The sequence below is a fragment of the Oncorhynchus keta genome, chromosome 2, assembly GCF_023373465.1.
Source record: "Oncorhynchus keta strain PuntledgeMale-10-30-2019 chromosome 2, Oket_V2, whole genome shotgun sequence".
In the NCBI taxonomy this organism is placed as follows: domain Eukaryota; kingdom Metazoa; phylum Chordata; class Actinopteri; order Salmoniformes; family Salmonidae; genus Oncorhynchus; species Oncorhynchus keta.
Genome location: NC_068422.1, coordinates 67114454 through 67175401, shown reverse-complemented (window position 1 = coordinate 67175401; position 60948 = coordinate 67114454). Strand labels below are relative to the sequence as shown.

Genomic DNA, 60948 nt, shown 5'->3' with positions numbered 1-60948 from the left:
CGAACATTAGGATGTGAAATAGGTTTCACTTCGGCAAAATCTACAGAATTTGACAATTTCCTAAACTTCAAGAGACATTTACATCGGTGAAAAAAGTATTTCTCAACCTTTTGTTATGAAAATATGCTTAAACTTTAAAGTATCAATATTGTGAATAGTGTAGAGACTTATTTGTAGCGAGAAATATAGTTAGACGTCACAATCAAGCCTGTTTTAATTTTTCTCATGTAAAACAAAAGTATTTCTCTCTTAGAGTCAAAGATTATACTGTATTAGGTAATCAACCTTTTGACATAACTTGGCTAAACTTTAAAGTAGGCCAATCAATATTGTGGACAGTGTAGGAACTTATTTGTAGCCTAAAGAAAAAAACATAGGCCTGTTTTAATTATTCTTACGTCAAAACATAATTTCATTAGATTTATTTGACCTTATTTTTGTATATTTCAGGTAAAATTGATGCATGCTTATGTGAAGCAGCTCGTGAAGATGTGTCTCCCTGGTATCTTCATTGTTACCCTGTTGACCCACTCTATTCCTGCTGTCCATGGTGGGAAAGTCCTGGTGTTTCCTCAAGACGGCAGCCACTGGGTCAACATGAAGGTCATTATTGAAGCGCTGCATTCAAGAGGTCACAGTGTGTCAGTAGTACGGCCATCAGACAGCTGGTACATCAAGGAAACCTCCCCTCACTACAGTTCAATCACAATTGATATTCCAGGTGGAGCTGATGAGGAATTCTTTTGCTCATTTGTGTCAAGACTAATACAGATAAAGAGAGAGGGAAACTCTGCTTGGACTCGTTTTAGTTTGGACATGGAGTTGAAGGACGGGTTATTTGAAGTTCACCGCAAAGTGTGTGAGATGATAATCCACATGTTAGAGAATAAACAGTAGATGCAATCTATTAGAGAGACCAAGTATGACTTGGTTCTGACAGACCCAATAAATGGGGGAGGCATTGTGCTGGCGTACTATTTAAATGTGCCACTTGTTTTCAATGTTAGATGGACTATAGGCGGTGAGGGTCATTTTGTTATTGCTCCCTCTCCACTATCTTATGTTCCAATTCCTGTTGCAGAGTTAACAGACAAGATTAGTTTTTTTGAGCGTGTCCTTAACTTCCTTGTTTATGTCATCAGGCAGTATCTGTTCAGACAGGCAATTAGACCTCATTATTCTGCTTTAGTTAGTCAATACTTTGGTCCTGAGGTCGACTACTTCTCATTGTTTCATGCTGCTGATTTATGGCTCATGAGAGTTGACTTTGTGTTTGAGTTCCCTCGTCCCACCATGCCTAACATCATCTATATTGGAGGGTTCCAATGTAAACCTGCCAAGCCTCTTCCCCAAGAACTAGAGGAGTTTGTTCAGAGTTCTGGGGTGCATGGAGTCATTATCATGTCTTTGGGAACTTTTATTGGGCAGCTTCCACATGATATAGCTGATGAGATAGCTGTTGCTTTTGCCAACTGCCTCAGAAGGTAATCTGGAGGTACAAAGGAGACAGACCAGCTACTCTGGGTAACAACACCTTACTAGTTGACTGGATGCCTCAGAAGGTAATCTGGAGGTACAAAGGAGACAGACCAGCTACTCTGGGTAACAACACCTTACTAGTTGACTGGATGCCTCAGAAATCTGGAGGTATAAAGGAGACAGACCAGCTCTGGAGGTATAAAGGAGACAGACCAGTATGGGTGGTCCCGGGATTGAACTCTGGGTAACAACACCTTACTAGTTGACTCCAAAGCGACTTACAGGATGCCTCAGAAGGTCATCTGGAGGTACAAAGGAGACAGACCAGCTACTCTGGGCAACAATACCTTACTACTTGCTCATGGAGGAACAAATGGGATATTTGAGGCTATCTACCACAGTGTTCCAATAGTAGGCCTTCCTCTGGTGTTCGACCAAACTGACAATCTTTCTAGAATGAAAGTGAAGGGTGTAGCAAAGGTTGTGGATTTAGCAACACTAGATAGAAACATATTCTCCCAGGCCTTACAGGAAGTTCTGGATGAGCCATCCTACAGGACGAACATGCAGAGACTCTCCAGGCTACACAGGGACGTGCCAATGGAGCCCCTGGACACTGCCCTCTTCTGGATTGAGTTTGTCATGAGACACAAAGGTGCTGCTCACCTGCGTACAGAGTCCTACAGAATGCCCTGGTACTCCTACCACTCTGTAGATGTAATGGTCTTTTTACTGACTGTTGTGTTATTTACTCTGCTGGCTTTCATTGGCATTATCAGATGTTTCTGTTGCAGGTCATGTTTGAAAATGAAAATGAAAGAGGAATGATTATGGCTTTCATCTGTACACAGTGTGGTACAACAATATGTTTTTATTTGTCTCACTCATTATACTTTTTGTTCACATGATAAATATATGTGGCATTGATGTAGACATACAGTATTGTCGACAGATGTTTTATCTATTTGCTTTTTGAAGATTTTGCTAAACTTACAACTGTACTTTAACTGTTCAGCCCATTTAACCAAAGGTTTGAATAGGAAAGTCCAAATGTGCACTTTAAAAATGAATTCTGTTATAGTTGTGTGTGGCTGCTTTCTTTGTGTGTAACAGTTAAACTGATGTAAATGGTGATTCTCCAGAAGACCGTTAAGGAGCTCTGTTTTTTAATGAAGATATAATGCAGCTTAGATGTTTGCCAAAAACACTTTGTCCCTCATTGATTTGTTATTTTTTTCTTCCACATCTATTGTGGAGGTCATTTCAAAAGAACAAAGAACTTTCAGTTGGTCGTTATACAGACTTTAACGACAACATCATTCTTCATTCATTCTAGAAGGGTTGATAATTCAGAGGTAATATAATCCTATGAGATCCGAGGAGGAATGTGAAGCGATTTTCATACTGATGCTTATAAAATGACAGCATTGATCTGCAATAAATAAGCCAACCAAGGTGGTCTGCATAGAGCAGAAGTGATTTTTTTTGGAAGCCTCGCTTAGTTTTTTGTTCCCTTAGAAATATAGAGAGTATATTTCCCTCCTTTTGCCCTCAGATCAGCCTAAAATCATTGGTAAATTTAACAAATGGAAAGGTTCTCATAAAAGCAGTACTTTGACGTTTACTTAATGCTTATAAACCAACATTCCACACAAAAGCCAAAGTGATCTACACATTTTACATGTAAGTAACATTTCACTACATCTTACCTCCAGACTGAATAAGCTAATAATAATTACGTTACGTTAATGTTCATAGGCAAGATTGTAATGTATTGTGAGTTATTGTTTACATACTGTATCAAATGTGAATCTAAATGAAGAATAAAGTTTCATCTTCATTGTCTAAATCTCTCAAAACCCTATAGAGAATTAATTACGCACTATTGAGAACAGCTTTCATGGTCTTTCATGATTTGTATCACATCAATGGTCGCATACGCATATTTAGCAGATATTTTCGCGGGTGTAGCGAAATGCTTGAACATAAATGAGAATATATAGTCAGCTAACTGACTATATGTAAATATCCGTTCAACGTGTCATACAAACTGAATATGATTTCCTAGCTCTGTTTGTTTTATATATCATAAAAATGATAACATATATTGGAAGCATGACTTGTGCATATTTATAATTATGTTGATTATGTGTGTTTCAGTTTGACATGGTGGGAAGTTGCTGGTCTTTCCCGGGGAGGGAAGTTAATGGGTTAACATGGACATTCTGATCAAGGCTCTTCACTCTCAGGGACACACAGCCAGAGTGGTACCGAACGACAAAAAGTTGGTATATCAAACAAGAGTCGTCCAACTACAGTTCTATTACAATACCTGTCACTGATGCTATGGATGAGGAATTTGTAAAGCAAATCATAAAGAAAGTAATTGATATAGAGAGAAACAATCTCTGTATTAAACGTCATACATTTGCAAATGGTGCATTCAATATGGTTCATTAAAACTAAAAGCAGATTCACCTAGCTTTGGAGACCCTAGGAACCTCAACAGTTAACCAATCCTGTGAACTGGTTAGGCAACTCAGGTGTGTATACTTCAACAGCAAAGTTAGATAAGATGGAAGTTTATGAAGTAGGGCCTTGTAAATATAAAGGGAGTAATGTAGAGATCTACGGGTCTTTAGCGACGTTCAGCCAAACTTGTGATACAGGATACAGGGATGAGTATCAAAACTGTCACCTGTAACAAAACAAAGCCCACTATGGTATATGGCATCCGAAGGTTTAAGAGTAGTAGCAGCTGCACTTTGATAAATAATATCACCATAATCAAGATCAGATAAAAAGGATGACTAATGATCTACTTCCTACTGCTTAGAGAAAGGCACCATCTGTTTCTGTAGAAAAAGCCAACTTTAAATCTTAACTTCTTAACAAGCTCATCTACCTGTGCCTTTTATGTCAAATCCATACATATCCAGGAACACATTAGATTGGAGAATGAGGGAACATGTAGTTCATATGTAACATTCTTATGAGAGTTTAAAAACAACATGAAGGTGAAAGTCCAAACACAGGAACATTGCGTTCACTCAGATGAGTTTATTGAACTCTCTCTCTCATTGAGAGATTTTCTGTTCATAGTTAAAAGGTCTGTCAAACAATTGAGTCTACAATGTAATGTGGGTAAACAGTGGAGAGGGACATTTAACTTTTGCGCCATCACCAATGTCGTACATTTCAATAACTTTATCAGGGCACTCAGACAAAATGACTTTCACAGAGAGAGAGTAAAGGATATGATTTTATATTTGCTATTTACTGTTTACGACAGGTTGACTCTCCAGCCACATTACCAGGCTGTTTGTGATGAGTTTTTCCAACCAGGTTTGGACTTTATGAGTTATTACAGGGGGCTGATCTATGGCTCATGAGAGATTACTTTGTGTTTAAGCTCCCTCCCACCATGCATTATGTTATCTATATGGCAAGATTCCAGTTTATCGAATTCTCCCTATCATGTGGGGTAGAATTAAACACGAGTTAGTTCTATATTGGCAATATTTGATGCAGTTTAAGATTAGGGAGCTACACTATATTTCTATTACAGCATATTGGATGACTTATTCACCATTCTATTGACCCAGTTCAACATAACATACTTTATGCTTAAGACATGCTGACCTCCACTGTTATTGGTTAGCATGTCTGGAGGTATGATCTTTGACCCTGTGTAACTTTCTTACTCATCAATATTCACAATTAATTCAGGATCATTTTAGTCATCCTAGGCAGACGGGTTGTAACGGCGTTCTTCGTTTGTCAAAAGAGAGTCGGACCGAAATGCAGCGTGGTGGTTACTCATGTCTTTAATGAAGAAAGCGATACATGAAATAACTATTCCAAAATACAAAACAACAAACGGAACGTGAAATCTAATTACAGCCTATCTGGTGAAACTACACAGAGACAGGAACAATCACCCACGAAATACACAGCGAAACCCAGGCTACCTAAATACGGTTCCCAATCAGAGACAAGGAGAATCACCTGACTCTGATTGAGAACCGCCTCAGGCAGCCAAGCCTATGCAACACCCCTACTCAGCCGTAATCTCAATAATTACAAAAACCCCAATACGAACCACAACATATAAACCCATGTCACACCCTGGCCTGACCAAACATATAACGAAAACACAAAATACAATGACCAAGGCGTGACATGGGTTGATTTCCACATTAACAATGTTCCAGTGATGTTGCACCAGTTCTGGGATTTCCCCGGCTGCAACCTGGTCTCAGAGCATGTTGTATTATTCTGTACATAAATCCAAGACAGTCCATTTAGTATATGTTACGTTTTGTATGGCATGCATTCATTTGTGGATGTCCATCCTCCATTTCGTATGATATGTTACGTTTTGTATGGCATGCATTCATTTGTGGATGTCCATCATCCATTTCGTATGATATGTTACGAATTCCAATTCCGATTAAATGTTACGAATTTGTCCAATATTTTACAAGTTTGTAACCGTATGATATGTTACGAATTCCAATTTGTTGTATCTCCCATCTCCACAGAGGAACTCTAGAGCTTTGTCAGAGCGACCATCTGGTTCTTGGTCACCTCCCTGACCAAGGCCCTTCTCCCCCGATTGCTCAGTTTGGCCGGGCGGCCAGTTCTAGGAAGTGTCTTGGTGGTTCTAAACTTCTTCCACTTAAGAATGATGGAGGCCACTGTGTTCTTGGGGACCTTCAATGCTGCAAAAAAATGTTTGGTACCCTTCCCCAGATCTGTGCCGTGACACAATCTTGTCTCGGAGATTTACAGATAATTCCTTCGACCTCATGACTTGGTTTTTGCTCTGACGTGCACTGTCAACTGTGGGACCTTATACAGACAGGTGTGTGCCTTCCAAATCATGTCCAATCAATTGAATTTACCACAGATTTACCACAGGTGGACTCAAAGTTGTAGAAACATCTCAAGGATGATTAATGGAAATAAGATGCACCTGAGCTCAATTTTGAGTCTCACAGCAAAGGGTATGAATTCTTATGTGAATAAGGTATTTCTGTTTTTTAGTGTTAATAAGTTAGCAAACATTTCTAAAAACCTGTTTTCACTTTGTTATTATGGGGTATTTTGTGTAGCTTGCTGAGTATTTATTTTATATAATCCATTTTAGAATAAGGCTGTAAAGCAGGGGTGGGCATCTCCAGTCCTCGAGGGCCTGATTGGAGTCACACTTTTTCTCCATCCTGCCACGACTCCTACCGAAGGTGGCTCCTTTCCCTGTTCGGGTGGCGCTCGGCGGTTGTCGTCACCGGCCTACTAACTGCCAGGTGTTACCCAGAGTAGCTGGTCTGTCTCCTTTATACCTCCAGATTACCTTCTGAGGCATCCAGTCAACTAGTAAGGTGTTGTTACCCAGAGTAGCTGGTCTGTCTCCTTTGTACCTCCAGATTACCTTCTGAGGCATCCAGTCAACTAGTAAGGTGTTGTTACCCAGAGTAGCTGGTCTGTCTCCTTTGTACCTCCAGATTACCTTCTGAGGCATCCAGTCAACTAGTAAGGTGTTGTTACCCAGAGTAGCTGGTCTGTCTCCTTTGTACCTCCAGATTACCTTCTGAGGCAGTTGGCAAAAGCAACAGCTATCTCATCAGCTATATCATGTGGAAGCTGCCCAATAAAAGTTCCCAAAGACATGATAATGACTCCATGCACCCCAGAACTCTGAACAAACTCTTCTAGTTCTTGGGGAAGAGGCTTGGCAGGTTTACATTGGAACCCTCCAATATAGATGATGTTAGGCATGGTGGGACGAGGGAACTCAAACACAAAGTCAACTCTCATGAGCCATAAATCAGCAGCATGAAACAATGAGAAGTAGTCGACCTCAGGACCAAAGTATTGACTAACTAAAGCAGAATAATGAGGTCTAATTGCCTGTCTGAACAGATACTGCCTGATGACATAAACAAGGAAGTTAAGGACACGCTCAAAAAAACTATATAATCCATTTTAGAATAAGGCTGTAAAGCAGGGGTGGGCATCTCCAGTCCTCGAGGGCCTGATTGGAGTCACACTTTTTCTCCATCCTGCCACGACTCCCACCGAAGGTGGCTCCTTTCCCTGTTCGGGTGGCGCTCGGCGGTTGTCGTCACCGGCCTACTAACTGCCACCGCTCCTTTTTCCCTTTTCTGTTTTTTTTGTCTGTTTAGTTTCACCTGTTCCTTGTTGAGGTTGATTAGATAGGTTGGCTATTTAAGCCGGTAGGCCCGTCTGCTCTTCGTGTGGGCTTAACTATTTCTCCCACTGTGTTTCTGTGTGACAGTACGTATTGTGTTGAGCATTTGTTATTGTGCACCCGGTATTCTTGGCAAGCGCTATTTTTCCCCTGTGCGTAATAAACGCTATCCTGAACTTTCTGCCTCCTGCGCCTGACTCCACACCCACTACGACTAGATCGTTACAGAAGCCCACACCAAGAGCATGGAGTCAGCAGGAGCAGCGGCCACCACCTCCCATCGATGGAGGAACGCGTCCTCCATCACACCACCATCCTCCATCGGATTGGGTTTGTGATGGACCAGATGATGGAGAGAATGGACCGATGGGAGAGGAGTGGTCTCCCCACTTCACCTCAGGCTCCTCCGACGAGTCCGCCCACTCCTCCCCCGGCGGCCGGCTCCAGCGCACTTCCTAGCCCTCTCGCTCCCATTCCTATGGAGTTAGGGGGGGGGGAGCTTCAAGGGGAACCGGAGGGGGAGGAGCCAGGGTCAGGAAGTGCAGGGTCAGGGCTGGTCAGGGAGGCCACGGTTCCACTGGACATGGTAATGCAGATGAATCATAGGGAGAGGACTAGTCTCTTCCTTATCGATTCACCTGCGTTTCCAGTGGTGCTGGGGGGCCCCTTTCTGGCCAGTCACAATCCCAGGATTTTGTGGAGACAGGGGGTTCTCCAGGGGTGGTCAGAGGAGAGTTCAGGTAGGTTTATGGGAGTGTCCATTGGTGCCATGTCGGTGGAGAGTCCAGACCAGGTTTCCACTGTGCGCATTCCCTCTGAGCCTTCTGTAAGAAGAGGGCGACTAAATTATCACCTCATCAACAGGGGGATTGTGCGATAAACCTCGAGGTCAACGCTGCGCTTCCCAGGAGTCACGTGTACCCATTGTCACAGGAGGAGACATTGGCTGTGGAGCCATATGTCACGGAATCTCTGGGACAGGGGTACATTCAGCGCTCCATTTCACCCGTCTCCTCAGGTTTCTTTTTTGTGAAGAAAAAGGAGGGAGGTCTGCGTCTGTGTATTGATGATAGCGGTCTCAATTCCATCACAGTGGGGTTTAGTTACCCGCTACCTCTCATCGCTACGGCTGTGGAATCATTTCACAGAGCGTAGTTTTTCATAAAACTGGACCTCAGGAGCGCATATAATTTTGTGCGTATTCGGGAGGGAGACGAGTGGAAACCACGTTTAGTACCACATCGGGCCATTATGAGTACCTCGTCAAAGAATGCTCCAGCCGTCTTTCAATCCTTTGTAGACGAGATTCTCAGGGACTTGCACAGGCAGGGCGTGGTTGTATATATCGATGATATCCTGATCTATTCCACCACACGTGCCGTGCATGTGTCTCTGGTGCGCAAGGTGCTTGGGAGACTGCTGGAGCATGACCTATACGTCAAGGCTGAGAAGTGTGTGTTCTCCAAACGAGCCGTCTCCTTTCTGGGTTATCGCATTTCCTCCTCGGGGGTGGTGATTGAGTGTGACCGTGTTAAGGCCGTGCGTAATTGGCCGACTCCAACCACGGGGAAGGAGGTGCAGCGGTTTTCAGGGTTTGCCAATTACTACCGGAGGTTTATCCGGGGTTTTGGCCAGGTAGTGCCCCCCATTACCTCACTGCTGAAGGGGGAGCCGGTGCGTTTACGGTGGTCAGCAGAGGCTGACAGAGCCTTCAATCGGTTGAAGGCGCTGTTCACTGATGCGCCCGTGTTGGCGTACCCGGACCCCTCATTAGCGTTCATAGTGGAGGTGGACGCGTCCGAGGCTGGGGTGGGTGCCGTGCTATCACAGTGCTTGGGTACACCACCGAAAATCCGCCCCTGCGCTTTCTTTTCGAGGAAGTTCGGCCCGGCGGAGTGTAACTATGATGTGGGGGACCGGGAGTTGTTAGCTGTGGTAAAGGCCCTGAAGGTGTGGAGACACTGGCTTGAGGGGGCTAGGCACCCTTTCCTCATCTGGACTGACCACCAGAATCTGGAGTATATCCGGGCAGCGAGGAGACTGAATCTGCGTCAGGCAAGGTGGGCCATGTTCTTCACCCGATTTAGGTTCACAATCTCGTATAGACCAGGTTCCCTGAACACGAAGGCCGACGCTCTGTCCCGTCTCTATGACACAGAGGATCGGCCCATCGATCCTACTCCCATCCTTCCAGCCTCTAGGCTGGTGGCACCGGTGGTATGGGAGGTGGACGTGGACATTGAGCGGGCGTTACGGTTGGAGCCTGCGCCTCCACAATGTCCTACAGGTCGCAAGTACGTGCCGCTTGGTGTTCGTGATCAATTGATTCGGTGGGCTCACACACTACCCTCTTCGGGTCATCCTGGTGTGACGAGGACAGTGTGGGGTCTTAGGGGGAAGTACTGGTGGCCCACCTTGGCTAGGGATGTGAGATTCTATGTCTCTTCCTGTTCGGTGTGCGCCCAGAGTAAGGCTCCTAGGCACCTTCCTAGAGGGAAGTTTACAACCCCTCCCCGTTCCACAACGACCATGGTCTCACCTGTCGGTGGTTTTCCTTACCGATCTTCCCCCGTCTCAGGGGAACACCACATTCCTGGTTGTTGTGGTTCGGTTTTCTATGTCCTGCCGTCTCCTTCTTTTGCCCGGTCTCCCTACGGCCCTACAGACTGCGGATGCTCTATTTACCCACGTCTTCCGGCACTACGGGGTGCCCAAGGGCATCGTCTCTGATCAGGGTCCCCAGTTCACGTCGTCCCGAGTGTGGAGGGCGTTTATGGAACGTCTGGGGTTCTCGGTCAGCTTGACCTCCGGTTATCACCCCGAGAGTAATGGGCAGGTGGAGAGAGTGAACCAGGAGGTGGGTAGGTTTCTGCGGTCGTATTGCCAGGACCGGCCAGGGGAGTAGTCAAGGTATGTCCCAAGGGCGGAGTTGGCCCAGAACTCACTCCGCCACTCCTCCATGAACATGTCACCATTTCAATGCGTGTTGGGCTACCAGCCGGTCCTGACACCGTGGCATCAGAGTCAGACCGAGGCTTCTGCGGTGGAGGAGTGGGTGCAGCGCTCCAAGGAGACCTGGAGAGCCGTCCAGGAATCCCTCAAGCAGGCCGGCGGACGGCAGAAGAGGAGCGCTGACCGCCACCGCAGTGAGGCCCCCATATTCGTACCGGGGGACAGGGTCGGGCTCTCGACCCGAAACCTACCCCTCCGCTTGCCCTGCCGGAAGCTGGGGCTGCAGTGTGTGGGGCCCTTGAAAGACCTGAGGAGGATAAACGAGATGTGTTATAGATTATAACACCCTTCCTATTATCTTATTAACCCCTTGTCACGACTCCTACCGAAGGTGGCTCCTCTCCCTGTTCGGGTGGCGCTCGGCGGTCGTCGTCACCGGCCTACTAGCTGCCACCGATCCCTTTTCTGTTTGTTTTATCTGTTTAGTTTCACCTGTTCCTTGTTGAGGTTGATTAGTTGGGCTATTTACGCCGGTAGGCCCGCCTGTTCTTTGTGCGGGCTTAACTATTTTTCCCACTGTGTTTCTTCGTGTTTCTTTGTGGCAGCAATACCAAGAAAGGCCAGTATATGGGTGGAGTTTTCATAAATACAATAAAGATGGTGTGATCTCATCTAAAATAATCTCCATTGAGAACCATCACAAAGTTGGAACCCATCCAACTTGAAGGAGCTGGAGCAGTTTTGCCTTGACGAATGTGCAAAAATCACAGTGGCTAGATGTGCCAAACTTACAGAGACAAACCCTAAGAGACTTGCAGCTGTAATTGTTGCTAAAGGTGTCTCTACAAAGTATTGACTTTGGGGGGTGAATAGTTATGCACGCTCAAGTTTTCAGTTTTTTTGTCTTATTTCTTGCTTGCTTCACAATAAAAAATATTTTGCATCTTCAAATGATACGTACCCCCACCAAAAATCTATTTTAATTCCAGGTTGTAAGACAGCAAAATAGGAAAAATGTCAAGGGGGGTGAATACTTTTGCAAGCCACTGTACAACGGACGAGTAGCCAGCAGTTGAAGCTTACAGTTTTCTGCATCTGGGTAGGAAAAGTAACTTTTGAAAGTGCCATGGGAGAACCTTCCAGAAGGACAACTTAGTTGGTATCCGTATTGAATTGACCTTTTTATTTAACTTTTTCTGATACATTTATGTAGTCATTAAATATGTGCTACTGTCCTGAGTCTACTACAATAGCTTGAAAAGAACAAAAAGCTAAAAATAAGTACAGTTATAAAAGCGAAAGAACTACTTCAAGGAATAACCCAAATAAATCAACCAAAATATGCTTCAAAAATATGTATTTATTGTTCAGTCACTGTCTCAACTCTTCAAACAGCAGCTATGGACAAGTATGTCACACAAAGTCTGCAATTTGAAATAAAATAACAAAATAAATCATTAGTAAGTGTACTGTTATGTACTAAAAACCATTAAACAAAAGAACAAATATCATACTATACATCAGGGGTTCTCAAACAGTGGTCCATGGACCCCTAGGGGTCCCTGGTGTAATTGCAAGGGGTTTGTGAAATAAAAAGTGTAATGAATGTATTCAGCACCACAAGGATTCCAGTAACTTTACATATAATATAGAGGGGGTGGAGTTCTCGAGGACCGCTCAAAACCTCGCCTCAAAATATGCAGGGGTTCCTGTCCCCGAAAAAGGTTGAGAACCACTACTATACACACTACTGAACAAAATAACCAAACATATGTTTGTGGGTTTCAATGGATCCAACAAATTGCTGGCAGATATTTTCCCTCTTGACTGTCCAGCCTGTCTTTATGTACATTAAAGACAACTACACCGTTCAGTCTCTCTTGGCCCATGCTGGCCCGTAACCAAGTATTTAAACTATGGAGTGCACTTAAACTCCTCTCAGCCTCACATGAAGACACTGGCACCACAAACCAAATTCTGATCAGCACCTCAACTTGGTCAACCAACCCCCGCACCTCCACTGGAAGCCTCCTGAGGACCTCTGCTGCCTCTCCACAGCTGCTATAGGGGTATTTGTTGCAAAAGAGAGGCAACTGCACTGAAAGAGAATCGATGTTCAACTTAGGGTACTGATCTAGAGACTCATCCAACTCCCCCGTAAGAAGCACTCTTTCCAACTTTTGCAGGACGTTTAGACTGTCCTCGTCAAAATGGTCACCAAACTGAACCTGCACACCATGCAACACTTGAAAGAATTCTGCCCTATAGTGATCCACTGCTTTGCCAGCAAATCGTCTTGAGTGTGTCTCAATGGATTCATTGGAGTCAATCAATGCCGTTGCCTACTCATACAGTGCAAGGTAGCTTTCGTCATTTTTGCTGTTTACCCCACGCGCTGGATAACTGGACACTGATTAGATTTAGCTGGTGTGCTGTTACAGTTACAAAGTGGCGGTGGGTTTGACAGTTTTGATGTGCTGTGAATTTTACAATGGCTTTTCTCGACTTCCTAAATCCTGCACTAATGAAGGCAGCATCCGCTCTTTGGCCAAAAGATGGCTGGCTTGAAAACCCTTGGCTACAGTGAAAACACATTTATAATGTAGCCAGAGGAAATCACAAAACCATCTCTCTTGAAAGGTCAACACTCTGTTGGCAAGAGTTTGTGGATCTATAAATTGTGGGTGTGGCTGATATGGTTTTGTGCCATCACTGAGGTAACTGGACAATGCTGTGCCACTGTCCCCTATACTGATGCTGCTGGCAACAAGGTTGACACCTGGTCCTGCCATGGCTGTGACACTGTCCCCTATACTGGTGCTGCTGGCAACAAGGTTGACACCTGGTCCTGCCGTGGCTGTGCCACTGTCCCCTATACTGATGCTGCTGGCAACAAGGTTGACACCTGGTCCTGCCGTGGCTGTGCCACTGTCCCCTATACTGATGCTGCTGGCAACAAGGTTGACACCTGGTCCTGCCGTGGCTGTGCCACTGTCCCCTATACTGGTGCTGCTGGCAACAAGGTTGACACCTGGTCCTGCCTTGGCTGTGCCACTGTCCCCTATACTGGTGCAGCTGGCAACAAGGTTGACACCCGGTCCTGCCGTGGCTGTGCCACTGTCCCCTATACTGGTGCTGCTGGCAACAAGGTTGACACCTGGTCCTGCCGTGGCTGTGCCACTGTCCCCTACACTGGTGCTGCTGGCAACAAGGTTGACACCTGGTCCTGCCGTGGCTGTGTCACTGTCCCCTATACTGGTGCTGCTGGCAACAAAGTTGACACCTGGTCCTGCCGTGGCTGTGCCACTGTCCCCTATACTGGTGCAGCTGGCAACAAGGGTGACACCTGGTCCTGCCGTGGCTGTGACACTGTCCTCTGAAGTCTCTCTCCCTGGCTCTTTCCCTTTCACCACCCTCACTGCCTCACAGTCTGTCTCCTAGAAATGAAATAAGGTGTTTGCCGTACTCCTACCTACCGGTACCAAAAACGACACAATTAATCACAACAGCAATACCTTTGGATTAAACAAATCTTAGTTCAGTCACCAGTTTAAGTTGAGAGTGGGGGTATCCATGGCATTGTCTCTACCAGTCTGTCCCTGCCTATCAGTCTCTGCCAGTCTGTCCCTGCCCATCTGTCCCCAGCTCTGCTGTCTGTTGCCTGCTCTGCCTTATGACATCATTGTGAAACATTTCCATTTCACTTCTTTCTTATGAGCATTTTATCAACTAGTCTTTGAGATATTAGGCTACTAGGGTTCTTACCTTGCGTTTTGGTGTACTGAAAAAATACTCTGATGTCAGTCTTTTTTTTTCATTTTTCTACCTGGCTGGCTGGCTACATACACAGTGTGCAGGTTATTTATAGTAGGAGATGGGCATCTCATTTCTGTGGTGTTTGCTATATAATCTTTGCTATCGTCAGTTTACTCCAAGATCTGCACACAGGTACTTCAAAGTCCCCTAGCGACAATTTTAGCTTTTGAAATGAAACCATTACAGATATTTAAGACAACGGTAGAAGATAGTGTAGTTCTGTTCAGTTTGGAGGTCAGTTTATCGCTAACCTTATCACAGGGACTTTGAAGCACTACAGCTGCATGCTGATCTTGGAATAAACAGACAATAGCAAAGATTCCATCTTTGACTACGCCACATAAAATGGAATAGGTACTATCTAGCTTGATAGTTAATGTTTGCTTTAGTTTGCTCGCTAGCTCTGCAAATTCAGCTATTGTGTGTGTGTGAACACTGCCAACACAAAACAACATCGCTATGGTGCGATTGACTGGATTAACCTCACGTTAGTTACGTGCATTGAATGCCTTTCAGACGGTAGACACGAACCCTCTGTTACCTTGCCAGCAAAGGAACACTACATTGCATTGCTAACTTCTCTCATTGACTCAAATTCAAATAGCTGCAAACAATGGTTGATGTTACTGTAGATAGCTAGCAAACTGTTGCTAACCGCTAGCTAACATAGAGAGTGACCTGTAATTTAATGTTGCTAACCGCTAGCTAACATAGAGAGTGACCTGTAATTTAATGTTGCTAAGCGCTAGCTAACAAAGAGAGTGACCTGTAATTTAATGTTGCTAACCGCTAGCTAACAGAGAGAGTGACCTGTAATTTAATGTTGCTAACCGCTAGCTAACAGAAAGAGTGACCTGTAATTTAATGTTGCTAACCGCTGTCACGCCTTGGTCTTAGTGTTTTGTGTTTTCGTTATATATTTGGTCAGACCAGGGTGTGACATGAGTTTATGTTGTGTTTCGTATTGGGGGTTTGTAGTATTTGGGATTGCGGCTGAGTAGGGGTGTTGTTTAGGCTTGGCTGCCTGAGGCGGTTCTCAATCAGAGTCAGGTGATTCTCGTTGTCTCTGATTGGGAACCGTATTTAGGTAGCCGGGGTTTCTCTGTGTATTTCGTGGGTGATTGTTCCTGTCTCTGTGTAGTTTCACCAGATAGGCTGTAATAGGTTTCACGTTCCGTTTGTTGTTTCACGTTCCGTTTGTCCTTCCCTCCTGCGCTGTCGGAGTCTCCTGTCTGTTCAGCGCTATCAGAGCCTTCCTTCCCTCCTGCGCTGTCGGAGTATCCCGCCTGTTCAGCGCTATCAGAGCCTTCCTCCTCTACAGCGCTGCCGGACCCTCCTGCCTGTTTGGAGCAGCCTGAGCTGCCAGTCTGCAGGGAGCTGTCAGTCTGCAAGGTGCTGTCAGTCTGCATGAAGCAGCCAGAGCTGTCAGTCTGCAAAGAGCTGCCAGTCTGCAGGGTGCTGTCAGCCTGCATGGAGCAGTCAGAGCTGTCAGTCTGCATAAAGCAGCCAGAGCTGTCAGCCTGCATGGAGCAGTCAAAGCTGTCAGTCTGTTCGAAGCAGCCAGAGCTGTCAGTCTGCATGAAGCAGCCAGAGCTGTCAGTCTGCAAAGAGCTGTCAGTCTGCAAAGAGCTGCCAGTCTGCAAGGAGCTGTCAGTCTGCAAGGAGCTGTCAGCCTGCATGGAGCTGCCAGAGCTGTCAGTCTGCAAGGAGCTGTCAGTCTGCATAGAGCAGCTTGATCCGCCAGTCAGCCATGATCTTCTAGATCTGCCAGTCAACCAGATTCTTCCAGATCTGCCAGTCAACCAGTCTCTTCCAGATCTGCCAGTCAACCAGTCTCTTCCAGATCTGCCAGTCAACCAGTCTCTTCCAGATCTGCCAGTCAACCAGTCTCTTCCAGATCTGCTAGTCAACCAGAATCTTCCAGATCCGCCAGCCAGCCAGGATCTACCGGAGCCTACTACCTACCTGCCTGAGCTTCATCTCAGTACTGGGCTTCCTCTCAGTACTGGGCTTTCTCTCAGTACTGGGCTTCCCCTCAGTTCTGGGCTGCCCCTCAGTTCCGGGCTGCCCCTCAGTTCCGGGCTGCCCCTCAGTCTCAAGCTGCCCCTCAGTCCCGAGCTGCCCCTCAGTCCCGAGCTGCCCCTCAGTCCCGAGCTGCCCCTCAGTCCCGAGCTGTCCCTCAGTCCCGAGATGCCCCTCAGTCACGAGCTGCTCCTCAGTTCTGTGGGGTTCTGGGTGAGGACTATTAGGCCATGGTCGGCGGCGAGGGTGGATTATCCCAGGACGCGAAGGGGAGGAACTAGGACATTAATGGAGTGGGGTCCACGTCCCGAGCCGGAACCGCCACCATGGACAGACGCCCACCCGGACCCTCCCTATGGTTTTGAGGTGCGTCCGGGAGTCCGCACCTTGGGGGGTCTGTCACGCCTTGGTCTTAGTGTTTTGTGTTTTCGTTATATATTTGGTCAGGCCAGGGTGTGACATGGGTTTATGTTGTGTTTCGTATTGGGGGTTTGTAGTATTTGGGATTGCGGCTGAGTAGGGGTGTTGTTTAGGCTTGGCTGCCTGAGGCGGTTCTCAATCAGAGTCAGGTGATTCTCGTTGTCTCTGATTGGGAACTGTATTTAGGTAGCCGGGGTTTCTCTGTGTATTTTGTGGGTGATTGTTCCTGTCTCTGTGTAGTTTCACGTTCCGTTTGTTGTTTTTGTACATGTATAAGTTATTTCATGTATCGCGATCTCTTCATTAAAGACATGAGTAACCACTACGCTGCATTTCGATCCGACTCTGTTTTGACAAACGAAGAACGCCGTTACAACCGCTAGCTAACATAGAGAGTTACCTGTAATTTAATGTTGCTAACCACTAGCTAACATAGAGAGTGACCTGTAATTTAATGTTGCTAACCACTAGCTAACATAGAGAGTGACCTGTAATTTATTGCAGTGAAAATTAAGACTGGTGATGGTTATAAATGTGTTTTCTTGTATTGAGTTGTAGAAGTAAAGAAATGTCTAACATATCCTTTGTTTGAACTACTTACTGGATGTCAGCCACCAACGACAGACACTGTCAGATTCCCACACATGCACAGTACCTGCATCTTGTGCCACTGCTCAGTGCTGGGAGGCAGTGGATCAAACCATTGTGAGGCAAAGGGCGGAGGTCTCATTCTTTTGAAACTTAAAAACGCGCTATTAAGTGTCTATAACCAGCACAAGTGCTTTCATTGCGTATTATTCATATTATTGAAATCATTCAAATTTGAATTTTTTTCAAATCATATTTTTCCCAGGATGAGGGAGGACGGGGGATTTCAACCAATGCTAAAATGTAATTATTCTTGTCTAGGCTAGGGCGGCAGAACATCCAGGGCATTGGTGATTTTATCAATGTAATCAGATTGAAAATATTAGGCTATGTTATTAACATTGAACTGATAATATAGCCCACTAACGAGATGTGTTAAAAATTATGTTTAATTTGTAGCATAGGCTTATTATTTGGGCTGCTATTATGTTCTGTTCCTCCAACTTTTAGCTGATAAAAGATAGGGGGGGGCAGATTTTTGTCTCGGCAAGGGCTGCAGAACGTTCAGGACCGGCCCTGTCATTACGCAATACGCTTTGAAAGGTGGTGAGCGACTTGATAAAAGCGGTCGGCTCGAACCCACCCATTCTATATGCTGACAAATCTACGGCCTTGAAACACAGGAATAGCAGGAGAATTTGAAAATTGTTGGAGCCAACGCGGATGTCTAGAGACTATACTGATTTCGCCTCTTCCTCTCTGATTTCCGAGATTATTACAAATACCTTCGAACTGATTTATAGACAGACGGGCTCTGAAATAGCCTTCATTCCAAATTCTTTGGATGAAAACCGGAACGTAAGCCTTCAATTAAATTAGGTCCGCATGAATTGATTCTATCGTGACGTTGTTTGTTCACACTCACCATAGATTGTTTATTCGGAGCTACAATAATACAATGTTAATGTGTAGCCTAACATTAGGATGTGAAATAGGTTTCACCTCGGCAAAATCTACAGAATTGGACTATTTCCTAACGTTCAATAGACATTTATATCGGAAAAGAAAATAATTGATCTCTCAGAATGAAAGATTATACTGTCTTACGTGATCAATCTTTTCTTATGAAAAGTTGTTTAAACTTGAAAGTATCAGTATTGTGGATAGTGTAGGGACTTATTTGTAGCGAAAAAAATATAATTAAGCGGTCACAATCAAGCCTGTTTTAAAAATGTCTCATGTAAAAAAAGTATTTCTGTGACAGAGTGAAATATTATACTGTATTACTTAATCAACCTTTTGACATAACTTGGCTAAACTTTAAAGTAGGCCAATCAATATTGTGGACAGTGTAGGAACTTATTTGTAGCCCAAAGAAAAGAAACGTAGGCCTGTTCTTATGTCAAAACATAATTTTATTAGATTTATTTGACCTTATTTTTGTATATTTCAGGTAAAATTGATGCATGCTTATGTGAAGCAGCTCGTGAAGATGTGTCTCCCTGGTATCTTCATTGTTACCCTGTTGACCCACTCTATTCCTGCTGTCCATGGTGGGAAAGTCCTGGTGTTTCCTCAAGACGGCAGCCACTGGGTCAACATGAAGGTCATTATTGAAGCGCTGCATTCAAGAGGTCACAGTGTGTCAGTAGTACGGCCATCAGACAGCTGGTACATCAAGGAAACCTCTCCTCACTACAGTTCAATCACAATTGATAATCCAGGTGGAGCTGATGAGGAATTCTTTCGCTCATTTGTGTCAAGACTAATACAGATAAAGAGAGAGGGAAACTCTGCTTGGAGTCGTTTTAGTTTAGACATGGAGTTGAAGGACGGGTTTTCTGAAATGCACCGCAAAGTGTGTGAGATGACAATCAAAATGTTAGAGAATAAACAGTTGATGCAGTCTATTAGAGAAACCAAGTATGACTTGGTTCTGGCAGACCCATTAAATGGGGGAGGCATTGTGCTGGCGCACTATTTAAATTTGCCACTTGTTTTCAATGTTAGATGGACTATAGGCGGTGAGGGTCATTTTGTTATTGCTCCCTCTCCACTATCTTATGTTCCAATTGCTGCTGCAGAGTTAACAGACAAGATGAGTTTTTTTCAGAGGGTCCGTAACTTCCTTGTTTATATCATCAGGCAGCACCTGTACAGACAGACAATAGGATCTCATTATTCTGCTTTAGTTAATCGTTACTTTGGTCCTGAGGTCGACTACCTCTCATTGTTTCAAGCTGCTGATTTATGGCTCATGAGAGTTGACTTTGTGTTTGAGTTCCCTCGTCCCACCATGCCTAATGTTATATATATGGGAGGGTTCCAATGTAAACCTGCCAAGCCTCTTCCCCAAGAACTAGAGGAGTTTGTTCAGAGTTCTGGGGTGCATGGAGTCATTATCATGTCTTTGGGGACTTTAATTGGGCAGCTTCCACATGATATAGCTTATGAGATAGCTGTTGCTTTTGCCCAACTGCCTCAGAAGGTAATCTGGAGGTATAAAGGAGACAGGCCAGCTACTCTGGGTAACAACACCTTACTAGTTGACTGGATGCCTCAGAATGATCTTTTAGGACACCCTATGACAAGGCTGTTTGTAGCTCACGGAGGAACAAATGGGATTTTCGAGGCTATCTACCACAGTGTTCCAATAGTAGGCCTTCCTCTGGTGTTCGACCAAACTGACAATCTTTCTAGAATGAAAGTGAAGGGTGTAGCAAAGGTTGTGGATTTAGCAACACTAGATAGAAACATATTCTCCCAGGCCTTACAGGAAGTTCTGGATGAGCCATCCTACAGGACGAACATGCAGAGACTCTCCAGGCTACACAGGGACGTGCCAATGGAGCCCCTGGACACTGCCCTCTTCTGGATTGAGTTTGTCATGAGACACAAAGGTGCTGCTCACCTGCGTACAGAGTCCTACAGAATGCCCTGGTACTCCTACCACTCTGTAGATGTAATGGTCTTTTTACTGACTGTTGTGTTATTTACTCTGCTGGCTTTCATTGGCATTATCAGATGTTTCTGTTGCAGGTCATGTTTGAAAATGAAAATGAAAAAGGAATGATTATGGCTTTCATCTGTATACAGTGTGGTACAACAATATGTTTTTACTTGTCTCACTCATTATACTTTTTGTTCACATGATAAATATATGTGGCATTGATGTAGACATACAGTATTGTCGACAGATGTTTTATCTATTTGCTTTTTGAGGATTTTGCTAAACTTACAACTGTACTTTAACTGTTCAGCCCATTTAACTGTTCAGCCCATTTAATCAAAGGTTTGAATAGGAAAGTCCAAATGTGCACTTTAGAGCAACAACCAAGTCATGAGGTCAAAGGAATTATCTGTAAAGCACAGAGACAAGATTGTGTCACGGCACAGATCTGGGGAAGGGTACCAAACATTCTTTGGGCAGCATTAAAGGTCCCCAAGAACACAGTGGCCTCCATCATTCTTAAATGGAAGAAGTTTAGAACCACCAAGACACTTCCTAGAGCTGGCCGCCCGGCCAAACTATGCAATCGGGGGAGAAGGTCCTTGGTCAGGGAGGTGACCAAGAACCAGATGGTCGCTCTGACAAAGCTCTCGAGTTCCTCTGTGGAGATGGGAGATACAACAAATTGTAATTCATAACATATCATACACAAATTCGTAACATATCATCCGAATTGTAATTCATAACATATCATACGAAATGGAGGATGCATGTCAACAACAACATAATTAATCTTAAACTGCATCAATGATTGCCTAATATAGAACTAACTTGTGTTTAAATCTACCCCACATGATAGGGAGAATTGGATAAATTGAAACCTTGTCATATAGATAACATAATGCATGGTGGGAGGGAGCTTAAACACAAAGTCATCTCTCATGAGCCATAGATCAGCCCCCTGTAATAACTCATAGAAGTCCAAACCTGGTTGGAAAAACTCATCACAAACAGCCTGGTAATGTGGCTGGAGAGTCAACCTGTCGTAAAGAGTAAATAGCAAATATAAAATCATATCCTTTACTCTCTCTCTCTCTCTGTGAAAGTCATTTTGTCTGAGTGCCCTGATAAAGTTATTGAAATGTACGACATTGGTCATGGCGCAAAACTTAAACGTCCCTCTCCACTCTTTACCCACATTACATTGTAGAGTAGAGGTAGCTGACGATAGTGAGCCACCAAAAAACCAGTCCCCCATGCTGGGTCAGTAAGCACCAGGTCATACTGACTCTCCTGTAGGGACAGGATGCCTTAGAGACAAAACTTTAGAGTGGCCTTGTTAACATTGACCTTGTTTTTGTTTAAACACATAAATGGACCTATCCGACTCAATTATTTGACAGACCTTGTAACTATAAACAGAAAATCCCACAATCAGAGTGAGAGTTCACTGAGCTCATCTGAGTGAATCAATGTTCCTGTGTTTGGACTTTCACCTTCATGTTGTTTTTAAACTCTCATAAGAATGTTACATATGAACTACATGTTCCCTCATTCTCCAATCTAATGTGTTCCTGGATATGTATGGATTTGACATAAAAGGCACAGGTAGATGAGCTTGTTAAGAAGTTAAGATTTAAAGTTGGCTTTTTCTACAGAAACAGATGGTGCCTTTCTCTAAGCAGTAGTCATTAGTCATCCTTTTTATCTGATCTTGATTATGGTGATATTATTTATCAAAGTGCAGCTGCTACTACTCTTAAACCTTCGGATGCCATATACCATAGTGGGCTTTGTTTTGTTACAGGTGACAGTTTTGATACTCATCCCTGTATCCTGTATCACAAGTTTGGCTGAACGTCGCTAAAGACCCGTAGATCTCTACATTACTCCCTTTATATTTACAAGGTCCTACTTCATAAACTTCCATCTTATCTAACTTTGCTGTTGAAGTATACACACCTGAGTTGCCTAACCAGTTCACAGGATTGGTTAACTGTTGAGGTTCCTAGGGTCTCCTAAGCTAGGTAAATCTGCTTTTAGTTTTAATGAACCATATTGAATGCACCATTTGCAAATGTATGACGTTTAATACAGAGATTGTTTCTCTCTATATCAATTACTTTCTTTATGATTTGCTTTACAAATTCCTCATCCATAGCATCAGTGACAGGTATTGTAATAGAACTGTAGTTGGACGACTCTTGTTTGATATACCAACTTTTTGTCGTTCGGTACCACTCTGGCTGTGTGTCCCTGAGAGTGAAGAGCCTTGATCAGAAGGTCCATGTTAACCCATTAACTTCCCTCCCCGGGAAAGACCAGCAACTTCCCACCATGTCAAACTGAACTAGACACAATCAACATAATTATAAATATGCACAAGTCATGCTTCCAATATCAATGATCAATTATCAATTATCTGAAATATTATCTGAAATCAATTATCTGAAATATAAAACAAACAGCTAGGAAATCCTGATCCCGTTGAACGGATTTTGACATATAGTCAGTTAGCTGACTATATATTCTCATTAATGTACAAGCATTTCGATACACCCACGATAATATCTGCTAAATATGCGTATGCGACCAATAAATACAATTTGATGTGATACAAATCATGAAAGACCATGAAAGCTGTTCTCAATAGTGCATAATTTATTCTCTATAGGGTTTTGAGAGATTGAGACAATGAAGATTACACTTTATTCTTTTCTAACCACAAGGCTGGTAACTTAGTGGTTAGAGCGTTGGACTAGTATGTGGGAGTATCTGGGAGGTTGCAAGATCAAAATCTGTTGTTCTGTCCCTGAACAAGGCAGTTAATCCTAGGCCGTCATTCTTAAGACTTGCCTAGTTAAATAAAGGTCAAACTTTTAGATTCACGTTTGATACAGTATGTAAACACAATACATTACATCCTTGCCTATTAACTTAATGTCATTATTATTACTTTAGTCAGTCTAGAGGTAAGATGTAGTGAAATGTTACTTACATGTAAAATGTGTAGCTCACTTTGGCTTTTGTGTGGCATGTTGGTTTATAGGGGTTAAGTAAAGGTCAAAGTACTGCTTTTTTGATTTCCTTTCCATTTGTTAAAGTCACAGTGATGGTTACTCAAAACTCAGTGAGTGAACATGATTATAATATGGATATATATTATTACGATGGATGTATCATAGAATATGGTTGTATGATATTAATATATTGTTTAACATAGCAGACACATTTCACAAAGTCAAACAACAAGATTTGCTGGTCCAAACATGTCAATGAAACCCTCCAGGAATTGCCTATATAGAACTACCTCATGCTTTTTCTACCCCACACGATAGGGAGAATTGGAAATACCAGTCCCCCATGCTGGGTCAGTAAGCACCAGGTCTAACTGGCTCTTCTCCAGGGATAGAATATCATTAAAGAATATACACTTTTTTTTATTTTTTCAACTAGGCAAGTCAGTTAAGAACAAATTCTTATTTACAATGACGGCCTACCCTGGCAACGCTGGGACAATTTTGCACCGCCCTATGGGACTCCCATTCACAGCCGAATGTGATACAGCCTGGATTTGTAGACATCTCTTGCACTGAGATGCAGTGCCTCAGACCGCTGCACCACTCAGGAGCCCACTGAAGTGTACAAAACATTAGAAACAGCTGTTTTTTCCTTGACATCGACTGACTAGGTGAATCGAGGTGAAAGCTAGGATCCCTTATTGATGTAATTTGTTAAATTCACTTCAATCAGTGTAGATGTAGGCAGGTCAAATAAGGACTTTGAAGCCTTGAGAGAATTGAGACATGGATTGTGTATGTGTGCCATTCATAGGTGAATGGGCAAGACAAAAGATTTAAGTGCCTTTGAACGGGGTATGGTAGTAGGATTCGGGTGCCCCAGTTTGAGTGTCATCTATAACTTACATATCTGAATTGTGAATTTTGTCGGGTCGCCCAAAAAGTGACATATTGCAGCTGGGATTTTCACGCTCAACAGTTTGTTTCAAGAATGATCCCCCATCCAAAGGACATCCAGCCAACTTGGACAAAATGGCAAGTCAATATTAGGAAGGTGCTCCTAATGTCTTGTACACTCAGTGTACTTTAGCGGGCTTGTTAACATTTACATTGTTTCTGTTTAAACACATAAACAGACCCATATCAATTATTTGACAGATGCGATCATTAACATAGAATCCCTTGATGAGAGGGAGAGTTCAATGAGCTAATCTGAGTAAACACAATGTTTTTGTGTTTGTGGACTTTCACCAATTTGTACATGTTTGCCATATACAATATGTTTTTGTGAGAGCTGGGGCCACCAATATATACGAAAAATGTATGCACGCATGACTGTAAGTGACTTTGGATCAAATAATCTGCTTAATGGCATACATTGTTATTATTTAGCTGTACACAGCGAAATCCCCAGTTTATGTGACAAAACAAACACGTTTAGTGTAAATAATCATTGTACCATCTAAAGATTGTGAAATATATATTTCCTTAATGAATAATATTGTATTTTCATCTGTTTGAAGCTGGTGTACAAAACCGAAAGTAAAATACACAACAACTAAACTTAAACACGGGAATCATAGAAATAGTGCACATAGAATATATCTACGGCATCTTAGACTTGCTTTCAATGAGAATGACAGATCTATAACACACATATCTATGTGGATTTTGTTGGTTCACCCTAAAAGCTACATATTACAGCTTTGATTCATACTTATCCTATTATTTTTGTGTACCAGAATGTGGAGAATTGGATCTGTTCATTCACTTTTAATCTTTCCTTTCAAGCAACTTCTAACGCTTAAATATCTGACTATTGCAACAAGAAGAAGAATAAGCACTACTACAACAGCCAACAATATCAGGACAACATCTACAGAGTGGTAGGAGTACCAAGGCATTCTGTAGGACTCTGTACGCAGGTGAGCAGCACCTTTGTGTCTCATGACAAACTCAATCCAGAAGAGGGCAGTGTCCAGGGGCTCCATTGGCACGTCCCTGTGTAGCCTGGAGAGTCTCTGCATGTTCGTCCTGTAGGATGGCTCATCCAGAACTTCCTGCAAGGCCTCCAGGAAGTTATTGTTCTGGTCTACTGTTGCCATGGATAAAAGCTTCGCTCCTCCTCTTTTTTTCAGACGAAGGATGTTGTCATATTGATCAAAAAACAGAGGTAGACCCACAACAGGAATTCCATGGTAAATAGCCTCTTGAACCCCATTTGTTCCTCCATGAGCTACAAACAGCCTCGTCATTGGATGTCCTAACAGATCATTTTGCGGCATCCATTGAACTAGTAAGGTATTGTTGCCCAGAGTAGCTGGCCTGTCTCCTTTGTGTCTCCAGATTACCTTCTGAGGCAGTTGGGCAAAAGCAGCAGCTATCACATCAGCTATATCATGTGGAAACTCAGACACAAAAGTCCCCAAAGACATGATAATGACTCCATAATTCCCAGAACTCTGAACAAACTCCTCTAGTTCTTGGGGAAGAGGCTTTGCAGGTTTACATTGGAACCCTGCCATATAGATAACATTAGGCATGGTGGGACGAGGGAACTCAAACACAAAGTCAACTCTCATGAGCCATAGATCAGCCCCCTGTAATAACTCATAGAAGTCCACACCTGGTTGGAAAAACTCATCACAAACAGCCTGGTAATGTGGCTGGATTACAAGTCTGTACTGAACTTCCCAAAGCAAATATAACATCATATTCTTTACTCTCTCTGTGAAGGTCATTTTGTGTGAGAGCCCTGATCCAGTCATTGGAATATAAGACATGGGGGATGGCGCAATGGCTAAATGTCCCTCTCCACTGGTTATCCACCGTACATTGTAGACTAGAGGTAGCTGAAGATAATGAGCCACCAAAATACCAGTCCCCCATGCTGGGTCAGTAAGCACCAGGTCATACTGGTTCTCCTCCAGGGTCTTCATTAAATCCTTGTCTTTCAATACAGCAGTTGCCATGTCACATTCCAGTCCATGAACCTTAGACATTGCAGAGAACATCTCGATTTGCAAATGTATAAAGTTTAATACAGAGCTTGTTCCTCTCTCTAAATCAATTACTTTCTTTATGATTGGCTTTACAAATTCCTCAAATTCCACACCATCAATGACAGGTATTGTAATAGAACTGTAATGTAGAGACTCTTCTTTAATATACCAACTTTGAGTTGTCCGTACTACTGTGATGGTGTGTCCCTGAGAGTGAAGAGCCTTGATCAGAATGTCCATGTTCACCCAGTGGCTACCTTCTAAGGGAAATACCAGAATTTTCCCACCATCGTAGATTCTCCAAGAAGCAACCAGTAAAGATATGAGAAGGTATGAGCTTATGCTTCCATTGTAGCTTGCCATCTTTCATCTGAATGATAGGAGAAATCAGACGGCAGGTTGAACAGACTGCAAAACATCAACTCTTGTTGTTGTATCAGGTGGACTCTGACCGACTTAAAAAGGATTGGACTCTTTTTTTCTATTTTCGCCTAAAATGACATACCCAAATCTAACTGCCTGTATGTAGCTCAGGCTCTGAAGCAAGGATATGCATTTTTTGGTAGCATTTGAAAGGAAACACTTTGAAGTTTGTGGAAATGTGAAAGGAATGTAGGAGAATATAACATATTGTAATACATCTGGTAAAAGATAATACAAAGAATAAAACAACAACCGTTTTTGTCTTTTTTTTGTATCATCTTTGAAATGCAAGAAAAAGGCCATAATGTAATTCCAGCCGAGGTGCAATTTAGATGTTGTATTTTTTTAAAACCTTTATTTAACTAGGCAGGTCAGTTAAGAACAAATTCTTATTTTCAATGACAGCCTAGGAACAGTGGGTTAACTGCCTGTTCAGGGGCAAACGACAGATTTGTACTTTGTCAACTCAGGGATTTGAACTTGCAACCTTTCGGTCACTAGTCCAACTCTCTAACCACTAGGCTACCCTGCCGCACCAGCAGTCTGAAATGTGCAACGTTTCAGACTGATCCAATGAACCATTGCATTTTTGTTCAAAGTGTTGTATCAAGACTGCCCAAATGTGCCTAATTTGTTTATTAATAACTTTTCATGTTCAAAACTGTGCACTCTCCTCAAACAATAGCATGATATTATTTCACTGTAATATTGGACAATGCAGTTAGAGTAACAAAAATGTAAGCTTTCTGCCAATATCAGATATGTCTATGTCCTGGGAAATGTTTGTGTTCCTTACAACCTCATGTTAATCGCATGAGCCTATGTTAGCGCAACCGTCCCGCAGGGGACCCACCAATCCTGAAGAAGTTTTAAGTCCCCAACTAAGTCTCCCAGTGTCGAACAGACTCACAGACTTAAAAGCTAATCTCAAGACACCTTTCTAATACAAAGAGATGGTCTTAGAAGCTGGAAAGTAGGAAAATTAATTCACTGTAACAATGATTTGTCTGCTAAATTAACTGTATCCCACAAGCCAAACAGTTGTAGCTTTTGATCATACAAGAGCATTCACAGCTGAATTCTTCAGTGAAGCTAATTCAAAGAGGATTATAATTAAACTCTTGCTTGATCTTGTGATGTAATATTGTTTTTCTGAGAATGTAGCCACTGTCAAAAAAACTAGCAATTTATTTTGTATTTTACCAACCTAGGGCCCAGTTAATTTACGTTTTGGCCATTATTTTAATAAATTATAAAAGAGTAATGTACGGGTAATATACTGTAAAAGGGTAGTGTATGTAAAAAGGTAATATATTTAAACATGTAATATGAAAGGTTAATGTGTATAAAAGTGGAATGGCGACTTAAATATACAATATAATTAAATACAAATATATTAAATACAAAAGGTAATGGGGTCATATACATATACTTATTTACTGTACACTTATTTATAAAGGGGGGATTAAAAGTTATTTATTCACCCCTGTTAATTATTAGCTAGTCTCATGTGGCCAGCCTTCCATAATCCTGTCTCGTTAACCGTGAGAAGTCTGTTTTTCAGAGGCAAGAAAAACAATAACTTGTCACACCTGCACCCGCTCCCTCTCCTCGCGCTCGAAAGCGCCAGGCTTCCCAGCATTACACACTCCTGCCACCATCATTACACACTCCTGCCTTCCCTCATCACGCGCTTCAGCAATTATTGGACTCACCTGGACTCAATCACCTGTGTTATTACCTCCCCTATATCTGTTTGTTACCAAGCTCTGTTCCCTGCTTCAGGATTAATGTTTGTCTTTGCCGGTTCTGACTCTGTCTCCGTTTGATGTCTGTTCCATATTAAATGTTTGACTCCCTGTGCCTGCTTCTCTTCTCCAGCGTCGGTCCTTACATAAGCTGGATAATTGTATTCATTGTTATACTTTGTGAGATATGTCTATAGGGAGGTATACTCCTTCCAGAATATAGAGGGATTATTTCATATGAAACAATTGTATGTTAATTTAATCTAGAAACAGATACAGCAACATAGAGACAATAATCCCTCATTCATATACACAAATCAAAATCATGATGGAACTAGAATCCATTGCTCTCCCACACCCACATGTGAGTAAGTGTCTCCATCTCTGCACTGACTGTAGTGTCTCTGAATTCGTTGTGCTCAGTGTACATAGACTCAGTTTAGTCTTATCCGCTGCCGCCTGCATGGTTGGGGACAATGATGTTTGCCCATTTGTAGATGACAGGGATGAAGAGCAGAGCAGAGCCCAGTACTGAGACCAGGAGAAAGGTCCACAGGAACACACGATCCAGAACCTGAGCCACAAACTTCCAATCCTGCACCACCTGGAGAGAGAGAGAGACCAAACATGCCCTTCAGACTCCAACACATGACCTCATTGACACAGGCTGCGATGGCTTTGCAGTCAGAGGTGCAGTTGCATGTGACAATCAGAGGATGGAGACAAATACACAATATGGAGAAGATTAATATAGAGAGAGAATTACAGTAAGACTTCAAAAACCTAAATTCAGTACTGTATGATTGATTATGTATCAGAACAAACACAATATTCTCTCATGCCAACCGTGTCATTGATACTGCAGGGGCAGACTGATTCTCTGTAACTCTATGGGATCATACCTCTCTGACCTCATTCTCCCTGACCACATACATGGTGATGTAACGGATAGAGTCCAAAGCAGCCTGCAGGTTATTCATGGGGGAGAGATGAGGGGTGGACTTCATAATGCCCCCTACTGTCCCCTCTCTCCCTGCCAGTCCTGCTCCCTCTCTCCCTGCCAGTCCTGCCCAGGCCCCACCGGGGGTAGCATAGCGGTCCACGTGGCTGCGCATACACAGCAGCTTAGGCAGCCTGTGCAGGAAGATACGACGCACCCAGGGCGCCATGCCTTGGTGCATGGACGTGGAGCGGTGGTGGATGTTGATGGCAAAGACGGTGATGACAATGGAGAGTGTGACAAAGATCATGGTGAACACCAGGTACTCCCCAATCAGAGGGATGACCTTGGAGGAGGACGGAATTATCTCCTCGATCACGAGAAGGAAGACTGTGAGGGACACCAGCACAGAGGTGCACAGGGAAATCTTCTCCCCGCCGTTGGAGGGCAGGTAGAAGACCAGGATGGTGAGGAAGGAAAGGCCGATACAGGGGATAATAAGGAAGAGGGTGTAGAAGAGCGGCAGTCTACGGATGATGAAGGAGTAGGTGATGAAGGGGAAGTGGCAGGATCCGTCCATCCTCAGACCACGGCTGCCTGTTGCTTTCACTATATCCCATTCGCCACTGTCAAAGTAGTCCCTCTTATCCACATGAAAGTCCTCGAGGAGGATGTCAACCTGTTGAATGAATACAAGGTTAGAAAAGATGAAACATCAACAGACGTATCTTCCCTTCAACTCCCCAAAGTATAAACAAGAGATTAACAAATTTCTGACATCAATTAATGACTGTATGGTCATTACTATACTGTAGACTGTTTCACAATGCTGTGTAGGCTACAACCTGTGAGCCATCATAGGTCCAGGAGCCAAACTTCATGGAGCAGTTCTGCAGGTCAAAGGGGAAGAAGGTGACATCGATGATGCAAGCTGACTTGTAGTTAGCGGGCTGTGTCCAGGTGATGGTGCCATCATACTTGACAACAGCCTTGGTGACAGAGCCCTCAAAACGTCCATCGGCACTGTTAGAGGAATGGATTAACATCTGTTATTCTTCTACAGGGTCGAATCAGGCTTTTCTTAATGTGTTGGATTAATTGAATTTTGTGCTGTTTAAAATATAGTCTATGCTGTGTATGGCTGCAAAGCTAATGCTAATTTCCCAAAGTTACTGGAATCTTCAGTCATTTTGGTAAATAACAGAAAATCTATGGCAACCTATCGTAATTTTCGTAATTTATTCTTGAAAAATGTATATATATTTAAAAAAAATAATACATATATAGTATTAACATAACCCAACCAAGCCACACTGCCCACTTAACCCGAAAGCCAGCCGCACCAATGTGTCGGAGGAAACAACATACACCCCTGACCGTGTTAGTGTGCACTGCGCCCGGCCCACCACAGGAGTCGCTAGAGCTGTTCACAAATGCTCTCCATCCAACCTCACTGAGCTCGAGCTGTTTTGCAAGGAGGAATGGGAAAGAATTTCAGTCTCTCGATGTGCAAAACTGATAGAGACATACCCCAAGCGACTTACAGCTGTAATCGCAGCAAAAGGTGGCGCTACAAAGTATTAACTTAAGGGGGCTGAATAATTTTGCACGCCCAATTTTTCAGTTTTTGATTTGTTAAAAAAGTTTGAAATATCCAATAAATGTCGTTCCTCTTCATGATTGTGTCCCACTTGTTGTTGATTCTTCACAAAAAAATACAGTTTTATATCTTTATGTTTGAAGCCTGAAATGTGGCAAAAGGTCGCAAAGTTCAAGGGGGCCGAAAACTTTCGCAAGGCACTGTATGTGCTGCCACTCCATTACGGTGGGGATACAAATGATCTTGACAACTATCGCCCCATTTCAAGACTACCTTGTTTAGCTAAGATTCTTGAATCCTTGGTTAACGCATAACTTTGTTCCTTTTCATCTGATAATTGTATTCTTAATATAAACCAATCAGGGTTTATGCCTGGGCATTGTACTACCACAGCAACCACGCTAGTTATTAATGATCTTGTCAATGCCTTGGATGCTAAAAAGAACTGTGCTGCCTTGTTTATTGATCTGTCAAAGGCGTTCGACACTGTTGATCATTCTGTTTGACTAAAGAAATGATCAAGGGTAGTCCTGGGATATACAGCCTGTTTATGGTTTCAGAATGATCTTAGCAACATAACTCAGGCCATCTTCATAGATGGGGTTAAATCTGAATTTCTTGAGATTCATAAAGATGTTCCTCAGGGTTCGATTTTGGGTCCATTATTGTTCACTTTGTATATTAATGGCATAGGAAACACTGTTAATAGTTGTATCATTCATCTCTATATGCAGATGACACAGTTTTGTATTCCTGTGCCACCTCAGTGCAGCAGGCCATTTTTGAACTTCAGCATGACTTTGATTCAATTTAGAAATCACTTACAGATCTTAAATTAGTGTTAAATACAAGGTTAACCAAGCTCACTGTCACGGTCGTCATAATGAGGAGACCAAGGCACAGCGTGGTAAGCGTACATACTTATTTAATGAAAGAACGAACACTGAACAAACTATACAAAAACAACAAAACGAACCGTGAAGCTAATATGGCTAGTGCAAACAGGCAACTAAACATAGAATAACAACCCACAAAACACACAATGAATATGGCTACCTAAATATGGTCCCCAATCAGAGACAACGATAAAACAGTTGCCTCTGATTGAGAACCAATCTAGGCAACCATAGACATATAAACCCCTAGACATACAAAAAACCCTAGACAATACAAAAACTAAACAAACCACCCTCGTCACACTCTGACCTAAACAAAATAATAAAGAAAACAAAGATAACTAAGGTGACAGTACCCTCCCCCAAAGGTGCGGACTCCCGGCCGCAAACCTAAACCTATATGGGAGGGTCTGGGTGGGCATCTAACCTCGGTGGCGGCTCTGGTTCTGGACACCGCCCCCCTTCCTTACACTGAGTCCTCTCTTGTAGCACTGACCCGTGAATCATCGCCGGAGGCTCTGGACTGCGGATCCTCGCCGTAGGCCCCGGGCTGGGCACCCTCTCTGCGTGGATCATTGCCGGAGGTTCTGGACTGGGGACTGTCGCTGGAGAACCCAGAGCACTGGCACAGGACGCACTGGGCTGTGCAGACTCACCTGAGACACAGTACGCAGAGCCGGCGCAGGATATCCTGGTCCAAGAAGGTATACTGGAGACCCCGGGCTGGGGACCGTCGCTGGAGACCCCGGACTGGGGACCGTCGCTGGAGACCCCTGGCTGGGGACCATCGCCGGAGACCCCGGGCTGGGGACCGTCGCTGGAGACCCCGGGCTGGGGACCGTCGCTGGAGGTTCCGGACTGTGGCCCGTCGTTGGCGGTTCTGGACTGTGGCCTGTCGTTGGAGGTTCCGGACTGTGGCCCGTCGTTGGAGGTTCCGGTCTGTGAACTGTCGCCGGACGCTCTGGACTGGGTACTGTCGCCGGACGCTCTGGACTGGGTACTGTTGCAGGAAGCTCTGGACTGCCGAGGCGCACTGTAGGCCTAGTGCGTGATGCCGGCAATGGTGGTACCGGGCTAGGGACACGCACCTCAAGGCGAGTGCGAGGAGCAGGAACAGGGTGTACTGGACCCTGGAGGCGCACTAGAGGCCTGGTGCGTGGTGCCAGCACTAGTGGTATTAGACTGGTGACACGCACCTCAGGGTGAGTGCGGGAAGGAGGAACAGGACGTACTGGACTGTGGAGGCGTACTGGAGGTCTGGAGTGTAGAGCTGACACAACCCGTCCTGGCTGGATGTTTATTTTCACCCTGCAAATTCAGGGCACTGGCACAGGACGCACTGGGCTGTGCAGACTCACCGGAGACACAGTACGCAGAGCCGGCGCAGGATATCCTGGTCCAAGAAGGTATATTGAAACCAGGAATGCTGAGCCGGCACCCTCCTCCCCATTCATCGGCCAATGCGAGGAGCTGGAACAGAGAGCCCCGGGCTAGAATAGCCCACTGGAGACACCATGCATTCCACCGCATAACACGGTGCCTGACCAGTAACACGCTCCCCACAGTAAGCACGAGGAGTTGGCTCAGGTCTCCGACCTGACTCGTGTGCCCCTCCCAATAAATGTATTGGGGCTGCTTCTCAGGCTTCCGTGCTAGCCGTGTACCCTCATATCGTCGCCGTTCCTCTATTCTCTGGTATTTCTTCTCGTAGTATCGCCGTTCCGCTTTTGCTGCCTCTATTTCTTCCCCGGCTGCGTCCAGGGTCCTGCTCCATCTAATATCTCCTCCCAAGTCCATTTCCCCATTAAACGCTGCTCCTCCTTTTCACGCTGCTTGGTCCTGTTATGGTGGGTTGTTCTGTCACAGTCGTCATAATGAGGAGACCAAGGCGCAGCGTGGTAAGCGTACATACTTATTTAATGAAAGAACGAACACTGAACAAACTATACAAAAACAACAAAACGAACCGTGAAGCTAATATGGCTTGTGCAAACAGGCAACTAAACATAGAATAACAACCCACAAAACACACAATGAATATGGCTACCTAAATATGGTCCCCTATCAGAGACAACGATAAAACAGCTGCCTCTGATTGAGAACCAATCTCGGCAACCATAGACATATAAACCCCTAGGCATACAAAACCCTTAGACATACAAAACCCCTAGACAATACAAAAACTAAACAAACTACCCTCGTCACACCCTGACCTAACAAAAATAATAAAGAACCTGCATATTTGCGCTATAAATGGAGCCCAATTTGAGCTTGTTTCTCAATATAAGTACCTGGGGGTCTGGATTGATGACACGTTGTCCTTCGTAACGCATATAAAAAATCTGACTAAGAAGCTAAAATCCAAGATAGGATTTATTTCTATATAAAAAACTGTCTTAGTATTTAAAAAAGGAGAAAGATTGTTCAAACAACGCTTCTCCATGTATTGGATTTGGGTGATATTGTTTACATACGGCAACCTATGTTTTTACATTCTTGGATGCAGTCTACCATTCAGCAATAAGTTTTATCACAGGGGGACAACTTTAGGACTCATCATTGCAGTCTGTATAAAATGTGGGATGGATCTCTCTGTCTGTAAGAAGGAAGCTGCATTCTTTTTTATTTATTTACAAAGCAATCTTACAGAAACCCTCTCTCTATATGTAACCGATAAAATAATTTAAATGTTGAAAGATAATGATAAAATAATTCCACTCTGAAACCTTATAATTGTATGAAATTGATTAGAATCATACAATTATAATCTGATGATGATGTGTGTAGTTTTGGTCAGAATTAGATTAAACAATGTATCTGTATAGTGGAAAAACACAGACTGTCTGAGCAAGGTGTAGCTTAGGATTTGAACTTGTATGTGTGTGTGTGTGTGCCTAAGAAAATACCGAAGAATAATTCAACTGTTTAAACCGACCTGGCAGGAACTCTGAGAAAATGTATGAAGACAGGGAGTACTTCTCAAGGTTTCCCTAATCTCGGGGAATGGAACTGTCGACTGCGTAGTGATACACAGTGGTGAGAACTATGGAGAAGGATAAAACTCACCTACTGTTGGTGTGTATGTATGTGCGTAGGATACCTACTGTTTGTGTGGAAGTATGTGCGCAGCTATAAAATGGATGTCTTTGTATAATGGACTATCTTTTTGCATAAACTGAGTCCTTGACTAATTATTATTAAACCCATGCTCTTACAGATCTCGGGGAATTGTCAGAGCTATTGATTGTCAGTTATTATCATTGGGATTGAAAATTCTCGTGACAGTAACATCATTAGTTAAGAGAAGAAACATAAGTTACCAACCACATTCACAGGAATGGATAACACTAGCGATCCCTCCAGTCTCCACAGATTTGGGAAAATCTCTGTTGTGTTTTTATGCCCCAAATTTGTGGAATATTCTCCAAAGTTCACTGCAGTTAGATGTGCTGGTGCCACTAGGGCAGTTTCCATTATTGATTGAGGATATAGTTGAATGTGATTGCTTTTATTAAATGCTTATTGACATTTTTATGGTGCTGAATTGTATTGTTTTATACATGTGTATGTTGTTTTAATATTCTGTATTGTAATGTGTACAGGGTTCTCTTGTAAAATATATTTTAAATCTCAATGTGACTCCCTGTTTGAAGAAAGGTTATATAAAATAATAAAAATAATAGAGGGGAATCCAAGTTGTTTAACGTTGCAGATATATTTAGACTCTACAGTGCAGCTGGAAAGGCAACAACGAACGCTTAGTTAGCGATAGCTAACTAGCGAGATAACTGCTACAAGTTATATTTTGAATTGGTGATCTAGTTAGTCTGTCGTTCATTACCGTATACCTTCTGCTGAAATGTTGCTTGCACTCTCTCTGTGACAATACAGAGGCGGATGCAAGATGCAAGCAACGATGGTTTAATGAATACAGTTTACAGCAGCAACAGGACAGACAGACTGTACTCAGACGGAATCCGACCCAGGGACTAGGGCGCATCTTCCGATGATAGCGTGCTGAGAAATCCAGGGGAGTGTGTCCGGATGGGTAGGAAGGAGCACAGCAGATAATCCACACAAGGGCGGCGAGAGATGAGCACGGACACACGACACAACCTCAGGGAAGTAACAATGAGCACGGACACACGACACAACCTCAGGGACGTAACAACGATCTGACAACAAGAAACACTGGTTACAGAACATATAAAGGGAAGATAAGTGGTTCCAGCTGGCGCAGACAATCAGGCCGAGATTGGGAACCACGCCCACACAAACACGGAAGAGAGAGAGAGAGAGAGAGAGAGAGAGAGAGAGAGAGAGAGAGAGAGAGAGAGAAAGAGAAAGAGAGAGGGAGGCAGTGGATTCATGAACCGTGACACTCTCCTCCGGCAACCGCCCACTCGCACTGGCACACACGCAACACTACACTGGCACACACGCAACCCCACACTGGCACACACGCAACCCCACACTGGCACACACGCAACAACACAGACATGAACTAAAGGGTCATTCCGATAATGGTTGATATGTCGTTTCTTTTATTGATTGGCCATATTTAAAAGTGTGCTTTTATGAATTACATTCATAAACAATTATTAAGCTAATTTCCAAGACTTTTCATGACCTTACAAAACCTAATTTGACAATTTGGAGCAGGTATCATGCCACATTTTCAATCTGCGCTATCTCGAATAGCCTATATTGCCACTCACAGATTCAAGCGGCAAATAAACTTGAACAAAGCAGAATCAGGAAACGAATACCCACTCGCCATTGCTGTTCAGTTAAGATCCCACCTTCATTCTGCTTTGATCAGCATTATTATTTTCAGTTGCCTATCCTAACGTGAAGTTTGTTCTATAGAAGTTTGTTCTATAGAAACTATTTGACTCTGATGTGTGCCACAGAATGTATTTGACTCTAGCCACAAAATTAAGGAAATTAGAAGGGGGGAGGTTTGGCACAACACCAGACAGCTATTCCCCAAGTCAACCACAGGTAATATATCCTCCCTTTGCAACCCTTGTGTGGAAGTCATAGGCATGTTACTTACTTGTCATAGAGCACAATGTCTGGGATCCAGATGGAGTCCGATGGGACTCTGATGGTAGTGATGCCCAGGTAGTCATCAGTGTTCCAGCGTAGCTTCATGTCCAACCATTCCTAAACAGGAGCGAGAGATGGATGAGTCACCTTTGTAATATTTGTGTTGTGGAGAAATGACCAGGCAGGAGACACAGTTGGTTTCGTTTCGTCAAAACCTCTCGTGCTCTACCGCCCCCGGCACAATAGTGCGCATTTGCATTTCCTATTAGGTGTAGTAACATAACATTGCCATAATACATTACTGCTTAGTAACAGCATAGTAACTAATATAAACAGCTGTAGATCACGGATTCTACACTCCTCCCCCATAGTGTTTAACTCCCAGAGAACAAGGTAAATATGTTAGGTAACTACTAATGCAATATCTGAACAATGCCTTCTTAAACATTTTTCAACTACTGGGTTGAAGCAGACTTTTCAAAGCCCAGCACAAATCCAGGGGATTATTCTGCCCTGAAGATGGAATTTGTGTCCTAATAACTAACTCAGGTAATGTCCTTTTATCTTTTCTTTAATCTAGGACATATTAAAGAGTTTGTTTGTTTTACTGTCTGTTACCTCCTTAACCAGCTCAACTCACAGGTCAAGCTTTTGAGGTGCCCTTCGCTGTCAAATAGGATATCTCCGCTCCTCCTGGGCTTCCTGTGGTGGGCCAGGTTCGGGTGGAAGGTCAGGCTCTGTCTCTCTTGTATGTCCACCGTCAGGAGAATAGTTCTGCTGTAGCTGGTGCTTTGGCACAGTGCTTGACAAGTCTGGTTTCAACAATGTCAGGCGGGTACGTGGTTGGCGTTTCAGAAACAGTTCAACTGGTGTACATTCCGTTACTGTGTGTGGTGTGTTACGGTAAGTAAACAGGAACCGAGGAAGCCTTTGGTAGGTGGGCACAGACTGAACCTCGAGTCTAGTCCTTCTTAAAGTTTTGCACAGCTCTCTCCGCTGCTCCGTTTGATGCCGGGTGGTAAGGTGTTGACAGGATGTGCCTTACTCCTGCATAGGGAACTGGATGGGGTTTGTAAAAGATTGGCTTGGTTCCTTCTTGCACTCTGACTTTTGCTGTGAAGTCTTGTATTTCGCCGTAGCCATCTTTGAAAAGTTCTTTGCCGTAATACATTACTACTTAGTAAGAGCATAGTAACTCATATAAACAGATGTAGATCACAGATGATACAACCTTATCATCATTCATGAATGGCCATCTCTTTTTACAAGCAGATTCTTTTGACCAGACTGCTACTGGAAATCACCATAAATTACTTTTCTCCCCCTGAGAGAAAAGTGATTCCACTACAGTATACACTGAGTGTACAACACATTATGAACCCCTGCTCATTCCATGACATGGGACTGACCAGGTGAAAGCTATGATCCCTTGTTGATGTATCTTGTTAAATTCACTTCAATCAGTGTAGATGAAGGGGAGGAGACAGGATGAAGAAGGATTTTTAAGCCTTGAGTCAATCGAGACATGGATTGTGTATGTATGCCATTCAGAGGGCGAATGGGCGAGACAGAATATTTAAGTGCCTTTGAACGGGGTATGATAGTATTGGTGGATATAAAAATGTATGGCCAAATAAAGTAGATAGTGGGAGAGAAACACTGATGTGGACAGGGACATATCTTCAATCTTATCTCCTCATTCACCGCTGATGAATAGATGTGGCCATCACGTTAGCTATTGCCCTCTGTTCTCTGATTTGCATGGAGTTGTTTGTCATTGTGACATACTGGTGAGAGGCTGACCTGCAGACCCTGGTCTGGAGTGATGATTCCCTGGCTGCAGAGAGCAGATGCAGTCGGAGGATATGAATTAAGCTGCCAAGAGGGCTGGGTGGCAAGGCAGGTTGCCGGGGGGCGGGAGTTGCAAACTGGGTTGCTTGTGAGAAATGAAGATGTGAGTTCATCGGGAAATGCCACCAGAACAAGGGGACATGCAGGAGGAAGGGAGGTGGGTCTAATCCTGGACGCTGATTGGTTAAAACCGTATTCTAGCTGTTGTCTATTCCACAAGTTACCACCATCTAAAGCTATGATGTTGAAATGCCTATTTGCACTGTTCAATCTCACTGCACAATCCACTGTCTGATCAGCCCAAACAGGCAACTTATAACCTTGACCTTGAATGTAAAAAGCGTCTTAGACATTATCTCCCATTTCTTTTAGATTAGCAATTGGTTTTCAATAGTGGAGATTTGTATAAACCTTGCTGTCTGTCTGTCTGACATTTGTAACATTGTTAATTTAGAAACTTGATCTCCAGCTGTCCCATAGTAATGAATGTGTAGGGGTTGGGAGTCGGGACAAGACAGATAGGCAGGCAGCTTTTCTCAGCCAGTCAACATTTTTATGGATATATACAAAGAAATGTCAATAGAAAACAGGTAAAATGAGATGAAGTGCATGTAGTTTGCAGTCTGTCCAGCTTCAGTTTGAAGTGATTGTGTTGGCTGTGTTGTGGGCTTGCTCCTCTGAACAACAGTGTTTTCTATGCCAGGTGAAATTGCGCGTCATTGTTATGGATGTATCCAAATAAATGTCGCTAGAAAACAGCTTAAACAAATGCATATTGAGTTACTTTGTTGTTATTCTGTCTGCACTGTTTGACGTGACTATAAGTTAGCCATAGTTGGCTAACTAGCAAGCAAGAACGTTGCCAGCCAGTATGGCAATAGAACATTTAGAACGAACGACTGGGTCTCGTCCATAAATACAGAACAAAAATACTTAACAACTGGGTCACGTCTCTGGGAACCGAACCGATAGAACGAACGACCAGCAGGCTTGTAGCAACACCTAGATTTGTGTCGGGACTATATCTTGTGGAACGATGAAATAGTATGAATACATTCCTCAAAATAACTTTTTAGTGAAAATATGCAAATCATTATTGAAATATGTTGGTAACTCAAAGCCAGTGATTGGAGGACATATTGGCATGGTTTGCCTAACAACACCCCTGCCAATATATCCTCCTAACACTGGCTTCTCAGGAATGATCACTTAAATATACTATGCCCCCCCAAAAAATATGTTTAAGATCTTGCCTGTTTCATCCACACATTGGTTGTCATCAACTGGTTCTTCTCGTCCTGTAATGGAGAGACCATTACTGTAAAGGTTTTCTCTGTACCTTTGTCTTGTTATACTGTCCGTATGTGTGTAAATGTGGTTAAAAAAAATCAACAATGTAAATTAGCCTAAATATATTTATAGTGATATATTCTTTCCAGTAATGTAATGTACTTAAGTAAAAAATACTTTCAACTACTCAAGTAGTTTTTTGGGGTATCTGTACTTTACTGTTTCTATTTTTGATTACTTGAACTTTTACTTCATTACATTCCTAAAGAAAATAAATGTACTTTTTACTCCATACATTTTCCCTGACACCCAAAAGTAATCATTGCATTTTGAATGCTTAGCAGGACAGGCAAATGGTCCAATTCACACGCTTAGAGAACATCGCTGGTCATCCCCTGCCTCTGGCGGCCTCACTAAACACACATTGTTCATTTGTAAAGGATGTCTGAGTGTTGGAGTGTGCCCCTGGCTACCCATAAATAAATAACAAGAAAATGGTGCCGTCTGGTTTGCTTAATATAAGACATTTGAAATAGTTTATACTTTCACTTTTGATACTTAGGTATATTTTAAACCAAATACTTTTAGACTTTTACTCAAGTAATATTTTACTGGGCTACTTTCACTTTTACTTGAGTCATTTTCTATTAAGGTATCTTTACTTTTACTCAAATATGACAATTGGGTACTTTTTCCACCACTGATTCTTTGCCTTGAAAGTCCAGCTTGCATTGACAAACATCAAAATAATCATCAAGAAGACACAAACCACAATATCCCATAATAATCCTATTTTTCTCACCACGTCCACTAGCTGGGAGATGGCCAGTCCAAATCTGACTCGTACTGTGCCGTTGAGGTATTCCACAGGCCTCACCCATTTCTGGTAGTTTCTGAAGAGGTTCTTGAACAGTTTGTCCTCTGTCTTGGCATAGGAGGACAGTTTAGGGATTCCTATAGAGGCAGGGAAACACCACATTAGCCTTCCTTAAGCTGCATCATGTCAGCGACGTGTTAACAGGGGGTATTATCCTGGTAACAGCTCATGGCCCATGTTCAGCCCAGCTAAAGCACATTGACAATGATTCATAGTCCCTGACACCTGACACGTTGTCAATAACCCCATCAATCTCCAGTTTAACATGCAGGAAATCACCCCAGCACTCTCAGCATCACGGCAATCACATCTCTGGTCTCTGTTATCCCCAGATCAGGACCAGACATTCACTTTCTAGAGAGGAAGAAATCTAACTGTCACTTTGTCATGGCAACATAGTCAATAACTTTTATTCATGATTTGGTGTTTTCCACTCCTCGTGGAAGGAGACAAAGGTCAAATGTGTCCTTCCTGTTAGAATTCTCTGCAAACTAGTACATTTGAACAAATATGTTGGTGAATATTTACAGAGGTGTAATTTTATTTACAAGGAGGATGTTTGAATAATATATTTTATTGTATTTTCCCAGAAATGAATCCTCTTCTTCCATGGACGAGACTCCTCAGCTACCAATACAGTGGTGCTTCATCTCCAGCTCTTCGCCATGGAAGTAGGCCTATAAACAATCGAACAGTGATTAAAGGTAAGAGTCACTTGGCTGGGGTTCAGGCAACAAAAGGCTGCCCAAACCTTTAAAAGCTGATGAAGGTTTGGTACAGTATATACTAAAGATAGCAGCCAGGGTAGCGTTTGTGCACCTATTTCCTCCGTAATTGATGACTCACTGTTAGCGGGCTGCATAGACATGGAGAGATTAAATATGACTATGTTCCATGTGTGTGATGCCACCACTAGTGTCAAGTGGGAAGGTTTCAATAGTGTGGGCTGCCAGACTAGTCAGCCTCCCTCCATCATCCAAAACAAATGTGTTTCTTCCTATCAGCTCTGTTTTATGTGGTGTCTCTCTCTCTGTAAATCCTTAGTCAGTCATCCCCCGCTCTTCTAATTTCATTTGTCTCAGTGTGTTTTCTATCTGGATCATGAGGAAGGAAGCTCCAATGAGTTTTACTCTCCATAACTTCATTACAGATGGGTCTGATCGTGTGACTGTGGTTGATGGATACCTCATTGTATTAGTGCATCAGCTGGCCTCGGTGATGTGCTGGTATCCATGACAGCCTGGTGGTGTAGGCCCTAGGGGGGTTGATGATGAAGAGAAGGGCTGGAGGATGGATCTATAGATAGAGGAGACTTTTTATGTGTGAAGGACACAGTGAGGTCTTTGTGCCCCCTAAGGGCTCGCTGGGTTTTAGACAGAGAGAGAACGGAGGTGCACCTTTCATATTAATGATGTCAGCCGTCACATACATACAACTGCAGACTGGGAGGAAAATCTAGAGTTAGCCTCTGTAAATGCAGAATTAAGCACAAGCAATTCTCAGGATTCATTTATTATATTCAGCACTTTAGTTCAAACGAAGGATGTAACGTTGCTGTATTATCACTGGAAACAACTCTCCAGCGCAAGGAGAAAATGAAGAAGTATTGATTCAATTCTTAACGGACACAATGCTCTTAAATCATTCCCCACATGCTTATGGGCTTATTTTCTGTGCGTTCAATTTGGCCGCAAATTTACCTGAGGATGACAGGCCCATGACGGGGCTGACGACAGTTAATAACACCCCTGTGTCATCCTCAGGCTCAGGATCAATAGCAGCATTCTTAGACCTCAGTCAATATCACTGGGATTAGCAGATTCATCATCCTTAGACTTTGTCTCTGTCACTCTCAGCACAGCTTCCTGCAGAAAATCCTGCTTCATGTCTGGCTTCTCTGAGAGATTCTGAACACTACCCTTTGTGAAAACCACTATAAATATGATCCAACAATGTGTCATATAACACCAATAGTACAACCATCATCTATTGTATGTCATTACAAGTAGTAACTTAGCAATGAGATACCTTTAAGTAATACTTTTTAAATAAGGTATATATGAAATAGAAATCATTTAAGTGAGTAAAGACAACTCGTGCCAAATCTCTTCTGCAGCTAGCTCTGACGTCCTTCATTAACACCAGCAAGTATGTTGAGAACCACGGGACACTATTCATTTAAACTGAGCAAAAACATCTATTCCAAAGCAGAGCGGAAGAGTCTGCACAACTGGAAAATCCTCACAGAGCAAGGGCATTACATACATGGACTACACTATAGGTGCTTCCTCTGTTTTTTGTAATGGAGCAACAATTCAGCATGAATTGTCATGATTGAATGATAAACACAATCTAAAGACCACTTCCCAACCCTTTACAATATCTCTAATCCAGTGTATAGATTGTGTTATAAATGCTCAGTCGTATCTTCATTATGTTCAATTACTGGTTGTATCTACAATTAGCATAACCTGAGTGTGTGACCAGTGAGGCATTAGGCCAGTCTATCTCTCCAGAGGATCCCTGGCTGTGTACTGTACTGATGAAAGATGTTCATATTTTATGAGTCACCTCGAAGATGTGGGGTTTACAAAAATGCCCTAAGAGATGGCAGATTAAAATCTGTGACCGTACACATCTCCTAACCCTCTTCTGCTGTCCACACAGCCCATGTTATTAAACCCAGGCCGCTAACGAAGGACAGAATTCCAGAAGAGGAGCTCCATTACATTTTTCCATTTTAGTTATTCAGCGGACGCTCGCGCTCTTATCCAAAACAAATTACAATCAGCGTCTCACAGTCAGTGTGAGAATCAATCTTGTTTCTGCACAGGCTGGCTGGCGTGGAGGAGGCAGCAGTGTGGAGCTATCTGGGCTGGCCAGCTTATATTTCTGATATTGACTAGACAGAGTTATTTGAACTCTGAGGTTCTTTCCCCAAGTCGTTAATAGAGATATTTCTTCCCTTATTCAGCTCATCACCTCTCCCAGCTGAACAGAAGGTCCCCAACCACAGGAAATGACTGCACTAAACCAGACAGGGCTGCGTATCATATATACTGAATTAACTGAGAGCAGGATCCCAAACCACTGACCTTCATAATACATGTTGGCAAAGGGACATTAGGTCTGGATATACTGAGTGGTCATATTGACATTACTCAGCCCATCTGTTAATCAGTTCCTCTTTTAATTTAGTATTAGTCTCAGCTGGCGTTGCCTCTTCACTATCTCCCATCCCCAGACTTTCCATCTGCCCTGCCGCTCATCTCCTTATCATCCTGTTCCCAGTAGTTGATCCTAGTTGTGCAGAGTGGGTATCTCTCAGTCTGATAACATCTCTGATGGCCCATCACTCTGAGAGTGTCTTCCATGTCCTCCACGGTGGTACTGTGAGGAGAACTTACCCAGAGAGTGACACAGGTGGCAGCAGCAGTATGACAGCAGCAGGAGTAGAGTGGTGGCCGCTGGCCCAACTCTCAGCATGATATCAGAGGGGGCTCCAGATCCACACAGCCAGGGAGCAGTCCCTCAGGCAGCCATGACTACAACACAGCTGGAGCCTAGGAAAACACAACATTAAAATCACGGCACAGTTCACAAACAGAAGAAGTTATGGGACATGTATACATCCTTATAGATACCGAACATGTACACACAAACATGAATACAGACGCATACTGCATTCACACAGAAACTATTTTTTACATTTGCATACACACACATTTCATTTTACACATTTCACATACACACATGCACAACAGTGTACATGCGAACACATTACACTCACCTGCTTGGATGTAGTGAACACACACAAACCAATACACATATGATCACAAACAGACATCCTGTGCATATCAGACCTGCATCCTCTATTCCTATCATCCACTCAACACACAATCTATCCTGGATGCAGCGTGAGAGTCCAGGCAGTATCGACAGACAGACAGGCAGCGCTGCTCTCTAGTATTCCCCCATTCAATGCAGCTCTGCCTCAGCTCAGACAGGCGATGCTTCAGTCCCTTGCTGCTGCCTCTAAATGAACGGTAGTGCACTCTCTCTCCTCTCTCTCCTCCTTTTCCTCCTCCTCAACCTCCTCCAGGAAAAAACAGCCCCCCTCTCTCCCCCAGAAGAGTCTGACCACTAATCACTACCAGTTATTTTCCCCAGCAGCACACTCCCTGCAGCCTGTAGCCCATCCACAGCCAAGTGTCTACACTGCAAGCCCTGCCCCAACAGCTCTACCTACATAGATCCAGCACACTGCTGTTGTTCTCTCTCGTTCTCTCCCCACAGACAGTGGCTAGCAGCGAGGCTGCCTCAGCCATACGTCTAACTAAGGTAGCTTCAGACAGTTGCTTCAGGTTTAATGTCAGGGTTAATAGGGGTGGAGGAGTGTGCATCTGTATGTGTGTATTGAGAGCTTGTCTAATATACAGCATCCATTCCCCTGATACTACAGTAGCTGGAGTACCTGTGGGATGAGAAGAATTCGATTTTGAGATGTTATTTTGTGTGTATGTATGTTTGTTTGTGTTTTTGTGTTCGTGTGTGTGTCTGTATGCATGTCTGTGAGCCACATAACTCCATCATGTCTATCATGCATTGTCTCACGTCAGATAGCGGGACGGCCGTCTGCACTGTTGAGTTGAGGGATGAGCGTCGCGTAGGAGTGAAACCATCTGGTGTGTGACATGGGTCTATGATGACGATGTCTTGTGAGAGTGACAGCAAATGGAAAATGCTGGGAGGAAAAAAATCAATCTCTTCTGCCTAGCCCCTGGGTCATGGTGTGTGTGGAGAAATGGTAATATGTTGCAGACAGCCTCCCACTCTTTCCCTCCTCTCCACTTCTCCTCCCCTCTTCCCCTCTGCTGGGAGGCATGATGATAGTGGCTTGTCTATTACTAAGCTCTGTCTCCCTCTCTGTTGAATTTATTATGGATTTATTTTGGATAAATGAATAAACAATATCCCCATTTTAAATAGAATTGTATCTAGGTAAACTTATACTCTGTTGTATAAGTAGTAGACAATATGAGTTCATAAGAAGAAATTGTGTGACAGGACAAGGAGTAATAAAATGTTAATGAACACCATTCCAACTAGGCAGGAACAAATGGTTTGTGGACTGTGTAAACACATAAGGTTGTTAGCCTATGGTTCACCCAACTGAAACTTAGCTCTGGGGTTTTTAGATAAGGTCAGTGAGTGCATTCCTAGGGTTTCTGTTAATTAAAACTGTCAGTTCAGTGGTGATCGATAATGTTGAGGGGTCAAAAGTGATCTGGGAGTGTGTTAGTAAGTTAGAATGAACTTCTCACCTTACTTTGTCCCGGTCGAGAGGAGGGGATTCGGTTAAGGCAGTGAAATGATGTCATGATCTGTATATAAACTGATGCATGTGTTTAAGTGGTAGTGCGCTCCGAGAATAAATTATATTACTTATTATTTAAAGACTGGTCTGCGTCTATTTTATGCAAACAAGAAATCTTACAAATTCTCATAAAATAGATTAAGGGCTTTCAATTGATGAAAGCACATTGTCATAATTAAATTATACTAACACTCTCCCATTAGACTGAGCTTTCTATAGAAACACTGTACCCACATTAGCCTGCCACATATTCTCCTTTGTCCACATCTCTTTCTCTATGCATGTCTCGGTCGTCTTATCATTCATTTGTGCATCTTAATTCATACTTCCATGTTGGCATAACAAACACGTGGAAAACATTGGCTAACACTTTGTTTGAATTTATATTGCTTTCATTTCAAGCTTGGTTTGTTTTTATTGAATAAAAGGTGGAATAATGTCATCTACATCTTTGCTAGGCTCAAAGATAGCACCCAGACTGCAGACTGCATCAAAGAGTAATATGTTCAAAACCAAAGCAGTATTTAAAAAAACACATTTTAGCATACACCTAGGTGTACAGTATTACTATCCCCATACTTCTATGACCAAAAGGGCAGATAAACCACATGTTCTGTCATGTCATTTCGCATGTCATATACTACTGTATAGCACTACTGTATTTGTAATGACACAGACTGTAAACAGGGTCCTGTTTTTCTTTCTCCTTCTTTGTTTTCACTTTGGCATAGATGGCAGTTTCACCCTGCTGTTCTGGTCTTTTCACTGAGGGGAGAGGTTGCTAGATTTAGTCAAACATGCTGGACACTGTATGTAGAGAAAGTTAACTGAGTGTTCTGAGAATTAAGTGTCTGTGGGAAACCAAATCGCTACAGTTAAGTGTATCTTTATATAAATATAGCTGTGTCAGTGCACTGTGGTTTGAGTGGTGAGGGACTTCAGTTGTGTTATGAGTCTTTGCTCACATTGCCTTCCTCTGTCTGCAGGCCTGTTGGTCTCTGTGTGTATGTGGCTAAACATTCATCAACCTGTGTAGTATCTGGTTACGTGGGATGCTCAGGGCTGCCTCTACGTCAGTATAACAGACAACAGACAAAAATAGGTATGATGTGAACCTACCTTTGTAACCCATCAGACAGTACATATACGTATACTATACATGTACGTATACTATTCTACTGGTTTCTTTTTTAGTACCTACCTCTAGTTAATACGGTGTACAGAGCCTCATCTCCTGTAGGACCAGTTGGAGAGCTACAGAAACAGAAAATGAACTTCAAACTCAGACATGTCAATATGTAATTAGAGAAATATCAACAATACACCTCGTTAATGTCCCTGATACTGAAGGAAATGTGTCACGGTTTTCATGTGGTGAAGGAGAGTCGGACCAAACTGCAGCGTGTATATTGCGATCCATGTTTAATCACACAACGTAACACGAATCCAAAACACAAACTCAACAAAACAATAAACGTAGTGAAAACGGAAACAGCCTTAACTGGTGCAAACTAACACAGACTAAGGACATCAAGACACTCAGGACAATCACCCACAATACAACCAAAGAATATGGCTGCCTAAATATGGCTCCCAATCAGAGACAACGATAAACACCTGCCTCTGATTGAGGACCACTTCAGACAGCCATATTCTTTGGTTGTATTGTGGGTGATTGTCCTGAGTGTCTTGATGTCCTTAGTCTGTGTTAGTTTGCACCAGTTAAGGCTGTTTCGGTTTTCACTACGTTTATTGTTTTGTAGAGTTTGTGTTTTGGATTCGTGTTACTTGTGTGATTAAACATGGATCGCAATATACACGCTGCAGTTTGGTCCGACTCTCCTTCACCACATGAAAACCCTGACAAAATGTAAGAGCAGGATTCAGACTTACTGATGAACCACCGATCCCATGCCTGCTGGGAATAAAACTGAGATCAGTTCTATGTGCTGTAAAGTCTAAGGGACTCCAGAAAAGAGAGGAACAACTATGAGATTGCATACATACCCGACACACCTTGTGAACCCAAGGGCTCAGGATTCTTTCTGTGTAAGAGAAATATTACATATATCCTTGATCATTTGGCATATATCATTGATCATTTGTGCATCTTGAGTGTGGGAAATGCACTTTACAAATGAAATATTATTATTATTATTTGTGTCATATCTTTAGAAATAATGTGATCGTTACTAAAATGTCTTACCGTAGTCTCCCTGACGATTCCAGCCCTGTATTAGAATGTCTTTCTTAATAGTCAGATACAGTATTTCATAAACAAAGTGTTTTCTCGGGCTAGGGTAGTATTAATACTGTCATAATTAGACAAACTGTACCTCTCCACTCACCTATCATAGAATAGTGTCCTTCATCACCATCAAAGGGGACCTCACTACAGACAAGACATTGACACCATTGTAAACAATTTACAGAAGCCATGGAAAAGGGATATCATCTTAGACTATGAAAGGGGTTATTGTATGAAAAGTACTCTTAATAAATGCATACTAAACCTATATGGTAACTTCATTGTTTCATCAAAGATACTGCATATCAGATATTTTCTTGACCAAAATAGGGAAAACTAACCCAGGCTTATGACACGTTTATGAAAACGGTGTCATCTCAATAGTATGGTGAAATAGCATAATTGCCCATTTAAAAAAAGAAATGGTGCTGAAGAGAAACTTACATTACACCAGCTGCGACTAAAACATCCAGGATATGAAAATCAAAGACAGAAAACATACATTATAACTTAGTTCTTAAAGAAATGAAGGAAAGGAACAATATGTGATGCAAAATATGCAATGTAAAAATATGAACTGATATACAATACCTGGTACAACTGAGATTAGACTGTATGTTTGATCCGTATCCTGATTCTCACTAAGGGAAGAATACAAGTATTTTTTGCCCTGTCTCAACAATGTGGACATTGATAAATCAAGTAGTATTTTGTTTTAATTTGGTAGGTTTTCTATACCTTGGTTGATGGTCAATGCTTATCACTGTAACAGAAAGCAACAGTAAGGAATGACTTAAAGCATTGTGTTAAAATACATAGATACTTAGTTTAACATCAAGCGTTTGTTCACTTTCCCCCACCATGTCACATAGCTAGACATGGTGATTGTAAGGCCGGGATTCAAATATCCGCGTTTGATCTGCGTTATAGCTTGCTTGATATTTAAAGGGGATTTCCGATTGAGCCGTCATCTGCAGTGTTTTGTGAATGCGAACTGCTAGTGGACTAATCTACACTTAAAATACATAAACAAATATCTTGCTAAACTTGACTCTTTACAGATTAGATCAAAATTCTAAATTCCACATTGCTTGGTTGACATTTAAAGGGAATTTCCGATTGAGGCGTCATCTGCAGTGTTTTGTGAATGAGATCTCCGCAAATGGCGGTGAAAGTGCCTTTTAAAGCTGAATTGTCGGCTGTCCAGCGCACTGTGTCAAGAATTGATTCCTGGCCTAAACTGAACAGACTGTCAACTTCACTTACTTTGTTTCAGGATTCCCCAGTACCTCCACACTAACAGCAGTACAGACAGCGTCAGAAACAGGAGGACCAAGGCTGCTGCCAGTCCCGCTCTCCCTTGTCCTCCCATATTCTTTAGTCCCTCTGTGTAGAACATTGATATAATAGATTCTGGTGTACAGTACACGCTGGTGTTAAACTTGCTGCCGAGTCAGAGTATGTAGTCTGTCATTGCAAAGCAATATATTGGCTGAAAATGTGACTGAATTACAAATATTCAAACTGCACTGCAACAAATTGACAAATATACTGTATGGATAGCAATCTTATCATTACAGACATAATATTGACAGAATCTTACCTTTCTGTTCTCCATCAACCTGAAAGACTACTAAAGTATCCCCTATTGACCTCAAGTGACTGGGTACAAGTTTATATCTGGTGTACACACAGCTGTAGTTGCCTGAGTCTTCTCGTGTGACATTCTTCATTTCAAAAATAGCATCATCTTCACCTTTCTCCAGCAGTGTAATTCTTATCCCAACTCCATTCTTGCAAAGGTAAAAATGTAACTTGTCCTCAGGTCCTCTGATGCCAGTAGTGCTACATATAAAATGGATGTTTACCCCTTCAGTCACGCTAGATGGTCCAAATATCTTTGCTGGGTAGATCTCTGCATAAAAACAAATACCAATAAGGGGTGAACCCTTCATTTTCTTTTTGAAAATGTGACTTAAGTGGAAGTTAGGATTTTCCTTAAGTGTAAGTGTGTGTATTATTAAGAATGTAATTTTAGTTTTAAAAAGATATAGTGTATTGTATACACTGATGTATTAAATATTTCCAAAACACTAATCACTACAAAACAATAAACAGAAATACTTTACTTTTGTGTTCAGATGTTGCATCTTCACATTTGACAAGGATGGATGCTATGGCTGCATGGACAAATTAATACACTCAGGGAAAGTATTTTGTTCAGGAAATGAACATAAATATTTATTTGAAAATGTTTGTATTACTTGAAAAGTAGAAAATACTCACAGCTCACAAGGCATAGGAGTCCTAATGCTGCCATGATGTTGGCTGAGACTTCAGTGGTGGTTTCAGCTAAATGCATTGTTGACGTACCATTCCTATTCAGACTAATGATGGTAACCACACATTGTACAAGTCAAAACCCTAGGTCTGTTTGGTGCGTTTTCTCAAATACTTTAGACATATTTAGGCATACTTTCATAACAAAGCCATTTCATCATTACAGTGTCACACCCTTATGTTGTGGCCTGGTACATAAGCTACCATTGAAATCATCAGCAACTTTATATCAGATGTGTTTATTTATTAAACATCACATTTTTAGTAACATTTGCAGGCTTTCCTTACAGATCTGCTAGTGGACTAATCTACAGTTACAATATAGAAACAAATATCTTGCTAAACTTGACTGTTTATAGATTAGTTTATAATAATTCCAAATTCTACATTCAAAACAGTATACCAGTTTGGCAAGTTAAGGAGTTCAATACAATTGATTCAATTCTCAGTTTATATACGTTATTGAACATTCTATCTATCACCCATCCTACCAGAGGTCCAATTGATTGTGACTGCAACCATTTTGTACTTTATGTATCCCACTGTAGAAGTAACAGTTTTAAATATAATCCTTTATAGGTTCACACTAAAATGTGAACCTACAACATCTGCTCATCAAACATGCCATTCCAAAATTATTGGCATTAACATGGAGTTTGTCCCCCCTTTGCTGCTATAACAGCCTACATTCTTCTGGGAAGGCTATCCACTAGATTTTCGAACATTGCTGCGGGGACTTGCTTCCATTCACCCTTGGCATTGCGCATGGTGATCTTAGGCTTGTGTGCGGCTGGTAGGCCATGGAAACCCATTTCATTAAGCTCCCAACTAACAGTTCTTGTGCTGACATTGCTTCCACTAATTTGAAGGTGTGTCCACATACTTTTGTATATATAGTGTAGTTCTCAATAAAAACATATGTATCTGTCAGTGCATTACTACCGTTTATCATCATGAGAGAAAAATACATAATGATTAGCCTACTTTTCAGTAACTATCAGTCACTACAGTCAGTAGAAGTATGACCACAATAACTGAACATATCAATCAGATTTAGGGTTGCAAATGGAGGGTACTGTCCCCTACACTCAACGATAAATAATTGATAATATTTCAACCGGACCGTAGCTTTTTCAATAGGAGAGAGAGAAAATGTCTGCTCCAAGCTGTTGCACATGCAAAACTCTGCTGGCACCCAGCCATCCACCAATGCGATGTGATTGTTCTCGCACATTTTTCCGAATAAAAGGCTGAAACTATGTCTAAAGACTGTTCACACCATGTGGTTGATATCCCTTTAAATGGAGGGAAGGCATGCAATGGAACAGGGAGCTTTCAAACTAAGAGGCACTTCCTGGTTGGATTTTCCTCAGGTTTTCACCTGCAATATCAGTTCTGTTATACTCACAGACAATATTTGGACAGTTTTGGAAACTTTAGGGTGTTTTCTATCCTAATCTGACAATTATATGCATATTCTAGCTTCTGGGCCTGAGAAATAGGCCGTTTCATTTGGGTACGTTTTTCATTCAAACATCAAAATACTGCCCCCCGCAGATAATCTTGGTCTTCTGCTTTCACATGAAATTCGTGGAACATGGGCTCTACGTCACAATTATTGCGACTGGACCCTTTAGAAAACGGCAAAGGACACCCAGTAATGTGTTTGTCAACTCTGGACTGGAAAGGAGATGGTCATTCAAGGATGTCACTCGAAACCTGGCTGAGCAGTCAAAAGACGACTCATATCTTCCCAGGCTTTTGTGGGTGATAAACCCCATGGTGCGAGATGTACCATGCTGGATGCTTGTTCATTTACCCTCCTCTGATACCTTTTTAGCATCTCCACAAGCTATGGTCTCTTCCATGAATGCTGTGTAGTCCTTGTAGTACTGCTTGTCTCTACTTCGCCTCATTTCCAGGAGCTTGAGACGGTGAACTGCACAAGTCTTATTGTTCGGCAGGTTGGGTCTTTCTTCCTTAATTGGCTACAACTGCTCCCAGGCTCTCCTTCCAAGAGAAATTGTGTCTGGTAAGAGAAATCAGCCCTTTGCTCAGAGAACAGACCTTGGCTGGAACGTAGTCGGCTATGGAAACCCATGTATCGACTATGGCGACACTATTGGAGTGAGTCATCGGGTTATCGTTAGACAGGTGATGCCAAGTCTTCAATCTTCTTCCAAACTCTCCAATCAAGTACACTATGTTTGTAGAACACACGTAAGAGAGGTAATCACAGCACTGGACATTATCAAGACGCTTGAATCCGACTTCAATGAGAGAGCTGCAGAAGAAGAGCTCATATCTCAAGAGGATATCACGTTCCTGACAAAATGAAAGCGGACGCCGGTGCCGTTTAACCTCTCTGCGCACCGAACCCGTTAGCGGGATGAAATTCAACAACATACGGTGAATTCATGAAAACATTCATGAAAATACAAGTGTCTCACAGGTTTCAAAAGCCTAGAATCTTGCTAATCCAACTGCGTTGTCAGATTTTAAAAAGGATTTACTGCGAAATAATACGATGCGATTATCTGAGGATAGAGCCCCATAAAAAACAACTATTTCAACCAGCGCAGGCGTAACAAAATCACAAACTGCAATAAAATAATAGTTTACCTTTGACGATCTTCCTCTGTCTGCCATCCCAATGCTCATTGTTACACAATGAATGGTCTTATGTTTGATAAAATCCTTTTTTATAGCCTAACACGAAACATTTTGTGAACCGCTTGTGTCGTGAATTCCATCTCATCCCATTTTTGACGACACATTCGATGTAAATACACACTAAGCGTGACTTTTCCAGTCATGTTTGGTTTCATTGCAATCAACTGGTTTGTTTGTAACACAACCAAACCTGATGGGTCATTTTGCGGGATATATTGACTGAAAGAAACTGATTTGAAGACAAGTAATGACATCATTGTGCACAAATTATATGACCGCTGTTTCGTTGATTGACTGTATTTTAACCCAATGACCACTGATTGTCTTGAAATCTAGCCGGTAGATAGCCAATGAGCTGAGGTAAACGGCAATATGTAATGTTTATGTGTTGGAAGACCAACCCATGTAGTAAACTCTGGCGTAAAGAGGGTCATTCGCCATTGAAGTTTCATACCGGAAGGAGCAACGCATGTTACGCACAGCGTTGTTTTGGTAAAGCGCATCATCAGCTGTATCAATCAGTATGGCGACTGAGTCAGGGAAAGCTAAATCTATGTCTAGATATACAGATGTACACATCATTTTTGAAGAAATTGATCGGGAAAGTGAGACAGAGATTGTTGGAGGACGATTAATTTAGCGATTCTCAAATGGAGGAATATTTTTTGAATGGAGAGAACATTTGTTTGGACTGGTAAGTTCTTCTCATGCTAATGCCGTTGTTTGAAATTAATAATATAAAATATTATTTGTGATTTTTAAAAATTTTAGTAGCAATATGTAAAAATGTAATGTAATGAAATGTGAGATGCGTGTGTCTGCCGCCCCAACCCACCCCCACATGAAATAGCCTATTTGAAGCTGTTGAAGGGAGGGCAGGCCCACAACAATGGCCGAAGTGAAATGGAGACAGTAGATACAGCTGGTCTGTTGTAATATAATAGATTACAGTAGATCTAGCTGGTCTGTCATAATATAATAGAGACAGTAGGTCTAGCTGAAATGTCATAATATAAAATAGACAGTAGATCTATCTGGTCTGTCATAATATGAATTAGACAGTAGATCTAGCAGGTCTATAATAATATATTCAACCTTATGTTCCCTGTACTCTATATATATCTGTTTATTATACCTGTTGATACAGGGCTCATATGGTATGTGAAACTATTCTAACTGAACATTTCTTTCACAGTGACACTGACTCCGAATGGGAGCCCCCAGTGCCAAGGTGTCCATCCCCCACTGAAGCTGGTTCATCCAACTCCTGCCACAAGTGGTGTTCATCTGCCCAAATTTATTTCTGCAGGCATGGATGCGCCTCAGGGCCAAAAGGGCACAGTATGGAGGCGTCGCTGTGTTCTTTGCAAAATGAAGTCCCCCATCACCTTCACCTCCACATGCTTGGTGACCCTCTGCTTTACAGCAGAAAGAGACTGCTATGGCACCTGGCATCAGCAGCACAATATTGTATAGAGGACTGAGGGTCTTCCAAATATTGAAAGTGTTATTTTGTAAATGTATATATTTTTTTTCTTGTTTTTTCTCAATTTTTGGGGGGGTAGGTTAGAATACCATTTTGGTATTTTGTATATAGTTATTTCATTCAAAATGTATAACTTCACCAATTTGGCCACTTGGGTACATTTGGGCTACTTGTGTGGGACACCTGGGTGACTTCATGATAAATGTCATGTAGCACACTCATTTTGGAAGTTATCATTCTGAAACCTTGCATATTGTGGTAATCCAAACAATTTACCATATGCGGTGGTACTTGAATATGATATGATATGATGTCAGTTCGGTTGTCATCTGAGACGTTCTCATCAATGATAAGATGACATAAACTCTACAGTGGAAAGTCTACACATCAGAGTTATCGGATTCACATGGAATTGTTGTTCAATTTAAATGTTTGAATATAAAATTATACGTGATGGGATGAAATGTGATTTTAGCTTCTAAAATGTGAGATTTGGGTTTTCATAAGATAGGGCTGCTCAATCAGTGGAAGGGACATGGGCTATAAAACTTTTCAAACACGCCCTCCTCTCCCTTCCTATATAAGCCCTTGACGACAATATAACCTCCTGTTCCGAGGATGTAGGACGACGGTCCGATGTCAGAATGGTTCAGATAATAACTACAGAATGCAGCTAACATTAGCGAGAGCTTTGGTTGCCAATGGTATGAACTTTGAACTCTTATTCACTACAGAAGTGATAACTCCTAGCCGTTGAGTTAGCAACAGCAGATGCAACGAGGGTTAGAAAGAAACAGACAGAGTATCCCGTCTATCACCCAATGACGTTACTACAACGTATCCAATTGACAACCAGAGACATTCTGCAAAGGACTCGGTTTGGCAACACGGCCTTCCATCTACCACCAACCTACCGAAGCGCAGCTCAGCTCAGAGTAAATATACACTGCTCAAAAAAATAAAGGGAACACTTAAACAACACAATGTAACTCCGAGTCAATCACACTTCTGTGAAATCAAACTGTCCACTTAGGAAGCAACACTGATTGACAATAAATTTCACATGCTGTTGTGCAAATGGAATAGACAACAGGTGGAAATGATAGGCAATTAGCAAGACACCCCCAATAAAGGAGTGGTTCTGCAGGTGGTGACCACAGACCACTTCTCAGTTCCTATGCTTCCTGGCTGATGTTTTGGTCACGTATGAATGCTGGCGGTGCTTTCACTCTAGTGGTAGCATGAGACGGAGTCTACAACCCACACCCACTCAGGTAGTACAGCTCATCCAGGATGACACATCAATGCGAGCTGTGGCAAGAAGGTTTGCTGTGTCTGTCAGCGTAGTGTCCAGAGCATGGAGGCGCTACCAGGAGACAGGCCAGTACATCAGGAGACGTGGAGGAGGCCGTAGGAGGGCAACAACCCAGCAGCAGGACCGCTACCTCCGCCTTTGTGCAAGGAGGAGCACTGCCAGAGCCCTGCAAAATGACCTCCAGCAGGCCACAAATGTTTCATGTGTCTGCTCAAACGGTCAGAAACAGACTCCATGAGGGTGGTATGAGGGCCCGACATCCACAGGTGGGGGTTGTGCTTACAGCCCAACACCATGCAGGACGTTTGGCATTTGCCAGAGAACACCAAGATTGGCAAATTCGCCACTGGCGCCCTGTGCTCTTCACAGATGAAAGCAGGTTCACACTGAGCACATGACAGACGTGACAGAGTCTGGAGACGCCGTGGAGAAAGTTCTGCTGCCTGCAACATCCTCCAGCATGACCGGTTTGGCGGTGGGTCATGCTGGAGGATGTTGCAGGCAGCAGAACTTTCGGACCTGAATCCAATTGAGCACATCTGGGACATCATGTCTCGCTCCATCCACCAACGCCACGTTGCACTACAGACTGTCCAGGAGTTGGCGGATGCTTTAGTCCAGGTCTGGGAGGAGATCCCCCAGGAGACCATCCGCCACCTCATCAGGAGCATGCCCAGGCGTTGTTGGGAGGTCATACAGGCACGTGGAGGCCACACACACTACTGAGCCTCATTTTGACTTGTTTTAAGGACATTACATCAAAGTTGGATCAGCCTGTAGTGTGGTTTTCCACTTTAATTTTGAGTGTGACTCCAAATACAGACCTCCATGGGTTGATAAATTTGATTTCCATTGATAATTTTTGTGTGATTTTGTTGTCAGCACATTCAACTATGTAAAGAAACAAGTATTTAATAAGAATATTTCATTCATTCAGATCTAGGATGTGTTATTTTAGTGTTCCCTTTATTTTTTTGAGCAGTGTATATAGCATTTTCCTTTTCCAAATGGGCGGTAATTTAGAATGCATCAGATACTGTATTTACGATAGCACAGCTTCTCCCTGTGTCCCTCAGTCTTCCCGCTATTTCACTCAAACCCAGCCCTTTTCCTTTGTGTAACAAGCTGTCATATCTGTTCCGCCCGCTAGGGATGTTTTCCTGTATGACGTAATTTGTAATCAAGTTATGATTTAATTATGTGTAATTCTGTGTGATTAGTTATGTATTTAGTAAATAAATAATTAAACCCAATTTTGTATAGCTGATTCAAATTGTTAGCCAGGGTTCGTGCAGATAACCACAAACTTTCAGATGAGACTGAATTAAGATGACGATTGAGATTGACTGCTATTGATGTCAAATATTACTAGGTCTTTAAGAGTTTATTCGGAAGATAACAGCTCTATAAATATTATTTTGTGGTGCCCGAATTCATAGTTAATTACATTTACATGATTAGCTCAATCATATGATATTAATTACGGAGAAATTGTTTTATAGAATAGCATGTCATATCACTTAATCCGGCATAGCCAAAGACACAACATAATCATACTGGAATGATTGTGGAGGTGTGAGTGTTGTTAACATCTAGCGTCGAGCATTCCCGTATCCGGGAGCGTAATTATAGCCTCAAGCTCATTACCATAACGCAACGTTAAAACTCAAACGTTCATTAAAATACACATGCAGGGTATTGAATTAAAGCTACACTCGTTGTGAATCCAGGCAACAAGTCAGATTTTTACAATGCTTTTCGGCGAAAGCATGAGAAGCTATTATCTGATAGCATGTAACACCCCAAAAGACCCGCAGGGGACGTAAACAAAATAATTAGCATAGTCGTCGCTACACAAACCACACAAATAAAATATAAAACATTCATTACCTTTGACCATCTTCTTTGTTGGCACTCCTAGATGTCCCATAATCACCATTGGGTCTTTTTTTCGATTAAATCGGTCCATATATAGCCTAGATATCGATCTATGAAGACTGTGTGATAAACGGAAAAAAATTGCGTCTTATAACGTAACGTCATTTTTTTAAATTAAAAAAGTCAACGATAAACTTTCACAAAACACTTCGAAATACTTTTGTAATGCAACTTTAGGTATTAGTACACGCTAACAAGCGACCAAATTGATCACGAGGCGATGTATATTCTTTAGCTGTCCGTCTGGAGATAATGTCCGGGTAAATCTCAACAAAATATCCGGTCGGAGACTTGAACAAATGGTCCTTCTGTAGCTCAGTTGGTAGAGCATGGCGCTTGTAACGCCAGGGTAGTGGGTTCGATTCCGGGACCACCCATACATAGAATGTACATGACTGTAAGTCGCTTTGGATAAAAGCGTCTGCTAAATGGCATATATTATATATTATATATTATAAATGGCTTGTCTCTTCTTCGTTTGACCAAGAAACAAAGCCTAGGCAAATGACAAGACTGTTGACATCGTGTGGAAGCTGTAGGTATTGCAACCTCAGCCCCATTTATTGTGGTTCGCCTTTATCAATGGGTTGAAGTGGCGGATGGATATATATTTCCATTTTCAGTGATCAGATTTTCCTGCACTTTTCGATGAAACGCACGTTCTGTTATAGTCACAGCCGTGATTTAACCAGTTTTATAAACATCTGAGTGTTTTCTATCCACACATACTAATCATATGCATATACTATATTCCTGGCATGAGCAGCAGGGCGCTGAAATGTTGCGCGATTTTTAACAGAATGTTCGAAAAAGTAGGGGGTAGGAGTAACATGACTCCCCATCCCGGATCCGGGATCGTGACTACTGCTCAAGCTCATTACCATAACGCAATGTTAACGATTTCTGAAAATCGCAAATGAAATGAAATAAATATGCCTGTTCTCAAGCTTAGCCTTTTCTTAACAACACTGTCATCTCAGATTTTGAAAATATGCTTTTGAACCATAGAAAATCAATAATTTGTGTAAGAGTGTTGTTGGCTAGCTTAGCATTTAGCGTAGCATTTAGCACGCAACATATTCACAAAAACCAGCAAAGGAATCAAATAAAATAATTTACCTTTGAAGAACTTCAGATGTTTCAATGAGGAGACTCTCAGTTACATAGCAGATGTCCAGTTTTTCCTGAAAGATTCTTTGTGTAGGACAAATCGCTCCGTTTTGTTACTACACATTTGGCTACCGAAACGAACCGAAAATTCAGTCACCGAAACGTCGAACTTTTTTCCGAATTAACTCCATAATATCGACCGAAACATGGCAAACATTGTTTGAATCAATCCTCAAGGTGTTTTGTCAAATATCTCTTCATTGATATGCCGTTCGTGGAAGCATGGTTTTTCTCAGAATCCCATGGAAAAATACCAGCAGCTGAGTTTTGCGCACCAATTTCCACGCAGGACACCGTGCGGACACTTGGCAAATGTAGTCTCTTATGGTCAATCTTCCAATGATATGCCTGCAAATACGTCACAATGCTGCAGACCCCTTGGGGAAACGATAGAAAGGGTAGGCTCATTCCTGTCGCATTCACAGCCATATAAGGAGACAATCCAAAACGTAGCTTCAGAAATCCTGTTCATTTCCTGGTTGCAGAAACATCTTGGTTTTGCCTGAAGCTTTTGTTCTAGGGCACTCACAGTGAAAATCTTTGCAGTTCTGGAAACGTCAGAGTGTTTTCTTTCCAAAGCTATCAATTCCATGCATAGTCAAGCATCTTTTCATGACAAAATATTGCGCTTAAAACGGGCACGTCTTTTTATCCAAAAATGAAATACTGCCCCTAGTACTATTAGCATTTAGCGTAGCGCAAACATCATGCTTTGGGGCTGTTTTTCTGCAAAGGGACCAGGACGACTGATCCGTGTAAAGGAGAGAATGAATGGGGCCATGAATCGTGAGATTTTGAGTGAAAACCTCCTTCCATCAGCAAGGGCATTGAAGATGAAACGTGGCTGGGTCTTTCAGCATGACAATGATCCCAAACACACTGCCCGGGCAACGAAGGAGTGGCTTCGTAAGAAGCATTTCAAGGTCCTGGAGTGGCCTAGCCAGTCTCCAGATCTCAACCCCATAGAACATCTTTGGAGGGAGTTGAAAGTCCGTGTTTGTTAAGGGATTTTTTTTAATCAATAATGACTAATTATGTATACATTTCAATCAGGACTGACTAATCAGAATACTATTATGTTACTGTATAGATGTATGCATTTTCTTTTAACCCTAGTACTGAATATAATGTGTGTAAATATAATCAAGAATTAGAACAATGACTGTCTGTTCCTTGGTAGAAATTAATGAACTTATAGCCAGACTGGCTAGAATGCTTATCTACACAGGCAGACGTTGGCTCGGGTCGTAAAGGACGATGT

General features: G+C 42.6%; 4 protein-coding genes and 2 pseudogenes across 5 annotated transcripts; 2 read left to right on the top strand and 4 right to left on the bottom strand.

Moving 5' to 3' along the window:
• The first annotated feature begins 405 nt into the window (after nt 1-405).
• Nucleotides 406-2486, top strand: LOC127912177 (UDP-glucuronosyltransferase 2C1-like; annotated as a pseudogene).
• Nucleotides 2487-6766: 4280 nt separating this feature from the next.
• On the bottom strand, nt 6767-21943 carry LOC127909384 (UDP-glucuronosyltransferase 2A1-like; annotated as a pseudogene).
• On the top strand, nt 18155-21607 carry LOC118371684 (UDP-glucuronosyltransferase 2C1-like). 2 transcript variants are annotated; one of them, XM_052481067.1, is made up of 2 exons: nt 18155-18349; nt 18945-21607. In XM_052481067.1, the coding sequence occupies exons 1-2, from the start codon at nt 18215-18217 to the stop codon at nt 20562-20564; spliced, it is 1755 nt and encodes a 584-aa protein (XP_052337027.1). In that variant the 5' UTR covers nt 18155-18214; the 3' UTR covers nt 20565-21607. The 2 variants fall into 2 exon arrangements, with proteins under 2 accessions (XP_052337027.1, XP_052337033.1); XM_052481073.1 differs by having other exon boundaries at nt 18211-18370.
• Nucleotides 21944-24924: 2981 nt separating the features above from the next.
• LOC118371686 (UDP-glucuronosyltransferase 2B13-like) lies at nt 24925-26923 on the bottom strand. Its single transcript, XM_035757242.2, has one exon. The coding sequence runs from the start codon at nt 26824-26826 to the stop codon at nt 25225-25227; it is 1602 nt and encodes a 533-aa protein (XP_035613135.1). The 5' UTR covers nt 26827-26923; the 3' UTR covers nt 24925-25224.
• A 1952-nt stretch (nt 26924-28875) lies between these two features.
• On the bottom strand, nt 28876-45305 carry LOC118371687 (neuronal acetylcholine receptor subunit alpha-5-like). The gene is made up of 8 exons (XM_035757243.2): nt 44931-45305; nt 44548-44703; nt 41066-41217; nt 40227-40271; nt 37130-37239; nt 30420-30597; nt 29537-30253; nt 28876-29238 (listed from the first exon to the last, which is right to left on the bottom strand). Exons 2-8 carry the CDS (start codon nt 44624-44626, stop codon nt 29080-29082), a joined length of 1440 nt encoding a protein of 479 aa, XP_035613136.1. The 5' UTR covers nt 44627-44703; nt 44931-45305; the 3' UTR covers nt 28876-29079.
• A 1595-nt stretch (nt 45306-46900) lies between these two features.
• On the bottom strand, nt 46901-51175 carry LOC118371688 (uncharacterized). The gene is made up of 13 exons (XM_035757244.2): nt 51052-51175; nt 50895-50945; nt 50369-50680; nt 50032-50151; nt 49504-49528; nt 49357-49406; nt 49210-49225; nt 48866-48909; nt 48724-48748; nt 48525-48562; nt 48411-48432; nt 47719-47771; nt 46901-47282 (listed from the first exon to the last, which is right to left on the bottom strand). The coding sequence occupies exons 1-13, from the start codon at nt 51125-51127 to the stop codon at nt 47158-47160; spliced, it is 957 nt and encodes a 318-aa protein (XP_035613137.1). The 5' UTR covers nt 51128-51175; the 3' UTR covers nt 46901-47157.
• Between the last annotated feature and the right edge of the window lie 9773 nt (nt 51176-60948).

Excerpts from the sequence above, each read along its gene's own strand:
- LOC118371684 (XM_052481067.1), top strand. The coding sequence starts at position 18,215 with ATGTCTAGAGACTATACTGATTTCGCCTCTTCCTCTCTGATTTCCGAG. Across the intron at positions 18,350-18,944 it reads CTTTGGATGAAAACCGGAAC|GTAAAATTGATGCATGCTTA; the intron begins GTAAGCCTTCAA and ends TGTATATTTCAG.
- LOC118371687 (XM_035757243.2), bottom strand. The coding sequence starts at position 44,626 with ATGCTGAGAGTTGGGCCAGCGGCCACCACTCTACTCCTGCTGCTGTCA. Across the intron at positions 30,598-37,129 it reads GACATTGTGCTCTATGACAA|TGCCGATGGACGTTTTGAGG; the intron begins GTAAGTAACATG and ends TTCCTCTAACAG. Across the intron at positions 30,254-30,419 it reads GGACCTATGATGGCTCACAG|GTTGACATCCTCCTCGAGGA; the intron begins GTTGTAGCCTAC and ends TTCATTCAACAG.
- LOC118371688 (XM_035757244.2), bottom strand. The coding sequence starts at position 51,127 with ATGCATTTAGCTGAAACCACCACTGAAGTCTCAGCCAACATCATGGCA. Across the intron at positions 50,681-50,894 it reads TGCAACATCTGAACACAAAA|AGATCTACCCAGCAAAGATA; the intron begins GTAAAGTATTTC and ends GTTTTTATGCAG. Across the intron at positions 48,563-48,723 it reads GAATCGTCAGGGAGACTACG|AAAGAATCCTGAGCCCTTGG; the intron begins GTAAGACATTTT and ends TCTCTTACACAG.
- LOC118371686 (XM_035757242.2), bottom strand. The coding sequence starts at position 26,826 with ATGGCAAGCTACAATGGAAGCATAAGCTCATACCTTCTCATATCTTTA.